The sequence below is a fragment of the Setaria viridis genome, chromosome 3 (genome assembly GCF_005286985.2).
Source record: "Setaria viridis chromosome 3, Setaria_viridis_v4.0, whole genome shotgun sequence".
Taxonomy (NCBI): domain Eukaryota; kingdom Viridiplantae; phylum Streptophyta; class Magnoliopsida; order Poales; family Poaceae; genus Setaria; species Setaria viridis.
In genome coordinates, this window is record NC_048265.2 from 44,402,520 (window position 1) to 44,463,641 (window position 61,122).

Consider the following 61,122-nt stretch of genomic DNA (forward strand, 5'->3'; position numbering starts at 1 on the left):
GACAATACTAGGGGTGAACCGAGGGAAAAAAAAATTGTGTGGGGACGGTGCCATAGTCCTTCGCGTGAGGACCCGTTCGGACCTTTGCTGTAACACCCAAAATTTTAGAGAATTCAAATTCATTAAAATTTGCTCAAATTAGGGTGTCATTTAAATTCTATGCATTTAATTTCATTTTCTTTAATTAAAAAAAAACTCATCATAGGAGTTAATTGTGCATTCATGCTGGTGCATTTATTTTGGTTGTTTGAGTTTGAATCAAAAATTTGAATTCTAAATTTAAATTCAAATTCCAAAGCCTTTTCCTTTTTCTCTCTTCTTTTTTTTTCTTTTCTTCTTCTCTCCTGGGCCGCATCCTCCTTTCCTTCCCTTTCCCCTTCTTCTTTCGGCCCAGCACCATCGCTCCACCTTCCCGCGCGGCCCAGCCGCAGCAGCTCCGCCGGCCCCCTTCCTCTTTTCTCCTTGCCGGCCCAGCTCTCCACCTCCGCGGCCCGCCGCTTCGCCTCCTCCCCGCGGCCCGCGAACGCGTGCGCCGGCCCACGTAGCCGCTCCGGCCCGCCTACCGCCCGCGGCCACCGACGGGTGGGACCCGCTCGTCATCGCCTACCTCCGGCCGTATCCGGCCGGGACTCTCCCGCAACGGCCACCGCCGACTCCGCAACCACCCGCCTCCGCTCTGACTCCTTCGGGCATTTGAACCCGGGGTCGCCTCTATCTCCAAGCGCCGCCCCTATATAAGCTGCCGCCCCTCCCGGTCTCCAACGCCCGCGCCCACAGCACCCGAAACCCTAGCCGCCGCGAGCTCCAGCGCCGCCGCCTCTTCCCCGCCGTCAAGCGCCGCCTCCAGTGAGCTCCGGTCGCCGTGGACCGCTAAATCGAGTTCGCCGCGCCCTCCTCTTTCTTCTGGTGCCACCCCCGCGCCAAACCGAGCCCCGGAGCGCCGTTTCGGCTTACTCCGGCAACCCGCCGCCGCTCGCCGCCGCCGACCGTTTCTTTTTCCGCCGCCACCGCGAGTCGTCGACGACCGCGATCGTCGGATCAAGATCCGACGGCTCGTAGCGGGTCAATCCGACCGCGTAATGGTCAACCGCGCCGCGCCGTGCCGCTTTTGCTCTTAAGCCCCCACCTTTTCCGCAAATCAACCCGCGGTCCAGATCGCGTTGAAAATTTTCACAGATCTACCCTCGCACTTTTCGGTTTAACCCTTGATCTTTCTAAAAATCAACCCACCATCCGGTTTGGAGTTTTTGCGCGTTAGACCTTCGGTTTATGCGCGTAATTACGTATAAGCCCTCGGTTTTCGCGGTTTGGCCCTAAAAGTTTTGTTTTTCTCACAGAAAAGCCCCTGGATCTTGTTTTAATCATATCTTTTGCATCTTAACTCCGTTTTTCGCGTTCTTTATATCCACGTGTTCGTTTTAAAGAGTAGATCAACTTTTCAAGCTTGTTTTCTCTGTTTAAGTGTGATTGGTGTACTTTTTCTTACGCTTTGCCCATGTTTGCTTGTATGTGCCCGTGTGACGCGTGTAGACGTCCCGCAGTTCGAGGGAGTTGAAGACCAAGCCTTCGAGGAGTACGAATAGCAGGAGCAAGGCCAAGAAGGCAAGTCGTGTCCTTGATCACTACTTTTTGTCCTATACACCTTTACTTTCTCGTACTCAACATTTATGCTATGCACAAGATAAGATTAAGTTGATGAGTCCCAATTAAGGTTCGCCTAGATTGATTTACCTTTGCCTTGACCAACCGGTTTACTTTATGTTGGGTAGTTCATGCTTAGTGCTTACTTGGTACATGGTGGTTTAACTAAACACAACGTTTAATCTTGCTTTACTTCTATTATACCTTTCATTAATACAAGATCATTATTGTTTAATCGGAACATGGAGAACCACCCAGGAAAACAGTGCTACCACAAGACTAAATGGCTCTGGTCTCGGCTGAATAATTAGAAACTCTAGTTTGGGGTAATCTTACCGAAAGGGCAAGAGGGGAGGCGTTGATGGGATATAGCACTCGCTCTCTTGGGAAGTGGGCTTGGCTAAGACACTATACCCACTAGGGGACTGCTATGTTCCACTTCGACTTGAAACCTTAGCGGGTTACCACATTGCTAGCGGATCTTTGTAAAGGCCTCGTAGCATCCCTATGCAATCACACCTCGGAAGTGTGGTATGGTGCCTTGCAAACACCGCATGGTTGGGTTCAAAGTTCTTTTGAACTTTTACGCGACTTGTGGGTAAAGATGTGCCACCTCTGCAGAGTGTAAAACTGATCGATCAGCCGTGCTTACGGTTAAGAGCGGCCTGGACCCTCACATGATAATATTATCGGAATATGGATTTAACTTGTTGTCATTTCATGCATATATTGTTTACTTTATTTATGATCATGTTTAATTTCGGGTGGTACAAACTTATACTTAGTTAATTGCTAATAAAACTTGACCAACTTAATTAAAAGCAAATGCTAATTATGCCTTAGCCGTACCTTGATTTGCCTTACACTACACTATTTCCCCACGACTTGTTGAGTACCAACCATAAGTGTACTCACCCTTGCAAAACCGCTGTTCAGACCAAGCTAATTGGGAGGAGGAGTATCTACACGACTTTGAGGAGTTCTAGGCGTACGTTTCTTCAGTCAGCTGCCTGTGGAGTCGTCGACATCTTTGGAGTTCCGCTGCGTAATAAATTAGGCTTATGTTTTATTGAGACTTTCGGTCATGTAATAATGTTTAATACTCTCTTTATTCGCTTTAGCACTGTCTTTGTTATTCACTATCGTCGTACATGTGTGTAACTTGATCCTGGCGTACATGTATTTAATGCACTCGATTTTGTCCTTAAAATCGGGTGTGACATTTGCCGTGTGGATATCTGGGCGAATGGACGCTCCTGCTTCGACGCTCGCTCGAAACTCTGCTCGGCTCGGCTCAGGGAGAACTCGGCTCGCGGGTAGGTACCGCATGATAGAGGAGAGAGGGCACGACCTCACCATGGCGTAGGCATCACCACAGCCATGGGTGACTCTTCCTCATGGTTCTGTACAGGGAGAAGACGACGATCTCCTTCTCCAATCCGCTGCTCAGGTGTGCGAGGAGAGGGGTGCAGCGGCAAAACGGAACAATGGCAACCAGGGCACTCAATTTTGGTGGTTAGGAAGGAGAGGGAGTGGAGTATAGGGAGGGGGCAGCCATGGATGTGTGAGAGGGGAGGTCAGCATGGAGGAGGTCTTCGTGATCTGATTGGGAGAGACTAAAGGGATGGGGGCTGTGCCAATTAGGATTTCCCGCGAACAAGCGTCGAAACAGGGAGCGCCGATTCGCCCAAGTGTCCACTCGGCAAAGATCCGGGACAGGTCCTCACGAGGACTATGGGAACCGTCCCCATACAATTTTTTTTCGAGCCGAGGGTTGAAATTGTCACCATGGCATGCAGTGTGGCCAGCTGTGGTGGATCTGGCGGCTACTCACCACCCTAGACAATAGCTAGAGAGTGGTGCGAGGGCATCTTGGAGTGGAGGCTTCCTGGATCGTGCAGGTGGTAGGAGTCGGAAGGAAGACAATGGCAGTTAAACATCAGATGTAATGCAATCAGTTCAAAAAATTGAGTGTTTTGGACGGCTCGAAATGCCCTGACATTTTTTACACGTGATCTCTACATGTACTAGATTGGGAAAGAAGAATTGAACTTCTAATTGAAAGCAAATCTTATGCGGAGTGATTAAAAGCTAAAGAAATTATACTGCACACTAATACTACCTCCGTTCATAAATATATGACGTGTAGGACAAGCTAGTTAGTTAGTTCATTTGACGCCCCAATCATGCTCTTGTGAAAATAACTTGTCAATTGTCATATAAAGATTTTAATCCTATTACAAATTTAACAAAAGATAAATAAAACGAATTAGATGCGTCTATCTCCTGGCACATATGAATTAGACGCGCGTACCTCAAAGGACGCTATGTCCACGCCGAGGATGTCCGCGGCGGTGCAGTGCTGCAACAGCCCTATTGCCTCGGCGTTCCAGTCCTCGTCAGGGGCAGGCTCGCCGGAGAATCGAACTGCAGCCCATCGGGTCGGCACGCGTCGGCGCACGCCGGCGTCTCGAGCATCGGCGCTGAGATCCTCGCCGTCGAGCCGCGGTCCACCAACCTGTAGCAGCCGGCGACGTGCAGCGCCCGGAGGCGCGGCGCGTCCAGCTCCAGCGCCGTCAAGCCGCGGACGTTGTCCAGCCGGAGCTCCTCGAGAGTGGCGGCGGCGCGCAGCCGGAGGCGCCGCAGCCGCGGGCAGCAGGAGGTGGACAGCAGGTGGCTGAGGTGGCGCTCGTCGGCGCCGCCGGGCTCGACACGCTCGTGGCTGAGCAGGAGGTCGCTCAGCGCGTGGAAGGCGCCGGCGCAGGCGACGGGGACGGCGAGGGCGGCGTTGCCCATGGTCAGGATCATCATCTCGGCTCTTGCCGACGCCGGCAGCTTGGCGGAGAGATTCATCTTTGCTGGATCGGCCGCTGCCACCGCGCACTGCGCGGCGGCGAAGGCACCGCGAGCGTGAAGCGCTCGGTTACGCGGATCTGGCCGAAGCGCAGCCACGCGGCGATGTTGGAAAAAATGGCCCATGCGAAGGCCCATTTAACGAATCCCAAAGCAAGAGTGCATGCACGATGCTAGGCTTTCCAACCTGTTTTTGCTTTTGCAAAAGTCAAAAGCTAATCAAAGGACCTAAAAGTCACATGTGCTTTTGCCCAAAAGCTACTTTTGGTCTAGTACAAAACCAAAAGCACCTTCCTCCCTGCTTTCAAGTGCTTTTGGAAAAAATTATCCACCTGCCACCGGTTACGAGGGTACCGGTTCGTTTTTCCTCCCCCGTTCTATTTGTCCCTTACGCGTAGTCATGTCCGCCTTGTGGCGGAACCGCCCAACTTAAGCTGGTTTAAGTGCGCCTAATCGCTGTCGGAACAGCAATTATCCGAAACGCACCTAAAACAGCATAAGTCCGGTAGTCCGTCGAGTGTCCTTAGGACTCCTCGAAGGATCCACGACGTGTCTCATAGCCATACATCAGGATAGTATCCGCGATGGGATAACATCAAAAAACATTACATTTTTACATACATATAAAAGGTACGAGTTATTACAGAACATAGCTTGAAGCAATCTTAACAGTGCAGTGTTAGAAAGAGTTCTAAGATTTAAACATAAACAGTTCAGGAGGAGATGAGCATTTTAAAACTTCTTCTCTAAGGGTATTGTGAGACTCATAACAATACCCTAGGGCTTCGGGGTTTCTTCCTCTGTAGACTCTTGCGGAGCTTCTGAAAGATAGCCACAAGGGAAAACCCTGAGTACAGGGTACTCAGCAAGTCTTACCCGACTAACCAATATAATAGTTTTCTTGGGATGTATATGATAGCTTTTGGTGTACTGGGTTGATGCAACTTTTGCCGAAAAGTTTACTATAAGTGATGCCTTAGTTTTATCTTTTATTTGGGTTAATTCATTACCTAACCATTCTAAATGATGAGCAGAAAGTAAAAGCAATCATAGATATTAAGTCATACATCAAATATTAACAGAAAGATAGATATTGCATGAATTGATACTATGATGCTCAACAGTGATCAAGTGCATTCATAACCGAGAATTGCGGCGATCCGGATCCATTTACATCCTGCAGGAGAGTACCCTGATCACCAGTTTTATACGACTGTCCAGGTCGTACATAACAACCTCTCGATTAGCAAAATCAATGATTAGGAATACGACTACCCGGACCCAGGGATGCACCCCCACATGGGACCCCACGTCTGGCCCGATCACCATGTGAGTTTCAGGCTACACCCCTGCCAATCTCCAGCACGTCAAGCGCGGGTACGAAGTATTCCTAATCATAGAGTTTACTAACCTACTGGGCTTTACTGGTCCCATACCCAGTAAGTGATCAGATGCTTATCACTTGATCAAAGGTTAAGACAACGAATCGGGCCTTAACTAATTAATCTAGCAGACAGAACTATTTCTCTAGCTTCTGTCCGCTTCTCAATTTCCAAGATATCTTTTCATAAGCAACATGTATGACTCAAAAGTTTTCCTTAAGGTTGGTAAACCAAGTATGTAAGCAAGTAAGCAATTCTAGACTTGGGTATCTTCTAAGGTTTGAACAAGTGGCAAAGATGTCCTTAAAACAAGGCATGATCATACACAAGAATAGGTTTCAAGCAACTCCTAGACTTAGTGCATACATATAGCAAATAACCGATAATTGGACACATGAAATAACGACTCCAAAATAGATAGGAATAAATGCACCGGGGCTTGCCTTGTTCGCTTAAAAAGTTAGTATTCTCTGATGGGTTGGCTTCACAGGGGACTAATTCAAAAACTTCTTTGAACTCCGAAGGTCCTTCTGAAAATTCCAAATATTCTCCTTCTGGTGCTTCGGGATCTATAGCACAACACATGCAAGGGTTAGGAATGCAAAATTTGAATAAAAGACTATACAACTTTCCTTCATGATAAAGTTGCAAGCCAACAAGGACTATACAATTTATCATGATAAAGTTGCAAGCCAACACACAAAAAAACCCAAAAAAGATTAACCCACAATTTTATTTTCTTATTTAACCCTCCTTAAGGCTTTTTCTTTTAGTTTTAGAAAAAGTTATAATTAATTTCTAACTTGAAAATCCAATTTCCTATGAGTTAAGAATAATTTGTGATTAAGAAAATGTTATTTCATATTTTATACATTTTATAAATATTAAGTATTTATTTAATTACCTTAAAAGGAAGGCATTAAATAAATACTCGAATTTTTATTATTTTCCTAGGGTGTAAAAATTTTAATGCATAAAGGAAAATAAAAAAAGCCTAACAAAATTGGTTTCAATAATTTTGGACACTCCTAGAAATTTCTGTGATTTAAATGGTGTAAAACGAATTTAAACTAATTACTTTCTAAAGGAAATCTAATTTTTCCCGAAAAACACCCTGGAAAACTTTTCTTACGCAGCCCGACTCTACCCCCTCTCATGCGCACTGGGCCCCCACGGCGCGGACCCACCTATCTCTTGTTCCACTTACCCGCCGGCCATTTCTCCCCCTGACGGGCCCTGTGGGCCGTTTTCTTTTTCTTTCCCCTTCTCCGGCCCGACACCGGCCCAACGGCCCTCTTCTCTTTTTTTTTCCTCTTTCCTTCACGGGCGCGGCCTGCTTCCACTGGGCCTCCGGCCCCTTTCTCTTTTACGGACGACCGCGCGCGCGCTACTGGGCCTCAAGGCCGCGGCCCAACAGACGGCCGCGCCCTGGCCTCTTTCTCCTCTCTTCCTTTCTCTCTCTGACGCGCGAGCCCGAGCATCCAGGTGCTTCTTCCTCCTCCCGCAAAACGCGCGCGACAGGGGGCGGCGCGACTCGCCGGCCGGCGCCCCACCGGCAGCGAAGCTAGGTCAGGACAGCATCCCTATGCCTTCACGCACCCGCGCGCGGCAACAGCTCCTCGGGAGATGGCCGGAGCCATTCCCTCCACGGCGGCGGGTGGCGACACCTTCGGCCTGTCGCGACTACTCACGACGACGGCACAAACTACTCGAACAACTACTCTTACAGCATCCTACTACCCCAAGGACTGGCCTACGACTACTTAAGAAGGAAGGGAACTGGTGCAAGATAGTGCTCACCGTGAGCGGGCGGCGCGGCGATGGCGGACAGAAGCGGCGGCGGTTCACGGCGTGACGGCGAGGAAGCTGGGCAACAAGTTGCTAGGGTTGCTGGTGGGGTGTGGGCGGAGGTGTGGACGGAAGGAATCGATGGGAGGTGCGGTGTGGCGGTGGAATTTTGCTCGGCGGCGGCAACGGGGACAGAGGCGCTGGCGGCGGTAAAAAGGAACGGCGGTGAAACGGCGGCGCGGGAGCGGTAATTATATGAATGGTTTACCGCGCGCATGGGCGACACCGTGGCCTACCCGTAGGCTTGCGTGGTGAGGAGGTGGCCTAGCTGGTTGCGCTGGTGAGCGACCGACGACGGCGGCGGCGACACGTCCTGCTGCTCTGTCATCGCCCCTCTTTCCTTCTTCTGGCGCCCGTGACTTCAGGGCTAAATTGCGGTCGATCTTCAATCCAACGGTCCCCAAGTGTCTTAATAGAAGTTGGAGATAAACTTGAATCCTTCACTTTTTATTTTGGCTCTTACCCGAGATAATCATCAAACCGGGCGGAATTTTGAATTGTTTCTCGTGTTTGTCTGAATTTGACTGAATCCGACATTCAGTTCGTCAGTTAACTGACAGTGACATCGATCTCACTTGGTGAATCAATTTAGTGATCCAATTCCTTTTCTTCCAGTCCAACTTCTTCTCAAATGTGTTCTACAACATCCCTAGGTTCCATTTTGCCCATGAACATGTACACCTTTTGATCTACATCTCTCTGAATTCAATTCCAAAGTCGGCCAGTCACTGTCATTTTCAGACTTAGTCGTTTCAGTGTTGCTGTTTACAGTGACAAGATGCCGACTTTAGGCCTTTATTTGAAATAGCTCCCTCTGCTATTCTTGATCAACAACACCCAAATCTTGTAGTCCAAAGTCCATACTTTAATATGGTATAGTTGTTCTTATTCACTTATTTGAAAAATTTCTCAGAATTCAATTTCCAAAATGGACTCTGAGGCTGTTTTTCTGAATTCCTGTTTTCAGACGAGGAACAGTAACTTCAGTTTTCTTTTTCCTTTCTTTAATTCCTTTGAGATATTTTGGACCAATTCTACTCCAATTTCTTGATCTTTAAGTTCTAGTTACTCTTACACTTATAATCCACATTTTTGCCGAATTTTTTTGAATTTCAAATTCAAAATTCAAATTTCGGTCAAATTTGACCCGAATTTGATTTTTGGCCAATTTCTTTTCCAATTCTTCAAAGTCGCTTGAATGACTTAAATGGCAGCTGTTACAGCCTCTCCCCCTTAACAGAATCTCGTCCCGAGATTCCCGGGGTTAAATCCTTGGTTTTGAGAATTGAAAGGAAACTGTGTCAGGTCAATTATTCTTTCTTTTTCTGTACAAGGATAGTGGGGTGGTGGCTTTTGTTCATCGGTTCCTGTCGGTATCAAATAATTCCGGATTTTTAGACTCTAGGTCTTCAGCTTGTTCCCACGTGGCTTCATCCGGAGTATGATTTTTCCATTGTACCTTGTAGAACGTGATACTTCGAGTTCGGGTATCTCTTGTCTTTTGATCCAGAATTTTAATGGGTCTTTCTTCATAGGTTAGATCGGGTTCGAGCTCAATCTCTGGATCTTCTAAAATTTCTTCTGGAACTCTTAAGCACTTTTTAAGCTGGGATACATGAAATACGTCATGTATAGAAGCAAGTTGGTCTGGCAATGACAGCTTATATGCCACTGGACCTTTTCGTTCTAGAATTTCATAAGGTCCAATATATCTTGGGGCTAGCTTACCCTTCACTCCAAATCGTTGTATTCCTTTCATCGGGGATACTTTCAAATACACAAAATCTCCGGTATGAAATTCCAAGGACCGTCTCCTTTTGTCCGAATAACTCTTTTATCGGGACTGGGCTACTTCCAAATGTTTGCGAATCTTCTGGATCTTTTCCTCGGTTTCCATAACCAGGTCTGATCCCAAATGTGTCCTTTCTCCTACTCCTGACCAATTTAAAGGAGTTCGGCATCTTCAACCATATAGGGCTTCGAAAGGTGCCATTTTAATGCTAGCCTGATAGCTATTATTATAGGAGAACTCAGCTAGGGGCAAACATTCATCCCATAGCTTAGAAAAGGTAAGGGCACATGCTCTCAACATGTCTGTCCTCTAGTTTGAGGATGATAGGCAGAACTTCTAATTAGGGTAGTACCCATGTCCTTTTGCAATCGTTCCCAGAATCTGGAAACAAACTGGGAACCTCGATCGGAGATAATGGTTCTTGGTACCCCGTGCAAGGATACGATCCGGGCTATATAGAGTTTAGCATATGTCGACACCGGATAAGTAGCTTTGACTGGAATAAAGTGAGCTGACTTAGTAAGACGGTCGACAATAACCCAGATAGAATCATACCCCTTTGAAGTGGTAGGCAATCCAACGATAAAATCCATGGAAATATCTTCCCATTTCCAAACAGGGATTTCTGAAGGTTGTAATAAACCTGCCGACTTTTGTAGTATGGGCTTGACTCTTCGGCAAGTATCACATTCAGCTACATATCTTGCAATTTCAGGTTTCATCTTGGCCCACCAAAACTTTTGCTTTAAATCTTGGTACATTTTATTGCTTCCGGGATGGATAGCAAACTTAGACAGATGTGCTTCTTTTAAGATTAATCTTCTTAAGTCCTCATCTTTAGGAACTACTATTCTTTTCTTGAAGTACAGTCCCCCATCTTCTTCTTGATTAAATTCAGGGATCTTCCCTTCGGCTTTTTGCTGATAAAGTATCTTAATCCATGGATCTTCTTTTTGGGCTGTTATAATCCTTTCCTTTAGGGTATCTTGGATCATAATATTCTGAAGGGCGCCTTGTTTCACCATTTCCAAACTCAAATCTTCCATTTCCTCACACAAGGTCTTAAGGTTAGACTGGACGGTAGTGCAGTGGCATTGGGCCTTTCTGCTCAAGGCGTCGGCCACTACATTAGCTTTACCAGGATGATAATGGATTTCTAACTTGTAGTCTTTAATCAGTTCTAGCCACCGTCTTTGCCTCATGTTCAAGTCCATCTGAGTAAAGATGTACTTCAAGATTTTATGGTCAGTAAAGATACGACATTCACCACCCAAAAGATAGTGTCGCCATAGCTTTAATGCATGCACTACGGCAGCAAGTTCTAAATCATGAGTAGGGTAATGTTCTTCATGACGCTTCAATTGACGAGAAGCATAAGCAATAACTCTGCCTTCTTGCATAAGAACACACCCTATGCCTGTCCCTGAGGCATCACAGTATACATCAAAGGGTTTCTCTATGTCAGGTTGAGCTAGCACTGGGGCTGTAGTCAGCAATTTCCTTAAGACTTGGAATGATTCTTCACACTCAGGCTTCCATTCAAATTTCACTTCTTTCTTCAATAATTCTGTAATTGGTTTGGAAATTTTTGAGAAATTGGGGATGAATCTACGGTAATAGCCGGCCATTCCCAAGAAACTTCTTACTTCATGAACAGAGGTTGGTGATTTCCAATCCAGTATATCCTTGACCTTTCCGGGATCTACTTCGATTCCTTTTTCGGACAATATGTGCCCAAGGAATGGAACTTTCTTTAACCAAAATTCACACTTACTAAACTTGGCATACAACTGGTGTTCCCGGAGTCTATTTAGAACAATGCGCAAATGTTGCGCATGTTCCTCTTCATTTTTAGAAAAGACAAGGATATCGTCTATAAAGACGACCACAAATTTATCTAACTCTGGCATGAATACTGAGTTCATGAGGTACATAAAATGCGCTGGGGCATTTGTCAGTCCGAAAGACATAACCAAGTACTCATATAGTCCATATCGGGTTGAGAAGGCTGTTTTTGGTATGTCTTCGGGTTTTATCTTAATTTGATGGTATCCTGACCGAAGGTCGATTTTTTAAAAGACCTTAGCTCCGGACAACTGGTCAAACAACAAGTCAATCCGTGGCAGCGGATACGTGTTTTTAATGGTTACCGCATTCAAAGGGCGGTAATCCACACATAGCCTCAATGTGCCATCCTTCTTTTTAACAAATAGAGCAGGGCAGCCCCATGGTGAAGTGCTAGGTCGGACAAAACCCTTATCCAACAATTCTTGGAGTTGTATTTTTAACTCTGCTAGCTCCTTAGGTGGCATTCAATACGGTCTTCTAGAGATAGGAGCGGTGCCTGGTTCTAACTCAATAGTAAATTCTACCGCTCTATCAGGCGGTAGCCGAGGCAAATCTTCTGAGAACACATCTACAAACTCATTAACCACGGGAATAGATTCTAGAGTCACTGCTCTAGTCTTTCTGACCATCTGGTCCAAACAAGGATGAGTGGGTAATTGGAGCTCAAAAGAGTGGCCTTGATCATCTTTCATACTAACGACCCGATTAACCATATCAATTTGAACTTTACGTTCCTTCATCCAATTTACTCCCAAAATAAGATCTATTCCTTGATCCTCCAGAATTAAAGGATAAGCACCCACCTTAATCCCTTCTAGGTTTAAAATCACATTGCGAGCTACTTGATTTGTATTCTGAGTAGCTCCAGCAGCTTGAATAGCATACTTGACATTTAATGTATGGACCTCTAGTTGGTGTTGCGTGACAAACCTTCTACTTATAAAAGTATGCGATGCGCCTGAATCAAATAAAACCATGGCAGGATAATTGTTAACAAGATACATACCTGCCAGGATAGGCTCTCCTTCTGGAATTTCTTCTACGTTCATATAATGAGCTTGTCCCGTCTTGGTGTTGACAAACTTACGACGGACAAACTTTTGTCTAGTGCCTTGGCCCGAGGTCTGAGCCCTTAAGTTCGCGTTTCCCCCAACCTTGGGAAAATGACAGTCCCGGGCGAAGTGCCCTGGCCTTCCACAGTTGAAGCAAACCTGTGGATTTCCTGGAGGAGTGGGGTTACGAAACCCGAGAGGTGGTGCAATTCCAGGACAAGGAGCAGCACTGGGAGCTCTAGCATTCCAAGACTGGAAAGGCCGTTGCTGAAATGAAGGTCGATACATGGGTCGAGAAGGACCTCGATATACCACCTTCATTCGTTGTGGAGCATTCCCAAAGTTTCCAAAAGGAATATTCTTCCTCTTCAATGCTTCTTCTTTCTTTAAGGTTTCATCCAAAATTCTCATCTTTTCTTCCGCGGTAATGGCCGTACTTACCGTAGAGCTATAGTCGGCGAAAGTGCAGGTTGACAGCTTTTCCTGCATCCTTGCATTAAGTCCTCGAAGATAGCAATCTCTTTTCCTAGACTCGGTGTTGACATGTTCTGGTGCATATTGGGCTAGGTGGTCGAACTCACTGGTATACTCCAGGATACTACGGTTTCCTTGTTGCAGTCCTAAGAACTGTTCCAGTTTCATTCTCATGATACCCTCCGGCACAAACTGTGTCCTGAAGGCTTCCTTAAAATTCTCCCACATAACCTCCCTTCCAACTGGCTGCCTGGCCAGATGACTGGTCCACCAGGTCCCTGCGGGACCTTGAAGCTGAAGTCCTGCAAATTCGGCCTTTTGAGTGGTGGTGCATTGGGGGATTACTCGAAACTTTTGTTCCATAGTTTGAAGCCATTCATTAGCTTCAAGTGGATGCTCGGCCTTCAAGAATATTGGGGGACGGGTCTCCAGGAACTGGGTGTAGGACACACCCCGCTCCGGATCCCGCCGATGTCTACCATTACCCGTGTTCTGTACAATCATTTGAAGTAATCGGGCTTGTTCTGCCCCGAAGTTCATAAGGCTGGCTATAGCATCTGCCAGCGTGGGTGCTCTTGGTAAATTCTCCTCCTGACCTCCTGAACCTGAAGCTCGTGGTCCTCTAGGATCCGTCATGCTGCCAAGAGTAAACAAGATATTAATATCTAGGGTGCATTTTATCAACGGTTTCCTGCACACTAATATGTCACTCATCACAGTACGATCATCCATAAACCACACTTATACACATACTTATTTATAATACATGCCCTGAAGTTACTTTTTACAAAAACCTCCGTACTACTTGTCCAACACACATATCTTACATAAATATATTACAACATCTCAAAGACAAAGTTTCACTTCAACCATCGTAGGGGAAAATGCCTAGTTCCTCGGCATTCAGTCCCAGTCGAGCCATTGCTGCCTGCAGGACATCTTGGTCTACAGTCATCAACGTTTGCCCTGGAGGAGCGACGGGTGGGGCTTGATTTACTGAGTTTTCACTTCCGGACTCCGGCCCGGGGTCACTCGAAGTGTAAGAAGTGTAAGATGCAGAGGTGCTAACTCCGGAGTTTCCTTCCATTTCTTCGGGATCCTCCTCTTCTTCTCCGTCTTCGGGCTCCTCTTCTCCCCATTGCTGCATTGGTCCATAGCCCTGAGGATCTAGCCCATCAGCATTGGCATTGGCCCAGGCGAATTGTTGATTTCCCGCGGGGGCTTCACCCTGATCGTCCTCCATGTCCACATAAAAACCCTCTAGGTTTTCATGAGCATACAAATCTATCTCAGGAACTGCAGGTGGAGCAGGATCTTCTTCCACTTCTACCACAGGTACTAATTGGTCCGCTTCCTCTGGGTTCAGTGGCTGAGGCTCTTCTGGTGGTGGAGGCGGTGGAACATTAACAATGTTTTGTGCAGGTACTTGGGCCTGCATCTCCTCCAAAGCCAGACGAAGTGACAAGATCTCGTCCAGCTGTTGGAATCTTTCTGCTTCCAGCCTATTGACATTGGATTCAGCTTCCTCCCTTGCTCTATTTGCCATGCTCCTGCTGGTCTCGATGAACCCTTGCATCACCCTAAGTTTTTCTTCATAATCCTTAATTCTTCTGGATTGCTCCCTCATTGTTTTCTCCATGTCGTGCTCTCTTGCCAACGCCGCCTTTTTGTACATCTCCTTGTCATGTCGGGCACCCATCAACTCCATCTTAGCATCTTCATTCTTCTGCCTCTGGTTATAATATTCTCTGATACAGGCTTGATGTAAGTTGTACATAGCCGTCATATAATCAGAAGCAGCAGCAACCAAGACATCGTGCTCTACCCGAGAAGTGTTCTTCAAAGCTTTAATTCTTCTTCTCCAGATCCCGTCATCTTGATGCTTAATAGGATAGAACCGAGCAGAGCTCGATCCTACCTCCACCTTGTGGTTTTCACATAACTCTGTAAGAGCAGTCATAGCCGCTCTTTCTATTGTGTCATGGAACTCAAAACCTGACTCCATCACCTCTTCTAGGCGCCAATTGGGATGGGTGTCATCATCGGGAATATGCACATAAACGGTGCAATATTGTTTGTGGCCCGTATCTTCTTTCCTCCAATAATACTCCGGGGGATTGTGGAAGCCCAACTATTGTAGCGTCTTCCAAAGCAACTGCACGAACCTCGGCTTATCCAAATAATGACCGCGGGTCCATCCATCCTTATCAGTGTAGCCTTCTTAAAACATCCTATAAAAGAAACGAGGTCAAGTCTAACGGCACTCACCAAACCCAAATTTTTTTGAAAATATGCTTATGCAACATGATGCAACGATTCCTACGGACTCACAGACTCATATACACACTCGTAATGAAATTGTTGGCATCGTAATCTCTTCCTAAATAATAACCTACCGAATACTAACGACACGCAGCAAACAGTTAGCATCTGCAAAACAAGCAACCGGTTAACACTACTGCCACCTCTGACTCTTGTTTTCGTTATTTTAAAGTAGAGTCTCAATTTTTTTTTAAAAAAAGTAATATCTGTTGATTATCCCAACCTACGGCTCTGATACCAGCTGTGGCGGAACCGCCCAACTTAAGCTGGTTTAAGTGCGCCTAATCGCTGTCGGAACAGCAATTATCCGAAACGCACCTAAAACAGCATAAGTCCGGTAGTCCGTCGAGTGTCCTTAGGACTCCTCGAAGGATCCACGACGTGTCTCATAGCCATACATCAGGATAGTATCCGCGATGGGATAACATCAACAAACATTACATTTTTACATACATATAAAAGGTACGAGTTATTACAGAACATAGATTGAAGCAATCTTAACAGTGCAGTGTTAGACAGAGTTCTAAGATTTAAACATAAACAGTTCAGGAGGAGATGAGCATTTTAAAACTTCTTCTCTAAGGGTATTGTGAGACTCATAACAATACCCTAGGGCTTCGGGGTTTCTTCCTCTATAGACTCCTGCGGAGCTTCTGAAAGATAGCCACAAGGGAAAACCCTAAGTACGGGGTACTCAGCAAGTCTTACCCGACTAACCAATATAATAGTTTTCTTGGGATGTATATGATAGCTTTTGGTGTACTGGGTTGATGCAACTTTTGCTGAAAAGCTTACTATAAGTGATGCCTTAGTTTTATCTTTTATTTGGGTTAATTCATTACCTAACCATTCTAAATGATGAGCAGAAAGTAAAAGCAATCATAGATATTAAGTCATACATCAAATATTAACAGAAAGATAGATATTGCATGAATTGATACTACGATGCTCAACAGTGATCAAGTGCATTCATAACCGAGAATTGCGGCGATCCGGATCCATTTACATCCTGCAGGAGAGTACCCTGATCACCAGCTTTATACGACTGTCCAGGTCGTACATAACAACCTCTCGATTAGCAAAATCAATGATTAGGAATACGACTACCCGGACCCAGGGATGCACCCCCACATGGGACCCCACGTCTGGCTCGATCACCATGTGAGTTTCAGGCTACACCCCTGCCAATCTCCAGCACGTCAAGCGCGGGTACGAAGTATTCCTGATCATAGAGTTTACTAACCTACTGGGCTTTACTGGTCCCATACCCAGTAAGTGATCAGATGCTTATCACTTGATCAAAGGTTAAGACAACGAATCGGGCCTTAACTAATTAATCTAGCAGACAGAACTATTTCTCTAGCTTCTGTCCGCTTCTCAATTTCCAAGATATCTTTTCATAAGCAACATGTATGACTCAAAAGTTTTCCTTAAGGTTGGTAAACCAAGTATGTAAGCAAGTAAGCAATTCTAGACTTGGGTGCCTTCTAAGGTTTGAACAAGTGGCAAAGATGTCCTTAAAACAAGGGATGATCATACACAAGAATAGGTTTCAAGCAACTCCTAGACTTAGTGCATACATATAGCAAATAACCGATAATTGGACACATGAAATAACGACTCCAAAATAGATAGGAATAAATGCATCGGGGCTTGCCTTGTTCGCTTAAAAAGTTAGTATTCTCTGATGGGTTGGCTTCACAGGGGACTAATTCAAAAACTTCTTCGAACTCCGAAGGTCCTTCTGAAAATTCCAAATATTCTCCTTCCGGTGCTTCGGGATCTATAGCACAACACATGCAAGGGTTAGGAATGCAAAATTTGAATAAAAGACTATACAACTTTCCTTCATGATAAAGTTGCAAGCCAACAAGGACTATACAATTTATCATGATAAAGTTGCAAGCCAACACACAAAAAAACCCAAAAAAGATTAACCCACAATTTTATTTTCTTATTTAACCCTCCTTAAGGCATTTTCGTTTAGTTTTAGAAAAATTTATAATTAATTTCTAACTTGAAAATCTAATTTTCTATGAGTTAAGAATAATTTTTGATTAAGAAAATGTTATTTTATATTTTATACATTTTATAAATATTAAGTATTTATTTAATTACCTTAAAAGGAAGGCATTAAATAAATACTGGAATTTTTATTATTTTCCTAGGGTGTAAAAATTTTAATGCATAAAGGAAAATAAAACAAGCCTAACAAAATTGGTTTCATTAATTTTGGACACTCCTAGAAATTTCTGTGATTTAAATGGTGTAAAACGAATTTAAACTAATTACTTTCTAAAGGAAATCTAATTTTTCCCGAAAAACACCCTGGAAAACTTTTCTTACGCAGCCCGACTCTACCCCCTCTCATGCGCACTGGGCCCCCACGGCGCGGACCCACCTATCTCCTGTTCCACTTACCCGACGACCATTTCTCCCCCTGACGGGCCCTGTGGGCCGTTTTCTTTTTCTTTCCCCTTCTCCGGCCCGACACCGGCCCAACGGCCCTCTTCTCTTTTTTTTTCCTCTTTCCTTCACGAGCGCGGCCTGCTTCCACTGGGCCTCCGGCCCCTTTCTCTTTTACGGCCGACCGCGCGCGCGCTACTAGGCCTCAAGGCCGCGGCCCAACAGACGGCCGCGCCCCGGCCTCTTTCTCCTCTCTTCCTTTCTCTCTCTGACGCGCGGGCCCGAGCATCCACGTGCTTCTTCCTCCTCCCGCCAAAACGCGCGCGACAGGAGGCGGCGCGACTCGCCGGCCGGCGCCCCACCGGCGGCGAAGCTAGGTCAGGACAGCATCCCTATGCCTTCACGCACCCGCGCGCGGCAACAGCTCCTCGGGAGATGGTCGGAGCCATTCCCTCCACGGCGGCGGGCGGCGACACCTTCGGCCGGTCGCGACTACTCACGACGACGGTACAAACTACTCGAACAACTACTCTTACAGCATCCTAGTACCCCAAGGACTGGCCTACGACTACTTAAGAAGGAAGGGAACTGGTGCAAGATAGTGCTCACCGTGAGCGGGCGGCGCGGCGATGGCGGACAGAAGCGGCGGCGGTTCAAGGCGTGACGGCGAGGAAGCTGGGCAACAAGTTGCTAGGGTTGCTGGTGGGGTGTGGGCGGAGGTGTGGACGGAAGGAATCAATGGGAGGTGCGGTGTGGCGGTGGAATTTTGCTCGGCGGCGGCAACGGGGACAGAGGCGCTGGCAGCGGTAAAAAGGAACGGCGGTGAAACGGCGGCGCGGGAGCGGTAATTATATGAATGGTTTACCGCGCACATGGGCGACACCGTGGCCTACCCGTAGGCTTGCGTGGTGACGAGGTGGCCTAGCTGGTTGCGCTGGCGAGCGGCCGACGACGGCGGCGGCGACACGTCCTGTTGCTCTGTCATCGCCCCTCTTTCCTTCTTGTGGCGCCCGTGACTTTAGGGCTAAATTGCGGTCGATCTTCAATCCAACGGTCCCCAAGTGTCTTAATAGAAGTTGGAGATAAACTTGAATCCTTCACTTTTTATTTTGGCTCTTACCCGAGATAATCATCAAACCGGGCGGAATTTTGAATTGTTTCTCGTGTTTGTCTGAATTTGACTGAATCCGACATTCAGTTCGTCAGTTAACTGACAGTGACATCGATCTCACTTGGTGAATCAATTTAGTGATCCAATTCCTTTTCTTCCAGTCCAACTTCTTCTCAAATGTGTTCTACAACATCCCGAGGTTCCATTTTGCTCATGAACATGTACACCTTTTGATCTACATCTCTCTGAATTCAATTCCAAAGTCGGCCAGTCACTGTAATTTTCAGACTTTGTCGTTTCAGTGTTGCTGTTTACAGTGACAAGATGCCGACTTTAGGCCTTTATTTGAAATAGCTCCCTCTGCTATTCTGGATCAACAACACCCAAATCTTGTAGTCCAAAGTCCATACTTTAATATGGTGTAGTTGTTCTTATTCACTTATTTGAAAAATTTCTCAGAATTCAATTTCCAAAATGGACTCTGAGGCTGTTTTTCTGAATTCCTGTTTTCAGACGAGGAACAGTAACTTCAGTTTTCTTTTTCCTTTCTTTAATTCCTTTGGGATATTTTGGACCAATCCTACTCCAATTTCTTGATCTTTAAGTTCTAGTTACTCTTACACTTATAATCCACATTTTTGCCGAATTTTTCTGAATTTCAAATTCAAAATTCAAATTTCGGTCAAATTTGACCCGAATTTGATTTTTGGCCAATTTCTTTTCCTTTTCATCTCGAATTGCTTCCAATTCTTCAAAGTCACTTGAATGACTTAAATGGCAGTTGTTACACGCCTCCTCTCCCGCACACGACCGTCCGCCTCCTTCGTGCGCCGCTCCCAGCGACCCACCACCCGGCACCCCCGGTCGCCAGCCACATCCACTGGTGGTATTATTGGCGCGGGACAGCGACTTCATGTTGCTAGCGGACGCAGTGGTGGTGGCGACGCACGCAAGGCGGTGGCGCAGCTACTCCAGCGAAACTGCGGCCAAAACCTAGACAACAACTACCCATAGAGCATCTATGCGAGCGTGCGCATCTTTCGCTATGGCTCTCATCCTCAGCACATGGTTCAAACGACGCCATAGTCGTGGCGCGCTCTGGCTAGGGTTGGGCGTTTCGGCCGCCCTAGCCAGGAACTGCTCCAACGGGCATGCGCGCGAGCATCCATGAACTCCGGCGAACTCATTCTTGCAGCTACCCTTAGCAGAGAGGGCCGGGAAAGGGGTTCTCACCTTGGGGTGTTGATGGCGGCGGCGGAATAGGGGAGATATCATGGCGGCGCTGTGGCTGATTTCGTCGAGCAAGGAGTTGTTGGGGTCGCTTGGGAGGGTGTCATGGCACAGTGGTTGAGAGGAATTTAGTGGAGATGGCTTGACGGCAGCGAATTTGGTGGCGAGGTGTGGCGAGCGATACTGAGGGGAAACAGAGGAGCTTGAGAGGACGACAACGGTGGTGCTATAAATATGTGGAGCTTCATCGTGATCCCTTCTGCCAGCTCTTGCCTGCCTAGTTGCTCTAGTGTTGCTGCTTGATGGCGCGTGGCGATGCTAAGATAATTACCGCGGTGGCCTGGCGGCGAGCATCGACGCTGCCGCTGTTTCTTACTGCCGTAAGTTTGAGCTTCGGTACACAAAAACATGTCCTCTTTCTCAAGTAAAAATCGTGTAAAAGAAACACGATTTCTTCAAGCACCAATAAACAAAAGTGTTGATGAAACATAGGTTTATAAATGATAGATAGGAACTTTGTTCAAATGATCCACTGTTTGAGAGATCAAGACCTCTGAAAATCCGATCATGAATTGAACACTTGAGTTTCAGTTTCACATATAAAATTTATTTATGTTTCCTTTCTAAAATAGTCATTCACATGCGAATTAGTGAACACATTATTTTGTTACAACCAATTTACATATAAACACACCCACAGACCTTTAGGGGTATTACAGATATTTCTTACATAGCTTACAGTTTCACAGCTGCTCTAATCAAACGGTCTTCTACTTTTCCCACAGCTGCTTTTCCACAGCCCACAGCGCACAGCAGCTTTTCCAAAAGCCATAGCCCAACCAAACACACTCGAAATAGTCCCATGCTGCTAGTTTGAGTTGGTGCAAGCCAACTTAAATAAAGAGAGAACTCTCACTTCTTTGAACACGTAATTGAAGGAGAGAATGGAGCTTAGGTTACACAACGCACGCGCGCATGTGTATTCGCGTTCTTTTCGCGTAACCAACCATGTGACTCATGGCTTGCGACGCAGCGTGTAGCCAAGCCAAGTTGGTGTAACCTTTTTTGCCATCTGCATGTAATCTTTTGACAACGGTAATTAGAGCTGATAAGCATGCAGTCAATGCCTTAATCCTGAGTTACTAGGGTGGTTACTACTACCAATTAGTGGGCGATTTTGTAGGTGAAACGGTCAGCAGAGGGCTGTCGTCTTCTCTATAAGAAGTCCTGGAGAGTACTGAGCTGCTGGATCTCACCGACACTTCTCTTTGGCGTGCATCGAGGAGGAGCGTGAGCAGTATCTCCAAGCCGTTGCCATCGTGAAGCCTGCACGAGGGGCGGCAATAAGGTTTCTGGGCAGCGCAATTGTGCGGCCGCTCGAATCGATCGACTTCGTTCTGCGCTACCACATCGACGATCTGCACTGCACCGAGTAACCCTGCAACGAGTCTACACAAGGATGGAGCGCTTGATCTGTAAGTCCAAAGATTGGATCTATTACAATTTGGGTTACATCATGTGCAGGAAGGTTACGTGCTTAGAAATTTTGGTTACATCTGCTTTGCTTATGCTGCTTTTGCACACCATTTACATGAGTATGTTGCAAGTTACCCCTATCTTTTTGAATCTAGAATTTGGTTACAAGCAATAGCAATGAGTTACGTAATATGCCTCATGTTTATATCCGGTAGAATTAAACGCATATTTCCAACATTCTAGAAACCTTATTTATGCCTTTACTCTAATTCAGCAATGGCTGGTGCTTCGGATGCAATGAAACCTGAGAGGTTTGCTTGTGGTAATTTCCGTAGATGGCACACTAGAGTCAAATATTGGCTCATGTCTATGCGACTGTGGGGGTGATCCATCCAGTGATGCCATTCACGGTTGAACAAACCAAGGCTTTCCCGGGTGCAAGTGAAACTGCACTCGGATGTATCTTGATCCTATTGTCAGATCAACTCTACGATGTGTATTTGGATTACACAAATCCCACAAAGTTGTGGGATGCACTTGAATGCAAATATGCAGTCTCAGAAGGTGGTCACTTACTCTATTCCTATGAGCATTTCTATGACTTCAGCATTGACGCTGCAAAGTCGATAGTTGCACAGGCACATGAGTTGCATCTACTGGTTGGGGAGATTGCAAGTTTGGGCTGTCCTTTGCCGGACAGGTTTGTGGCAGCAAGCATTATTGCCAAACTCCCTGCAACTTGGAAGGATTTTGCCGCTAGCCTGAAACACAAAAGAAAGGATATCTCCATCGAGAATCTGATTATAGCTCTCGATGTGGAAGAAAAGGCAATGGCAAAGGATGCTCCAGGAACATCCGCTCAAGGTTCAAGTGCAAACATCGTAGCGAACAAACCCAACTATAAGGTTAAGGGCAAGATGTATCATGGTGGAAAGCCTAAGAAAACCACTAACTTCAAGAAGAAATCTGAGAAGGATGAGAAACTCAGAGCATGTTATGTGTGTGGCAAAGAAGGGCATTTTGCGAAAAATTGCCGCTACCGCAAAGACCGAGATGATGGAAAGCCAAACAAAAAGGTGAACGTCACCATTGGCAATGGCGATGAGGCCGGTGAACCTCTGTATGGTAAAATTTCATATGTATTTTCAGTATTTCAATCTACAGATTGTTGGATTGATACTGGTGCAAATATACATGTGCGTTCTGATATTTCCTTGTTTACTTCTTACTAGGGAGTGCAGACTTCCTCCGTCTTGATGGGAAACGGATCAGCTGTGCATGTTCTTGGTGTTGGTACGGTCGAACTGAAGCTCAATTTAGGGAAGATTGTCTACTTGAGGAACGTGTAGCATGCTCCATTGATAAACAGGAATCTCATTAGTGGATCCTTTTTATGTTGAGATGGTTATAAGTGAGTGTTTGAGTCCAATAAAATTGTAGTCTCTAGAAACTTTGGTAAAGGCTATGATAGCGGAGGCTTGTTTCGCTTAAATACTGTTGAGTCAAATTATCATTTGAATGTTGCATCCATGAATAAAATTTGTGAGTCCAATGTGTCCCACTCTCGTTTCTATCATATTAATTTTGACACCATTGCTAGAAAGTCCGGATTAGAGTTAATTCCGAAATTCGATGTAGTTAAAGCATCAAAGTGCCAATCGTGCGTGCAAGTAAAGCAGCCTCGAAAACCTTTTAAGAGTTTAGAGGAAAAGAGGGATTTGGCACCATTAGATCTTATTCATTCAGATATATGTGAGATGAATGGATTGTTGATTAGAGGAGGCAAAAGATATTTCATGACTTTGATAGATGATGCTACGCGTTCTTGCTATGTTTACTTGCTCAAAACAAAAGATGAAGCTTTTCACTATTTTAAGATCTTTAAGGCTGAGGTTGAGAACCAAATTGAGAGAAAGATCAAGTGTTTACGCGACGATTGTGGAAGAGAATACATCTACAATGAGTTCTCTCAATTCTATGCTGAACATGGTACAATCCATGAGGTTACACCACCATATTCACCTCAATCAAATGGGGTAGCTGAGAGGAAAAATTGGGCACTTACAGACTTGGTGAACGCCATGTTAAAGAGTTCTGGTATGTCCTATGAATGGTGGGCGGAAGCTATTTTGGCAGCAACCTTTGTCCTAAATAGAGTTGTGACAAAGAACAAAGATGTCACTCCTTATGAGGGATGGAAGGGGAGTAAGCCAAATGTCAATTTTCTGCGCACATGGGGTTGTTTGGAGAAAGTCAATGAACAGCACGGCTTACAGATTCTTAAACCTGATACTCCTATGTGATCATAAATACAATCATGGAGTCGCATGATGCTTCATTCTTTGAGGATGTGTATCCTATGAGAACAGCAGGCAGCAGTGAAACTCAGGTTTACACTCCACCTGAAGCGTTTAGTCGCCTAAACCAAATAGTGAACTGGTTACATCCGATGAACATGATGATATAGTCAATGAGAATCCACACAGAAGTAAGAGATTGCAAAATTCTTTGGTGATGACTATATTGTCTATCTTGTGGATGACGTGCCAAAAACACTTCCAGAGGCTTATGCATCTCCTGATGCAGAGTATTGGAAAGAGGCAGTCCATAGTGAGATGGACTCCATCATGTCCAATGGGACTTGGTATATCATTAATTCTCCAAGCGGGTGTAAACCAGTTGGATGTAAGTGAATCTTTAAAAGGAAGTTGAGGCCTGACGGTACAATTGAGAAGTACAAGGCAAGACTTGTGGCCAAGGGTTACACCCAAAAGGAAGGAGAAGATTTCTTTGATACATACTCTCCTGTAGCCTGGATTGCTACCATTAGAGTTATGCTAGCGTTAGCATCTTCCTATGGTTTACATGTCCATCAAATGGATGTAAAAACAGCTTTCCTTTATGGAGAGTTAGAGGAAGAAATATATATGGAGCAACCAAATGGCTTTGTTATCCCTGGAGAGGAGAACAAAGTGTGCAGATTAATAAAATCTCTATATGGCTTGAAACAAGCACCTAAACACTGGCACAAAAAATTCGAGACCACTTTGACATCTGCAAGATTCAGCGTGAACAGGGCAGATAAGTGTGTGTACTACCGATATGGTGGAGGTGAAGGAGTTATACTGTGTTTGTATGTTGATGACATACTTATATTTGGGACCAGCACTGCCGTGATAGATGAGACTAAGGCTTCTTATCTCGGTGTTTTGATATGAAAGACTTGGGTCTGGCATATGTAATTTGAATATTAAGTTGATAAAAAAGAGAATGGGATCACGTTGAGTCAATCCCATTACATGCAGAAGATTCTTAGCCGTTTTAGCTTTGAGGACTGCAAAGTCGCTCCAACTCCCTATGATGCAAGTGTGAAACTTCGAAAACTCGAAGGACAAGGAAGAAATCAACTGAGATACTCACAAATAATTGGATCCCTTTTGTATTTAGTTGGTGCCACTAGGCCAGACATCTCCTATGCAACCATGAAACAAATGAAACTTATACAAAACTTATCCTAACTGCTCACACAATAATCTAATAATTGTCTAGTAGGAAAAGAAAAATGGCAATCTAGTAAATAAACACATAATTGAAAATAAACACTTGTACAATTTATTACATGAAATTATAAATATGTATACATGGAATCATATATACAATAAAACTTGTACAATTTAATACATGAAACTTACATGAAATAATTTACATGAAAGAAATACACATGAAACCATACATTATACTAATTTTTCTATAACGTTCTAAACATTTATACTAATTTCCTATAATTTCTTGTTGCAGTTATACTAATTTCCTAAAGCATTTCCACTAATCTACTAATTCATACTAATTTCTACTGAATTATACTAATTCCTACTAAATTATACTAATTTATACTATTTTTTACTAATTTCCTAATTTAATCTAATAACTTCCTATGCATTTATACTAATTTTCTATAATTTCCAGTTGCATTTATACTAATTTCCTAAAGCATTTCCACTAATCTAGTAAATTATACTAATTTCTACTAAATTATACTACTTTGTACTAAACTATACTAATTTATACTACTTTCTACTAATTTCCTAATTTAACCAAATAATTTCCTAAGTATTTCCTAAGTATTTATACTAATTTCCTAATTTAATCTAATAACTTTCTAAGCATTTATAATAATTTCTACTAACGGCTGGGGGGACGATGACGACGCGAGGTGAGGCAGCGGCGGAACCGACTAGGCGAGCGGGGGTAGCGGTGCGGCGAGGAAGGAGGACAGAGAGGCGCGGGGAATGCCGGCGCTGAATGTCGATGGGGAGGTGTGGCGGCGGCGGCCAAGGAGGAGAACGGGCGGCGCGACGATAGGGGCCAATAGCGGATGCGGTGGCCAGCGCGAAGCAGAGACGAGAGGCGATGGATTGGGGGAGTGAAGGGAAGAGGAAGAAGGGGGGCGGAGAAGAGGTAGTTATACAACCCCTAGTCCCGGGTGGACTTTGCAACCGGGACTAAATGGGGGCCTTTAGTCTCAGTTGGTTGGTAATACCAACCGGGACTAAAGGAGGCTTTAAGCGGGAGAGATGAAAAAGGCTCCCCAACCAGGACTAAAGGCCCCTCCATTTCGTTTCATGTTGGTTTTGTAGTTTTAATTATATATGTTTTAAGTTGTTTTGTACTGGTGTTGTTAAAGAAAAATAAAAAATTTACATATTTTGAACATGCAAAAATATACTAAATTAGCAAGTATATTTAAAATAAGTTTGAATCAGTAATTAATTCTATAGTAGTTTATGAAGCTTCTAAAATAATTATTTTAATGCATCAATTGATCAACAAACTCTTCAATTAAATAATTGATGTATGTGGTTAAGTTAACATTATTTATATTGATCGAATAAAGGTTCACCATAGAGTATTACAATATAATTGAAAGGTTGTAATTGCCATAGAGCTTTACATAAAGGTGCACCATATTTAGTGCATTATAATGTAACGTTAAAAAACTTCTTCTTGACGAAAGTTCCTTGGTCATGATCGCAACGTAAGTACAGAGCATCTTCTTTGGCTAGCATGATGTTTGGATCAACTTTGACAGTGAATGGAGGCATGCCATCAAACTGATCATAATCATCTAACTAGTTTGTTTTGTACTCGACTCCCACGATTTTTCTTTTACCTAAAAGAACTATGTGGCGCTTTGGCTCCTATGGTTTTCTTTTTCTTCTGAATTTTTCTTGGGTTTGCTAGACATGTCCTTCACATAGAAAACCTGATGCACATCATTGGCAAGGATGAATGGTTCATCATTGTATCCAGTTTTGGTTAGGTCCACTGTTGTCATTCCATATTGATGTTTCGTTACGCCACCTCCAGTTGGCTTCACTCATTGGCAATGAAACAAAGGGATGTTCAGCGGTCCGTATTCGAGTTCCAGATCTCCTCTATGAAACCATAATACGAGTCCTTGCTCCTATTGCTGTCTATGGCATCTATACAGACACCATTATTTTGGTTGGTGCTTTTTTGGTCTTGGGCTCTCGTGTAAAATGTCTAACCATTTATCTCGTCATCTTGGAATTTCACGATTGTGCTAGAAGATCCCCTAACTAACCAAGCAAGTTGTTCATGAATCGCGAAGTTACCCATAAGTTGTTGACGCAACCAAGAGGAAAAAGTGTCCATGTGATGACGTATAATCCAGGCATTGGATTTCGTCGGGTATTGGGAAAATAGAATCTGCTTATGTTCCACGATATACTGAGCCATAAAGGATGATTGTTGCAGAACCGTGAAGTGTGCTTTATGGAACAAATCACTATCATTGCTCAAACTTGATTTCCTTCCAAGGGTGCCCATTCCCCGTAGCCTCCCCTCGTGGCGTGATGTTGGAACTCCAATCGAATTAATTGAGTCAATAAACTCAACACAAAACTCAATGACCTCCTCTGTTCCATATCCCTTGGTGATGCTTCCTTCTGGACGAGCACGATTAAGAACATAGTTTTTTAGACTAACATGAACCTCTCGAAAGGCCATATATTGTGCAGGAATACTGGATCAAGAATAGTAAACTATTTGACTAGGTGATCAGGAAGTGCATCATAATATTGAAGAAGGATGGTGGAAATATCAACTCAAACCTGACAAGATATTGTACCACATCATTCTGTAGCTTTAATAGCTTGGTTGGATCGATTGCCTTCTACGAAATCGCATTGAGAAACGCACATAACTTTACGAGTGCCAAACATACATTCTCTGGTAGAATACCCCGTAGTGCAACCGGAAGCAATTGGGTCATCAACATGTGTCAGTCATGGATCTTTAGATTTGTGAACTTCTTTTCTTTCATATTTATTATTCCCTTTATATTCAAGGAGTACCCAGACGGAACCTTGATACTATTCATGTAGTCAAACATGCTAACCTTCTCTTACTTGCTAAGAGTGTAACTGGCAGGATGTAAGTAGCGTTGTCTTTTATCTCTCTTTTCCGGATGTAGGTCATCTTGTTGCTTTATACGTTTCAGGTCCTAACGTACTTCCAATGTATCTTTTGAATTCCCATAACAACCCATGAAACCTAGCACGTTCACGCAAAGATTCTCCGTCAGGTGCATCACGTCTATTGCGTTGCGGACCTGTAGGATTTCCCAATAAGGTAGCTCCCAAAATATAGACTTCTTAGTCCATATGGGTGCACGTTCGTTATCGTCGTTCATAACAGGTTCGCTACCAAGACCCTTTCCAAAGACTACCCTTACATCCTTTATCATCTCAAATACACGCTTTCCATTGCGGTGTGCAGGTTTTTTACGATGGTCTGGCATCCCTTTGAAATGCATCCCTTTCTTTATTAATAGGTGGTTAGCAGGAAGAAATCGGCGATGTCCCATATACACGTCCTTCCTATAGTGTTTCAAATACATACTGTCCGTGTCATCTAAACAGTGGGTGCAAGCCCGATATCCCTTGTTTGTCTGTCCTGAAAGATTACTTAGCACAGGGCAATCATTAATGGTTATGAACAACGATGCTTGTAGGTCAAAGCTCTCTTGTTTATCCTCATCCCACACACGTACACCTTCTTCTTTCTAGAGCAGTAAAAGTTCATCAACCAATGATCTTAGGTATATGCCATTGTCATTGTCGGGTTGTTTTGGGCCTTGGATAAGCACTGGAATCATAATGACCTTCCGCTTCATGCACAGCCGAGGAGGAAGGTTGAACATACATAAGGCCACAGGCCAAATACTATCACCACTACTCAATTGACCGAATGGATTGAATCCATCAGGACTTAAACCAAACCTTATGTTCCTTGCATCACTTTCAAAGTTCGGGAATGCTCTATCAATTGATCTCCACTAAGCCCCATCCGCGGGGTATCAAAATATCTCATCTTGCTTACGTTCTTCTTTGTGCCACCGCAACAACTTAGCATTCGCCTTATTTCTGAACAAACGCTTCAAATATGGTATTATAGGAAAATACCACATCACATTCGTCGAAACTCTCTTCTTGGGAGGCTGCTCCTCAACATCACCAGGATCATCTCGCCTGATCTTATACCGCAGTGATCCGCATACAGGATAAGCATCCAATTTCTTGTATTCATCACCACGATAGAGGATACAGTCATTAGGGCATGCGTGTATCTTCTAAACCTCCAATCCTAGAGGGCAAACAACCTGTTTAGCTTGATATGTTGTGGATAGTAATTCATTATTCTCAGGAAGCATGTTCTTTACAATTTTCAATATCCCCTGAAATACATTATCGGACACACCATTTTTTGCCTTCCATTGCAGCATTTTCAGTGTGGTACCCAATTTTTTATGCCCCTGCTTGCAATCTAGGTACAACAATTTTTTTGATCATCTATCATGTGCTGTAACTTTTCTAATTCTTTCTCAGTTTCACATTCTTTCTATGCATTCCGTAGCACCTGACCAAGATCATCAGTAGAGTTGTCTTCTGCAAACTCTTCTTCATCAGCCTCACCTATTGTAGTATCTGCAAAAGCTTGGCCTGCAGCTCAGTCCGAAATATTGCTATCATCCTCCTCTTCTTTATTGTCTTCCATTATAACCCCTCTTTCACCATGCTTGGTCCAAACCAAATAGTTAGGCATGAAACCGTATCTAAACAAGTGGCTGTGAAGAGTCCCTTGGGAAGAGTAGTCCTTCTTGTTACTACATTGGAAGCATGGAAAATATATGAATTCTTCCTCTAGCTTGTTGGCTTTAGCCGCTTCAAGAAAATAAGGTAAGCCATCAATGAACTCCTTGGTCCATCTATCCGCGTTGTACATCCACGGTCGGTCCATGTGCATCGTATTATGTGAAAAATGGATATAGGTCTTCGTATCAAATAAAGAACTTGATAATATTGATAATTTACACCAATCAACCATATTAAGATAAAAATAATTCACATGAAAATACACCAATCAACCTTCATATCATTCATTAGGTCGATAAAAAAAATGCTAGAATTCTGGAAGAAGATAATAAAGATATATATACACTAAAGATTACATACGCTCCATATTGAACTTCACATAGTCAATAATTCTAAAATAATGGTACAATATAGCAGAATGTTCGCCCTCCAAACCGTCTCTACACATGACTCAATTTTCTTGGAAGTCTATGGAGAGTCACATCCACTCCTCCAGTACTAGAAAATAATGGTACAATAGAAGATCTTTGACTCCATATACTCGGATTGAATATCATAAAAGAATCTTGAAATAATTGTCCAAACATCTTTTGTAGCAAGTGCCACATTTTCATAATAGAAGTATGGTGGCACACAATAACCTGTCTAGGCAAAAGATCTGTTCACTGAGCATGGCTAGTTTTGGCAAGCATAAACCAACCAAAAGTCAATGGGTCAAGGTTAGTGAACAGATCTCTACCTGAACAGGCTATTGGGCCACCATACTTCTATTATGAGAATGTGGCTCCAAAAGGCGTTTAGAAAACTATTTCAAGATTCTTTTATGATATTCAGCCCGAGTTTGTGGACTCAAAGTTGTTCTGTTCTACCATTATTTTTGGATTATTGACTCCGTGAAGTCCACTATAGAGCGTCTGTAGTCTTTAGTGTATCTTTGTTATCCTGTTCCACAATTGTAGCATTAAGTTGACCGGTGTAATTTCATGTACTTCTAATTTAACATGCAAACTATCCAAAAAATTGTAGCAATGACCAAATTCTATTTCTTACACCTACAATTTATCTACCTTATTAAATAACTAAATATTAAAAACACATTTACTCTATTTCCCTATACCTAATATTGATCAAGATATTTATCTAATACGAATCATATATAGCAAGCAAGCTATCCATCAAATTCTAGCTCAAAAACATGTATAAATAAAAAATCCTCTCCATTCTCCCTCATTCAAAAAACTCATTTTTCTCTATCTCTAAAGCATAAAACAAAGTATAATAACAATAAATGAAGGGAGGACGAAGTAGCTAACATTTATAACACTTTGGATGAACGAAATCCCCACGAAAATGAGGAAAAAAAATTCGGGCAGCACCTCCCTAAGCTTGCTTGCTCGCCATGGAGAAGGAGCCTGAAGCTCTCGGTCTGTGTGGCTCAGGCTCGGGGAGGAAAAATCTGACTTTTATAGGCGAGGCATTTAGTCCTGGTTGGTAACACCTACCGGGACTAAAGGCTCCCCCCTAGTCCTGGTTGGAATTTCCAACCGGGACTAGGAGGGCTTTAGTCCCGGTTGGTGTTACTAACCGGGACTAAACATCCCACCAAATTCTCTCATCCCATTAGCCGTTACAATCGAGACTAAAGGGGAAGCTTTAGTCTCGGTTGGTAAACCTCCCGTCGTCGGTGGTCGTCGGTGGTGGCCGTTTGACCCGGGACTAAAGGCCCTTTAGTCCTGGGTCCAAAAACGACCAGGACTAAAAACAATGGATGGAAGGTCTATTCTCTACTAGTGAATACAAGTCTCTAAGGTTGTGTTTGGTTGGTCATATTATTTGGCTTATATATGGAATGGTTCAACATAGATAGTGATCCTTTTGTTTGGTTGGGTGGACTTTGCTAACTCATTCAGGATAAAAGGCTATCGACTTAATATATTATTCTACTAATAGGAGTGAAACGTATCGTACAAGCAAATTAGTTGAACCACACCCTCCACAATTATCCACACATGCATCATGTGGTGCATGCAACCAAACTCATACTAAGTGCACTAAACGAACTTTGCATGACCCACATGAATGTTATGTTGCCATTTCTCTCCATTAAATTAAAGTGTGAAAATAAATTTGTGGTCTGAGGGACAATAGTTATGATAGGAGATGACGTCAAAAAGAAACTATATAAATGTAAGTGTATAGCTTGCGAAATCAGTCCCTAGAATCTATACGTACAACACAAGTGGCTCTAATGGACCCGAAACCGGATCAAATTCACAGACACCATGAGTTGAGTCTCTTGCCATCACCCGCAACCGCAAGAATTCGGACTGGTCGGCATCGTTAGAATCTACACACACGTCCCCTCTTTATCACCAGGGGTGTCGACATTAGAAAGGTCATCATCCACTCGTCCGTGACTATAAGTGGCTGGATGCATTTTGCGGGCATGAAAGCTCGGCTGGCCAAGATCGTTTTCGGTGCTTTCCCAGCCTACCAGCAAACCGGCCGAATACCCAACCCAATTGGCTGCTTGTGTCAAACGGAAACCGGTGCAAGTTGGCGCCGCCTGCTAGATGCTCTGCTCAGCAGCTGCTGGAGGGGCGGCATCACGTCACATCAATCAAGGCATGAATTGGGTGGAAATTTCAGGTTGCTGTCACGCAATTGCAAGGAACCTACGGTTCAAATTGACCACCGGAGTTTATTGGAGCTTTTGGTTGTTGTATGCAAATGCAATGGTCAAAATCCCGTACGTACACTTTAATTTTATTTTCTCCGCATGTTTCGTGCACAAAGAAAAATGGTTGCTGGTTTCAGAGGTTCACGCATCTAGACGCGTACCATGGAATTCCCTCCCAGCCGTGACCATCACCTAGCATTGAGTTGTTTCGGCCAGGAACATACGATCTGATCATCCGAGCATGGGTTGGTCATATGATGTGTCAGTCCCAACTCTCAAAGCTCATAAGCACGACGTTTTTCTTATTGAAAAAACGTAGGTCCACGTCGACGACGACGTGTATACGAGACCAGAGGAGGAGTCTACTCTACTCTACTGGTACAGGTAGAAGTGTAGAACCGAGTCCAAGACACGCCAATCCGTTTGGCTTTGAGTCAACTTGGGAAAATGCGAGGAAAAGCAAAGGGCTTCATGACGGCCAGGTGGGTGGCGAGCGAGGTGTGCGAAGCCGGGAAAGCGAAAAGGACCCCGGCTTTGGGGTTTGGGCCCTTTGCCGGGCCGAAGACCAGATCCACCGAATCCCAACACCGCCTGGTCCAAATGAAATGCTAAGAGAAAAGAAAAAAGAAAAAAGGGAAGGAAAAGTCGTATAAAGACACCGCGAGTCCGCGACCTCGTCGTCGCTTCCCCAAGCCGCCCCCTTCCTCCCCCGATCCCGCCGCCGCCGCCGCCCTCGCCCCGTCCCTCCTCGCCGTTGACCGCCTCCCGCCGCGGCATTCTCCGCGCCGCGCCTCGGTCCAGATCCAGGTACGCTTCTCCCCAACTCGGCCACGGCCCTCCTATTATTTCTCCTCTTCCCTTCCCTCGAGCGCGCCGCCGGGCGTCCTCCTCGCCTGCGCGGCCGCGGCTCGGCGCGGAGCGGAGCGGAGATCCGTCCGGCCGCCGAGCGGGCGGGCCTCGGTGATCCTCCCGTTTGCTAGCGCGCCCTCCCGCGAAATGTTCCCGTTGCCGGTGCCCTCTGAGCCACGGAGCCCGGTTGTCCTGGGTGTCGCGGCGGCGGCGGGTTTGATTCAGTAACCAAAATGTATCTGTTTGCCTCGACCCTAAAGCGGCTTCTGCTTGCTTTCCATGAACAGGGCCTGAGAGGGAGGGAGGGCGGAACGAGCCTGCCTCCGTTGCGGCGCATCTCATGGTGAGTTGAGTTTGGTTGTCTAGTGTTTTGCTTACGCACCTCAACATGTGCCTGCACGTGTGTTTGGCAGCTTGCTCGTTTCTTGTGGTGTGCGAGCCTGTGCGCACGTGTGGTGGTATTGCCATTCGGTACTAGATTAGTGGCTCACGCGCGCTGGAGTGGCTCCTGACTTTGATCCGTTTGATCCTGCGGCCAACAGGGTGAAGAGGCTGTTGAGTTCAGCGTGGAGAAGGTCGCGGTGGATGCCAAACAGAGTGCCGTGGACGTCGGTGGTAAGACGGTGAGTTGGACGGGTTAACTTGCTCCAATTATTAGCTCTAGTTCGCTCTAGTCAGTGGGTCATTCGTGTGTTTTGTCTGTTGCTGGAAATGCCTGATGTGTTATGCCCTTTTGCTACTGACAAAACCTGGGTGCGCGAAACGGGCTGTGATTTTGATGCGCCTGATTTCGATGGCTTTGCCTTTCTAGAATCCTAAAAATGGCAGCAAACTTTGTAGCTACCTTGTGATTGTGTAGCCTATCTCTTGTGAGTTAGGATTCAAATGGCAACAAGTATACACTTTTTTGTTTCAGAAAGCACGCATGATCTGACCTGCTCTTTTTTCTCATTAAAATGCGAAAAGCAGTGTGGTACCATATACCCTACAGATAAAGGATACTGCATGCTTCTTTTATCTGCTTAGAATTAGCTAAGATTGCCTGGTTTCACCTTGTAATACCTTTGCTAATATGCATAAAAATTGAAATAGCTTGTGCAGCTGTCTTGTCTGTTTGCATTCATGGAGTAATATGAACCAGCTGAACCTTAACAAAGTTTTCTTGGTTTTGCAGTATGTTATCGGCAGATCAGATGATGACTCCAAGCCATCCATTATTGTTAAAATTCTGGACAAACTAACTCAGACATGGTATTGCACTTCACCGTTCCATTTGTGTGCTCCCCTTGCAAATTGCAATCTACTTTTTCGTAGCTATTGAATCCTACCATCGATCTTATGGCAGGGTTGTACCCACAGTACTTGGGACACAGCCTACTCTGACCAAGTCACAGTCTGCTATTCCAGTAAATGATGAGAAGATATTGATTATTGAGAAGGGTGTTCCCTTGAATGAGTCCATCTGGTTCCTTGAGGTATACACTGCAACTATGATTCTTTTTTTGAAGTCGAAGTATTGCTAGTCTTATCAGATTTGGAATACGTTAGATGCGAGCACAAGGGGCTTGCATATATTGTTAAAAACTAAGTTGACACTCTTCTGCTTTCTTTACGACAGATAGACACCCCCTTTGTTAAGCAGCAACGGAAAATCAAGGGTACAGAAGTTGTTTCTTGGAACAAGGGAGTAATTGGTGTGGGCCAAAAACCGGTTGTTATTAGCGGGCCTTCTGGTGTTGGTAAAGGGACATTGATTGCAAAGTTGATGAAAGACTATCCATCAAAGTTTGGATTCTCTGTTAGCCACACCACAAGGTCTCCAAGGGAGAAAGAAATAGATGGGATTCACTACCACTTTACAGAACGGAGCAAAATAGACAAGGATATAAGTGAGGGCAAATTTCTGGAGTTTGCTCATGTTCATGGAAATGTTTATGGCACAAGTATTGAAGCAGTTGAATCTGTTACTGATGAGGGGAAGGTAAGACTACTACAATCTTTTTGTACACGTTTCTGAAAGGTGAATTGCTTCATCTTTCCCTTGCTTTCTCATTGAAGAGGTGTATTCTCGACATTGATGTCCAAGGAGCTCGATCTGTGAGGGCTTCTTCTCTTGAAGCGATATTCATCTTTGTATGCCCTCCATCGTTCGAGGAACTAGAGAAGCGCCTTCGGGCACGGTATATTTGTAGTTTATGAAATGCAGTGTTTGGCTAAACTCATGTGATGTATTATTTAATTCTTAATCATATAACTATATGACATGCTTGATTTATTCTCTGGTCAATTGTGGTCATACAGGGGTACCGAAACAGAGGAGCAGATCCAGAAACGACTCAGAAATGCTCGAGCTGAACTTGATCAGTCCAATTCACCAGGTCTCTTCGATCATCTTTTGGTAAATGATGACCTTGAAACTTGCTATGAGAATTTGAAGGTAATTCACCCAGATCATTGCTACCTTGCCTAACCTTTTTGCAATGCAAGAATCCAATTATGATCCTCATCTTTTCTTAATAATTGTTATTGTAACCTGCAGAAGTTGCTTTCTTTGGATGATGATCAGGAAGATACAGATCTTTGTAAGTTTCATGAACTTTGCTGCGTACACTTCCTACTGATGCTTTGGTGTACGTTTTCTGATAGTAAATTCCATTATCGTCAGTTATCGAGGATGGCAAACAAACCACAAGTTACTCTATTGTGTCCAAAAATGACTCAGAAATCATGCTTCAATCTGAAATTAATGATTCTGAAAATGGAGCTACAAGCTTGTATGTCATCTTTTCCTTGTTTTCTTTTTACACGACTGCATGCTATTAGCTGATGATTTGGTGCTTACTCTTGTATCTGTATTTGAACTTTCCTGCAGGCTGGCGCTTGATTTGTCTGCTCTCTCGAGCGGTGCACCAGGACGAACAAGGGGCCTTAAGATACGCCCAGTTAACTCCTTTTGACAACAGCTTATTTGGGTGTTTTAGATGACCCAAAGCATTCTTCCAAATGATACTGCAGAACTGCTGACATGAATTTTGGATCAATTCCCATGGGATGATAGCTTCAGAAAACATCTTAGTTAGGAAAAAGAAGGAAACAAGCATGGAATTTATTTCCATTTGTTATTTGTTTGTGCCACAACTAAGTGAAATCATAGCGAGGGATTGTACCTTATTTTTGTGAGGGGATTGTGTAATTTTCTGCTGTTGAGAGATATCTGTTCGTCGGATAATGTGACAGGAGCCTATCTCTAATTGTTCCTGTGGTCTTAATGACATTGAGCTCATTGCTGGATTATGTTGTGATTCCCTCAACTCTTTTGGATCATGTTGCACTTCTCTAGCTGATTAGTGGTTCCATACAGTAAGCAAATGTAAACTTGGATGGTAAATTACTTTTCGTGTATTTGAGTTTGGATGATTGAAAATGATTGGGTAATTTTTTTAAAAAAAAAGAGTTTAATAACGGGATGTCAAACAAGCAGTCACCAAAGTGGTCGACGACAGTAATAATTTTCAAAAGTCAATTATTGACCATTTCGTAAGCTTGCAACTTCGGGTGCCAAGACAGGCAAATGTTTAGTTACAAATTACAAACCCATTTGATTTGGGCTGGGCCGCGCTAGGCATCCAGATATTATAGCCCAAAGGAAAAAGGTCTTTTTGGGTGGAACTCCTGAAATATCATCTATCTCGGGGGTCCAGTGGCCCAGTGGCCCAAAACTCGGCCCTCTTGCTGTTATTTTTCACTACCTTTTTCATTTGCATTCCTTTTAGTCTAAATTCCAGAAAGAAATTTCTTGTCCGCGAAAATATCGTCTTTTTTCTCTTCAGTTTTCTTTTAGAAAAAGAAATAGTCTCCGGTCTCTGCGACCACAAACTAAGTTAAAATCAAGTTTGCTTATTGAGCTGCATGTATGGACATAAGACTGGTTACAAACATGATATCCTGACACACACACAACTAGCAGAATAAGAACGCAATTGGATTAAGAATGTAACTGAAGCATTCTGTGAATCTGGTTACAGTTCCATCCAGACGAACTGCATGTATTTTAGTTCATCACAACTCTGAAAAAACGCACTGGACGCAGTTGGGCAGACTGATAGGATTACAGTTTCTCTATCATCTCACACACATTCAATGTTGGTAATGTGCTGAACAAATTCCTTGCAATCTCCCTCTAGCATCTCCACAAAGTCTCCTGGCATGTTCCTTGCATACAAGTGCTGAAGCGATCTAAGGTATTTCAGGCCTTCAGGCACGACTTTAAGATTTTGTAGCTCACGAAGCTCTAGGTATGCTAAGTTTGCAATGGCGCCATTGCTTATCTGAACTGATGACAGGTTCTTCAAATTCCCAAGGTGGAGCTGCTTTAGCTTTGGAAACCATCCAGAACAGAACTCCAAGGATTCCCCATCATACGCACAATAAAGATTAAGGTAAACAAGATTTACCATTTGAGACAACAACTTGATGGGATCTTCTACCAGCCCGGACCAGCGCAATGTTAGGACCCTAAGCTTCTGAAAACCATCACATATTGGGGGAAACGCCCCATCTGCCAACATGCCAGTCAAATAAAGTTTCTCCAGATTCCTAGGAGGTCTCAACTTTTGCAAGTTAAGGGCTTCATTCTCACCACTAGTTCCGACAGCCAATTTTGTAAGAACAGTCATCTTCATGATGGAGGCCCAGAGATCTTCATTGTAGCTTTGGAGGACTCCAGTGATGCCCAAGCTTCTTAGCTGTGTCAGATAACCAAGATTTTGAGCTAAATCTTTATTGGCTTCAACCTCACGGAGAGTTTGCAGGTGCTTGAGTCTGCAGATATTTCCAGAAATCGAGGTGCCATGCAAATCATTACTCACAGACAGGTGCCGAAGGCTTGTGAGCATGGTTATTTCAGGCGGCAACTCCCGCACATAAGCAAACCTGAGGTGTAATGTCTGTAGTTTCTTGAGCCTTGCCACAGATTTTTGGACCTTGTTTACTTTGGTACGTGATAGATCAAGATAGTGTAGATTGAATAAACTAGTAATGGCATCAGGAATATCCTTGAGGAGGGAGTATCTGAGGCACAAGACTCTTAACAGTCTGAAATTCGATGAAGCAGCGTTGATCCATAGAATAGACACTTGTTTATCGAACAATAAAAATGAGCGCAGATGCTGTGAAGATGGGCCTGGCTGATAGACTTGCCCCCCACTGTGCACTGATACACGGTTTGCCACATCACCAATATCTGTTATATCTGGGTGGTTACATATGTGAGCAAACATCTCTTTTCTTGATATGGTCAGTGCCATTTCTCTGACTAGGTCATGCACCTGAAATCTCTTTGGCCTTCCAAATTCGTTCCTTTCAGTTACTTGAATCAATGAGCGCCGAGTAAGTTCCTTGAGGTAGTCCTCAGCAACTTCCTCCGGCGTTGTCTCGGTTCCTCGATCTTCTACAAAACCTTCGGCTACCCACAATCTAATTATCCACCTCCGTCGTATTTGGTAATCTTCAGGAAATAAGGCACAGTAAAGGAAACAATTCCTCAAGTGGCTTGAAAGATCACTTAAGCTCAATTTTAGAACACGTGAAACCCAGTAGAGTTCTGGATTATTTGTTAGTTGCCAATTGAGTTGATTATAGAACAGTCGCCACTCTTGTTCCTCCATATCTCTATAAGATAGAAGGCTCCCTATAGCAACAATAGCAAGGGGCAAGCCTTGACATTTCACCAATATCTTTTCTGCCCATGGAACTAGTCCTTCAGGGCATGTTGATGTGCTGAGTTTTGAAAATGCCTTTTTACTAAAGAGCGTCCATGATTCTTCGTCCGAAAGGCTGCCAATTTTGATAGTGTGATCATCCAGAGCTAATGAGGCAACACCTTCAATGCGAGTAGTAATAATGACTCTACTTCTGCACTTGTTCTTCACAAATACTAGATCAAAACATGGCCAACAATCTCTATTCCACATGTCGTCCAAAATAATAAGGTATCTCTTGTTTCCGAGATAACTCTGGATCCTCTTCACCAAATCATTATAATCACCTGTACAATGTTCATACGAGTCATCAAGTTGTCTCATGACTTTGCTCAAAAGGTCTTCAATAAGATAATTCATTGATACTGTGATCCAGGCATAACAATCAAACATATTTCTGATTTCTTGTTTTCCGTATAGGCTGCTTACAAGGGTGGTTTTGCCTGAACCTCCCATTCCGCAGATGGAGATAACTGTACGATCAGCAGCATTGTCGTTTACACACTGTGCTAACATCTGCGCTTCAATTTCATGCCCTATGATCACATCATTATCATCGTCATTTAAGTAGGAAGCATCAGACAAGTAAAGCTGCCGAGTAATATTATGGCTTGATGAACCAACACCATTTCCTGATATCACGATGCCATATCTCTCTTTCATAACTGTTAGGTTTTGGAGGCGAGCTTTCACATGTTTCAGCTGAGAAGCGATGTTGTTCCAGGTTTTGATGTTTTTGGAATTATGAAATGCTTTCTTCAGGAAGCTTTCTGGATTGGCCATTTTTCCCAGGAGAAATGCATATTCATCTATGATGTCCTCAACATCACAGGCAACCTTTCTTATATGCTTTAGCCAGGACTCGAGGATCTGGTGGCTTCCAGTGTATTGATCTACTTGACTTACGAAGGCTTGCATTATCTCAAATTCACTCTCGATTTCCTTCATGATGCTCTCTGCTTCAAGTATAATGCTGGCTACTTCCCCAACTTTTGAAACAAGTGCAGTTACTGCAGCGCCTCCTAGTGTAGCTGTGATCTTTTGAAGCACAATCAGTATCAAACCTTGCGTCATTGTTCTTGATTTCAACTTTCGTATATTACTCCTGGCAGATTAGGCGACGCAAACTACCAATTGGCTCCTCCTGCATTCAATTTATGAAACTGAGGTCGAAATGAGAATAATAAAAGGTTTGGATAAGAAGGCATAAGCATGCAAAATAACAACTTCATATTGGAAAACCGCTGACCTCATGTTTATTTCATCTTCTATTTTCCCTTTCGGGCAGGAAAATTATAAGAGGGTATAAATGTCTGTAAAAACACACATCTTCAAACGCAGGCAAAAAGGTAGAACCACCTATTGACTTCATCTTAAGGTCTGTTTGGATGAGTATTGCGGTACCCCAAATTTCAAGTACTTGAATTTGTTGTGTGTGTGTAATCCAATTCCTTTTGTGTTTGTCAAATTCGTGGTGTGCTCGGCTCTGCCTGCACAGAGTGGTACATACATAGGCAAAGACATGTTTTGGGTCTAACCATGCTAGTTGCAAGGATCATCTTGCTAGATTCATTTTAGATTAGTATCCATCATTCTATGACCATTACATCGGTTCCATTTCTAAGACAAATCAAAAGTTGAGCTCATACAAGCCAACTTAACGATTTTGTTTGATACCTCACAACAAAATTCATAAAAATTAGTTAACTTAGGGTACCCAATTGGTGTTAGGTTCCTTGTGATCAAACACGTCCACTTGGGAAGCCTTCGGCAACATACCCATCGATAACAAAGACGTTTATGGTTTATGGTGACTTGTAATTCTCAAGATCAATTGGCTCATTCTCTCTTAGGTGTTAATAGGGGTGGGATGTGCATGTGTACATTCATAGGGATCAGTTTGCATGCATGTATTATTGTGTTTCATGAAAAAAAAATATATACTCTCATGACTTCCCTTAGTAATTCATCAGCATATTTAAGAAAGGTTAAATTAGTAAGGTTCACGGCTTATACCAATTTTATCGATTTGGAACATCCGAATGACCTCTAAAACTTGTAAAAGGTTCACGGCTTCACGTGCATAAATTCTAGAAATAAAGTTCAAACTGCAGCTATGATTGAGACATATAGCAACTCATTTATATACTTTACTCCGCACCAAATTGAAGTCCAAACCACCAACTCATCTAGATTGAGAACGAAAAGGAAAGATACACACACTACTTGATCGTGAGGAGCAGTAGGACCATACCTCCTTTACGCCATCTGCAATTAATCCAGGCTAGGTAAAGCTACCCAAGAATGAGGGAGCGTCTTCGTGAGGGTTTGGGAAGGGCATCCCAGTTCTCACTTATTATAAGGACCAAACGGTGTGGAGTCTCACAATGAAAAGGCCAATGAACAAGATGTGTATGCTTTGTGAATGCGAAAATTCCAATGACAAAAGGTCGGAAAGAGCAAGGTTGCGCCTTGAGAGTGGGATCTCTCAATTTAGCGTGGTAATTGATTTGTTGTGCTAATAAGTTTCATGCAAGCCTGTAGAATATTTTTCCCCAAATTTCCCCAAACAGACCCGGCCTAAGAATGATGCTGAAGTTGTGGCCAAATCTTCAGAGTTGCGCGGACCTACCCGAGCCATAGGCGGCCTCCACTAAACATCTTCTCCAATAAGCATTGTAGACTCAACTAAAATTTTTTTCACTAAATGAAGACACAAGGCAGTGGCAATCCCAATGAATACAAGTAAATAGCCAGCTCTTTACATAGGAGAAAAAGGGAAAGAAGACACCACTGCATTGACAGTACGGATAACATTAGAATCTAGAGCAGAGCCATCATGCGCTGCTTGTAAAATCTAGAGGGGTTTCGGTTGCAGATGTTTGCAACCTATAGGGTCAGCCGTGGCACCGGCTACTAGTTATTGATCAATTGGGTAACACTATTCACAAGTACTTAGCAGCCATGCATGGGTCAAGAGGATAACAACATGGAGCAGCATCCTCTCTATCACTGGTTCTTGGTGCTCCTTGTTAGATTGATCTCCTTCCCAATGGGCCCAAAGGCCCATCGGGACCCTGATCCGCGCCCTGATCGGGGGCGCTCACCCTAGCATTGGGTGGTGGGCCCCTGTCGTGCTGCGCTATATAAACAGGGTGGGGGACCCGGCTCAGCTCACGAGGTTCGCCGCAGCCAGCCGCTCCACCGACACACCTACCGATCTAGGTTTTGCGCAGTAGCGGCGGGAAGTACCACCGCCACCTCACCGGCGACCGGACTCGGCACTACGCGTCGCTGCCTTGCGCAGACTTCCCCAAGCGAACCAGCGATGGCCAGCAGCTCTGCTGCTCCCACCCCTAGGGGTGAAGGTACCCCTATCTCTCTCACTCCCTCTCGGCACTCACCAGAAACACCATGTCCCTCATGTTGTTTATGATCCCGACTAGATGTGCATCTAGAGATCCTAGGCACGCTTCTTACAATGGTATCAGACACCTGACTAGAAGCTCTTCTAGATCGGGAAAAAGAAGTAGATCCAAAAAGAAACAGAAAAAGTAAAACCCTAACCTTAACCCTAGATCTAAAGAAAAGAGGGACGCGGAGTGGCTTACCTGCCGCTGACCTCACCGCCGCACGTCCACCGACGGCGAGCGGCAAAGGCTGGCCGAGCCTCGGGCTCGCCGGGGAAAAGGTCCACCCGAGCCGCCGGAGCACTCGCTCGGGACTCGGGGGGCACAACAGCACCACCAAAGGACCGCTCAACGGCGGCGTGCCCAACCTCGCGGTGGACGCGCGCGCCGGCGAGGGGACCCGCGGTGGCGCCGGTCCTCCTCCGTGGTCGCCATGGCTCTCTGGATCTCGTTTTTTCAGGAGGCTCGGAGGGAGAAAGGGGGGAGGCAAGAAGGAGAAAGGGGAGGGGGCTACCGCGTCCGTGCGCCGGCGGGGCCATCCCTCCACCGCCGCCACCGGCCATCGCCGGGCGTGGGAGAGACAGCCCCGCCACCGCCGCCACGGCGGGAGCTCGCAGGGGAGAGAGGAACAGAATGGCGCTAGGGTTGTGGGGAGCCGGCCGTTCCGCCGTTTTTGTTCGGCCGAAAATGCCGCCGGACCGTCCGATCAAATCGGACGGATCAGTACGAGCGGGCCAGATATGGCCCAGGCGGGCGGCGATGGCAGGCCGGAATCACAGCCTGGGCCCAAGTTGCGGCTCAACAACCGGCTTGCGGGGCTGCCAGGCGTGGAACGCGGCTGCTGGGCCAAAGGCCAGCAGGCCGCGCTCACGGGCCAGCAGGTCGCGCTCACGGGTGGGCCGGCTGCGTCGCGCGAGCGGGCTGAGCGCGGGAACGGGCTGTGGGCCGTTTTCGCTGCTGGGCCGAAAAGAAAGTTTTGCACAGTAACGCCTGATAATTAGTTTTTTCTATTTCCAGAAGCATTTAATTGATGTTTTTTTGCATAGTTTTAGTCTCTAATCTAATTTGACCCAATGGGATAATTTGTATTAGAGATTAATAAAGTTTACACAGTGGTTTTGCTTCTGAAAATAGAGTTATTTCACAGTTTCCGCTGCAAAAGTTAAATTTATTGCTCTATTTTAAATTTAATTTGAACCAACGAGACAATTAAATTTGTGAGAGCATGATAAAGTTAATTAGATTATGGTACTGTTATTTTCTAACCAACGTTGTTAATAACTGTATCATGATTTAAAAAGTTTTTTTGATGCTTTTATTTCTTTTTCTGCCTAACGGTGATATAGTTTTAAATTGCATAAAGAGTTGTATGTTTTATTTTTTGACCAACGTTGGAAATAAATCATGCAATTGTTGTTATGATCTCACCTTGGATTGCAAATTTCAGGATCATTCAACTTAATGGCTTGTCTCAAAGAGATACCCATTCTGAAAGGCAACAACCATACAGAGTGGAGGAAGAAGATTGAATTCTCCTTCGTTTGTGGAGAAGTTGACTGGGTGCTGACTACACCGCGGCCACAAGCTCCAGAGAAGCCAGTGAGGGCTGAAGGTGATGATGATGTTGCATGGCAGCAAAAGGAAAGGGACTATGCTCCACTAGAGTTGGCATATACCCTTAAAAACAAACAGTGGACCACTGCCAACAAGAAATGTATGGCTTTGGTAAAGAATACGATTGAGCCTGCAATTTTGGGCTCGATCACAGAGTGCGACTCCGTCGCAGAGTACCTCGAGAAGATAAGGAATCAGTTCACTGGTTCCTCAAAGATATATGCTACCCAGCTGTTCAAGCAGCTGGCCACAAGAGAGGTACAATGGAGGAGGGACTGGCATAAGAGATCACATCTTGAGGATGTATAACTTGGCAGCACAGTTGAAGCCAATGGATCTTGAGCTCAAGTCTGGGCACATTATTCACTTGGTTTTCGCTTCCCAGCCAAAAGAGTTTGACACTTTTGTTGTCAATTATAACATGCAGCCAGAACAGTGGGACATGGAAAAAATGATAGCCATGTGCGTGCAGGAAGAGGATAGAATTAGATCCTCATATGGTGGTTCATTGCACTATGTGAAGGACAATAGGAAAAAGAATGCTAACTCCTCTTTCAAGGCACGAGGAAAGCCTCCCATGTAGCAGACTCACCAAAAGCCTATCACAGTAGACAAAGATCAATGTCTACACTGCAAGAAAAAGGGGCACTACAAGAAAGAATGTCCCGACTAGTTAAAGTCAATAATGGCAAAAAGAGGTGAGAACACTATCTCCTTTGTAAATGAATCCTTGTATACACAGTATTCGAAATCTACTTGGTGGATTGACTCAAGTGCAACTGTTCATGTTGCAAATTCTTTACAGGGATTCCATTCGACGAGGACTACGCAAAGAAGCGAAAGATGCGTTGAAGTGGCAAATGGAGTCCAAGCAGAGTGAAGCGTCCCCACATAAGTAGAGACTAAATGTGATCCAATTATCAGTCCCAGGAGACTGATAACACATTTATTCAACAGATAGTTCAGAAACTGTACAACTCCCGAATGAGCGGGCGGGCAAGCCACACCCAAAGCAAGACTAAAGCGATAACAATACAAATCCAAGTTGCAGTCCAGTCGGACTCCGGGCTGCAATCGGAACTAAGCGTCAGCGGAAGCATCCTACAAAAGGGCCAACACCGCAGGCAGCGTTGGGTGCAGACGCAACCTCCTACTCGAAGTCCTCGGTGACGAAGTCCGGATCCTCCTCTGAAGTAACAACACAAGGGTGAGTACAAAAGTACTCAGCAAGTCCAACCCCATCCACGGAGAGGGATACAACAAGAATATGCATATGAATAATCAAGGATAAAGCGGTGGTTTATTTGTAGTAAAGCTGAATTTTAGACACATGCAGGGTTTCATTTCAAAGAAGTTTCATGAAAACATTTTAGTAAACGATATATCAAGTGGGGTTGATCCTACACAAAGGATCCAAGTTTTATCGCTACCGGACTCCCCGTCCGCCGTAGCGCACGGCACAACTGCCGGACACTTCCAAAATTCCACACACCCACACACGCAGTAAAATACCAGTCATCCCCAAAAGCTAGTTGTGTGACCGAGCCGTAACTCGTCCAATGCCGTGGACACGGCTACCCGGATAGGTTTTAACTCTGCAGAGGTTGTACACTTTTCCCACAAGTAGGGTACCGTATCGCGATCACCTTAGTGACGGTACGGATCCTAACAAAGCCATTACCCACCTTAGCCAACACCGACTAGTCAACACGGAAGCACCCAAGGGGTTAGCAACCCATCCACGGGGCCGAAACCGGGACCTAAGTCACCAAGAGCTTAGTCCTTTTCCAAGGGCTCCCGTTGCTCACCAGCACACCTGAAGCCTAGCAGTTTAGCTAGTGGGGTTTATGCTAAGCCGTTGCCCATACAACGGTCGAGTGGTTGCACGATGATGGAATTAGGCAGGATGACACATCAACTCGGTCCTTAGCCATGACAAGATGGATACCTCCCACTCTGCTCAACCACTAAGGTACGAGCCCAACAACCCGGCATTCCATACAAGAAACACCAATCCATCTCATCCACCACCTCTCTTTACACCCGAAAACCCAACTCCTCAGTTAAACATACTCACACATTTATTTTCCGAATAAACAGGTGTAGTCATGATTGCATTTGGATAATGAGTTCCTAAGCTTTCTAGCAGTATTTATCATCTAAACAGAGCAACTCATATTTAGAGATAAATATGGGACAACAAGGAATAATCATCACAATCAAGGGGTGGCTATCCAACCATGTCTTGCGATAAAACAATATGCATTTTCTAAAACAGGCCAATAGGTTGTGTCTGAAAAACTGGGTATTAAATATGCATCAAAGGGTGAGATTGGACTTGCCGTTCTCAAAGCCTTCCGGGAGCTCCTGCTCGCGGTACTGGTCCTCGGGCTCGGGCTCGCGGTTGAACTCCTCCTCGCGCTCCTCCTCGGGTACTCCGCGATCTACGGCACACACAAACGAGCACACAATAAATAAAAAGGAAAAAGATTTTACCCGTTGAGCTCCGAACAGGAAATATGAACGGAAAATAGGTAGGCAGGGTATTTTCATGAAATTTTGATATGCCTCGGCGGAAATATATGAGAGGAGGCCGTGGTCGAATTTGGGATGGATTGGAGGAAATTTGGCGCATGAAATGACGGGTTAAAGGAGTATTAGGGGCTTTAAAAAGAGGTTTAGGACTGAACCGCGGGAGCAGGGGCCTATCTGTAATTATTTTTGGAATGGTGGGAGGACTTGTTTGCGAATAAGGGAAACTGGTGGGTTGGATCGCGAGGAGAGGGATTTACCCCTTTCTTCTTCCTGGAGACAACAGGAGGTAGAGGAAGGGTTGGCCGTCAGTGTTCTGGTGGTGGTGGTGGAGGAAGGCAAGGTGCTCGTGGTGAGGGTGTGGAGGTGCAGGGCTCGGCTTCCCCCCTTTTATAGGTGGCGCACGGGCGGGCGAAGGCCGAGGCAATGATGGCGGCCGGACCTTTGGCCGGTGGCGTGCCGGGGTGGTGAAGCTCGTGGACGGCGTGGCGGCGTGGTCGACGAGGGCACAGGAGCGGCGACCGGCGACACGACGCGACGCACCGGGCCAAGCACTAGATGCCAAGGCGCGAGCGGGCGTGGCACGGGCGACGTGACGCGGCGCGGGCGTGGCGCGGGCGACGGGCGGCGCGGCGCGGGCACGCGCGTGGGCGCAGGCGCGCGGCCCGACGCGGCGCGGCCACCGCGCGTGCGCGCCTCGAGCGCCTCGGCGCGCGTGCCAGCAGGAGGTGAGGGTGCTAGGCGCAAGTGGGAGGTGGCAGGGAGAAATAAAGGAGAGAGAGAAGAAAGAGGAAGGGAGAGGAGGAAGAAAGAGAAGGAAAAAGGAGAAGGGAAAGAAAGAGGAGGAAAAAGAAAGAAGGAAGAGAAGGGAGAAAAGGGAGGGGAAAAAGATGGCGAAAATTGCGGGATTCGACTGCGCGGTGATGGACTTGACGGGCACGCGGCGAAAATTACGGGGAGCGGAAAAAGAGAGTTGACAAGCCAGGGCCAGGACGGCGGGTCCGACGGAAGGGAAAGGATTTGACGGAGCTCGGCGGTCGGAAAAATTTTGGAAAGCATTTTTAACGAGTGATTTAACTGGGTGTATTTTACGGGCGTTACAAACCTACCCCACTTAAATTGAATCTCATCCTCGAGATTCGGCTGAATCCTGAACAGATGGGAAAATTCCTTCTTTAACGCATCCTCGCGTTCCCAAGTGGCTTCTTCTTCACCATGCCTACTCCATTGGACTCTGCAAATCCGCACTACTGAATTCCTTGTCCTTGTGGTGACGGTGTCCAGAATCTTGACGGGTACCTCCTGATATCGCAGATCCCTCTGCAAATCTATGGTTTCCACCGGTACTTGCTCTTCTGGTACTCTCAGGCATTTTCTTAGCTGGGACACATGAAATACCGGGTGGATGTCCGACATTTCTTCGGGCAACTGAATACGGTAGGCTACCGCTCCAACTCTTTTTAGCACCTTGTATGGTCCGATATACCGAGGGGCCAGTTTTCCTTGCACTTGGAACCTTCGGGTACCTCGAATCGGAGAGACCTTAAGGTACACGAAGTCCCCCTCACTGAAAATCAACTCTCGTCTCCTTTTATCTGAGTAGCTCTTCTGTCTAGACTGTGCTGCTTTCAACTTCTCTCGTATTTCAGCTACTCGCTCTTCTGCTTCCTTAATAAAGGCAGGTCCTACCAGGGTGCGCTCTCCCACTTCCGACCACATCAACGGGGTCCTGCACTTTCTCCCATAGAGAGCCTCAAACGGTGACATGCCTAAGATGGCTTGGTAACTGTTGTTGTATGAGAACTCTGCATATGGTAGACTCTGTTCCCAATCTTTGCCATAAGTAAGGACACATGCCCTCAACATGTCTTCCATGATCTGATTTACTCTCTCTGTTTGGCCATCGGTCTGGGAGTGATAAGCTGAACTAAAGTCCAGTTTGGTGCCCATAGCCTTATGAAGACTCTTCCAGAATCTAGAGGTAAATTGGGTCCCTCTATCCGAAACAATTCTGCTAGGTACACCATGCAACTTCACTATGTTGTCCACATAGAGCCGAGCTAGCTTTTCTCCTCCATAGGTGGTCCATACGGGTAAGTAGTGGGCAACTTTAGTGAGTCGGTCCACTATCACCCATATGGAGTCATTCCCTTTTTGGGTCTTGGGTAATCCCACTACAAAATCCATGCCAATCTCGTCCCACTTCCAAACTGGAATGGGTAGTGGTTGCAGTAAACCTGCCGGCTTCTGATGTTCAGCCTTAATTCTTTGGCAAATATCGCAATGAGCGACGAACTGGGCTATGTCCGCTTTCATCCCATTCCACCGGTACTTCTGTTTTAAGTCCATGTACATCTTGGTGGATCCCGGGTGGATGAAATATGCTGAGTTATGGGCCTCATCCATGATGATCTGCCGGAATTCACCTTCCTTGGGCACACAAATCCTATCCTTGTACCACAGGGTTCCCTTTTAATCCACTATGAAGTCTGGGGCTTTATTTTCTTCGGTTTGCCTGCGAATTTTCACTAGGTCCAGGTCCGAGTCTTGGGCCTCTCGGATTCTTTCTTCCAGGGTGGGCTGAACACTTAGCTTGCGGCTGGTATTCTGAGGGACGATGTGCACATTTAATCGGGCCATTTCCTCTTGTAAGTGGGGGTTCTTAGGTCCGATCTGCCCATAGGATTTCCTGCTTAATGCATCCGCTACCACATTGGCCTTACCGGGGTGGTAGTGAATTTCCAGATTATAATCCTTGACCAACTCTAACCATCTTCTTTGCCTTAAATTCAGATTGGGTTGGGTGAAGATATATTTTAGGCTCTTGTGGTCAGTGTAAATCTCACACTTGTTCCCGATCAAGTAGTGCCTCCAGATCTTGAGGGCATGCACTACGGCTGCAAATTCCAAATCATGGGTGGGGTAATTTTGTACATGGGGCTTAAGTTGACGGGAGGCATATGCTACTACATTCCCATCCTGCATCAGGACACACCCTAACCCTTGTCGGGAAGCATCACAATAAATGACGAAGTCCCGCTAGATATCCGGTAGGGTTAACACTGGGGCGGTCGTTAATCTTCTTTTCAGTTCCTGAAAACTCCTCTCACATGACTCAGTCCAATTGAATTTCTTGTCCTTCCTAAGTAGCTCTGTCATAGGTCGGGCTATCTTAGAGAATCCTTCAATAAACCTCCGATAATACCCAGCTAAACCGAGAAAACTCCTGATTTCACTAACATTGGTGGGCTGCTGCCAGTTGGAGACGGCTTCCACCTTCTCGGGGTCAACCGCTACTCCTTCTGCGGTCAAAATGTGACCAAGAAATGCCACCTTCTCTAGCCAAAATTCACATTTACTGAATTTAGCATAAAGTCGGTGGGCTCTCAATTTCTCCAGTACTACTCGCAGATGTTGCTCATGCTCTTGGACACTCTTGGAGTAAATAAGTATGTCGTCGATAAAGACCACAACAAACTTGTCTAACTCCTCCATAAACACCTTGTTCATGAGATTCATGAAATAAGCAGGGGCATTGGTCAGTCCAAAGGACATCACTGTGAATTCAAACTGGCCATATCGGGTAACAAAAGCTGTCTTCGGGATATCACTTTCCTTAATCTTGAGCTGGTGGTACCCTGATCTCAAATCTATTTTGGAGAAATACTTGGCTCCTTTTAACTGGTCAAATAGGTCATCTATTCTGGGAAGGGGGTATTTATTCTTGATGGTGACCTCATTTAGTGCGCGATAATCCACGCACATCCTCATGCTTCCGTCTTTCTTCTTGACAAAGAGCACTGGGGCTCCCCACGGGGATGAGCTAGGTCTGATAAAGCCACTCTGCTGCAGTTCACCTAACTGTTTCTTCAGCTCTGCTGACTCAGATGCTGCCATTCTATAGGGCCTCTTGGCTATAGAGGAGGTTCCAGGGATAAGGTCGATCACAAATTCTATATCCCTGTCCGGGGGCATTCCAGGTAGTTCTTCAGGAAAAACATCCAGGTATTCACTCACTACCGGGACTCCTTCTATGGCCTTGGCTTCCATGCTAAAAACCATTGGGACGGGCCCACTTCCCCGGGTGTGACAGGTCACTTGCACGCCATCCTGGTTAATTAGGCGCACTACCTTATCAGCACATCCTATGTGTCCATCATGTAGGCTTAGCCAATCCATTCCAAGGATCACATCTATTCCCTTATACTTAAGTACTACCAAATCTGCTAGGAATTCTACCCCACTTAAATTGATCCTTACCCGGGAACACCCTAGTCGACACTGGATGTCGGCTCCAGGCGTCCGGGTTATTAGGGGTACCTTTAGTAGTACTGTAGGTATGTGGTGCTTATCCACAAAGCTTGATGATATAAATGAATGTGATGCTCCAGAATCGAAGAGTACTGTTGCCAAAACTGAGCTGACTAGAAACTCACCGAGTACAACGCCCTGAGCTTCCTGAGCCTCTTGCGCGCTGATGTGGTTGACGCAGGCTCGTCCAAACGACTGCTGGGGCTGCCTCATCTGCTGGCTGTTGTTGTTGTTGCCGGGGTTGTTGCTGCGGACGGGAACACGGTTGGCTCCTGACACTGCTGCCCTTGGCCCAGTCACTGTGTTGGAGAAGGCTGATGCAGCTGGCTTGTTGGCGTAGGGGCAGTTGGCAATGAAGTGCCCTGGCTCATGGCAGTTGAAGCATGCCATGCCGTTGTTGGTGACTTGACTGGCGCTGTTCTGTGGGGCCTTGACAGGGTTCTGGCTTCTGAATGGGGCATTAGTCTGATGGGAACCGGAGGCTTGAGACTGGGTCCGGTACTGCATGGGAGCTTGGGACCTGGGTATGGGGTGACCAAGGCTCCTTGGTTTCTGGAACCTGTCCTGCTGGTGGGCCTTGCTGTCCAGGAACCGGCCCTTGTTGTCCCTCCTTTCATCTGCCTTGGCTCTCTCAGTCAAAATGGCCATGTTCATCAGGGTGTTGAAGTCAGGGTAGATTTGAGGAGTAAGCAGGGTCCTCAGTTCTGCACTCAAGCCCTTCTTGAACATGTCTTGCTTCTTCTCATTCTTGTCTACTTCTTCTGGAGCATAGCGAGCCAACTCCATGAACTGATAGGTGTACTCTTCCACGGACTTGTTGCCTTGGCGCAGTTCACGGAATTCATCCGCCTTGCGCTTCATGGTAGCCGCAGGAATGTGATAGCGGCGGAACTCTGTCACAAACTCATCCCAGGTGATAGTGGAGGCATCCTGGGCGGCTGTGCAGTAGTTCTCCCACGAGGCTAAAGCAGTCCTAGTGAGCTGGTGTGCAGCCAGGAGAACCTTGTCCCTGCTCTCACAGCCGAATGGCTCTAGCTTCCTCTGAATGACCCGCAGCCAGTCATCTGCGTCCAGGGGGTTGATGGACCCGCCAAAAGTGTGTGGCTTGGTGCGGAGGAAGTCTGTCAATTTCTCATTCATACCCTGTCCGCGGGGCCTTTGGCGAGTGATGGCATTGGCCAAGGCTTCCAGCAGAAGGGTCTGGTTGTTCATGACTTGTACCAAATCAATGACCGGTGGGGGTGGTCGCTCCTGTGCTCCCACTTGACTCTCCCCCCTGCCCTCGGGCTGATTCACCTCTTGCTCCTCATGGTGCACTATTGGTGGGGGTCCCTGCCTTTCCTGCTGCCTTTCTGCACTCGGAGTGGCACGTGCTTGACTCGGGGAGGTCCTGGTGGCATGCTTGGGAGGCATCTGCAGATTGAGTGAACTTTCATGAGACTTGGATTTGGATATTAGGGTGATGTTTAGTTAATTATTTCGAATTTTCGAAGAGACAGAATCCACCTCCTGTCGACAAGCACACAAACTAACAAACAACAAGCACAAATGATTTTATTAACTTGCCGAGGCGGTTACAACACTTGGGGTAGGGCCAAAACACGTGCTACACGACCGGTACAACAACACAACTGGGGGGTACAATTCTAGACTCGGGACAGCTTCTGGAGTACAACTCTGGGTGGGGCACTCTACTCGCGGGACGAATCTGCACACTGCGCGGAGTGGTCTTCTGGCGGAATAAGGAGGGCCAGCACCTCGTCTCTTAGGGACCCACCTACGGGAGGGGGTTCCGAGGCTTCCCCATTGGCCACCTCAGAGTCCCTTTCCGAAGGCGGTGGTGCTGGTGGGGCATCGGGGCTCTTCCGCTTTCCGGACCCCTGGGCAACAGGGACTCCATCCAATACTGGGACCTCGTCGTCCTCCACGACCCGCATTTTCCTCCTCGTGCGGTTCGAGTGGTGGACTTCCTTTAGTGCCCGAGCGTGCCGGTCCTCGACCTCTTTGAGGGCCTCGATGGCGAGGGCCTCATTGCTTTGGGCGGCCGCGGCTCCGGCTTCAGCTGCTGCCAATCTCACCTGGAGCCTCCTCACCATAACCTCGGCATCCTCGGCTCTGCGGATCTGCTGCTTCAGATGGGCGGCCTGCTCATCGCAGAGTTCATCCAAAGTGAGGAGATAGGCAGCCATATGGAGCACGGTGGGGTCATCCTCGCGCTGTCCACGTCCTTCCAAAGTCCTCACCCGAGCCAGCCAAACCGGGCGGTTCTTCTTGACAGGCGGGTAGAACCTCATCGGTGTGCGTCCGATGTGCCTCTCATAAATTTGGCACAGGTAGCGCAGGGCTTTCCGAGCTGCCACCTGGTAAGTGTCTTTCCGCCAGAAACCAGTGGCAGACACATTCCAAGACTGAATGTCGGGGAAGCGACTGCTCCTGCCCACAAAGATGGTCATCTCGCACCGGAGAGTCCCACGGTCTTCATACTCCCGGCTGGAGTACTCCGGACGCTCGTAAATCCCGAGGTGGTCCATGCAGGCGAACAGCAACCTGGGAAAACCGGGCTCCTCCAGGCAGTGGCTGTTGGTCCATCCTTCTTCGGCCATCTGGAAAGAATCGGGGTGTAAATCAGTTTTGCAAATGAGCAGGGGTAGCAAGAAATTTTGTAAATCATTTAATTTGGTCAAAATGGCTTTTCCGGTTCTAATGGTTACGTCCTACGGCCAACGACGACTCTGATACCACCTGAAGCGTCCCCACATAAGTAGAGACTAAATGTGATCCAATTATCAGTCCCAGGAGACTGATAACACATTTATTCAACAGATAGTTCAGAAACTGTACAACTCCCGAATGAGCGGGCGGGCAAGCCACACCCAAAGCAAGACTAAAGCGATAACAATACAAATCCAAGTTGCAGTCCAGTCGGACTCCGGGCTGCAATCGGAACTAAGCGTCAGCGGAAGCATCCTACAAAAGGGCCAACACCGCAGGCAGCGTTGGGTGCAGACGCAACCTCCTACTCGAAGTCCTCGGTGACGAAGTCCGGATCCTCCTCTGAAGTAACAACACAAGGGTGAGTACAAAAGTACTCAGCAAGTCCAACCCCATCCACGGAGAGGGATACAACAAGAATATGCATATGAATAATCAAGGATAAAGCGGTGGTTTATTTGTAGTAAAGCTGAATTTTAGACACATGCAGGGTTTCATTTCAAAGAAGTTTCATGAAAACATTTTAGTAAACGATATATCAAGTGGGGTTGATCCTACACAAAGGATCCAAGTTTTATCGCTACCGGACTCCCCGTCCGCCGTAGCGCACGGCACAACTGCCGGACACTTCCAAAATTCCACACACCCACACACGCAGTAAAATACCAGTCATCCCCAAAAGCTAGTTGTGTGACCGAGCCGTAACTCGTCCAATGCCGTGGACACGGCTACCCGGATAGGTTTTAACTCTGCAGAGGTTGTACACTTTTCCCACAAGTAGGGTACCGTATCGCGATCACCTTAGTGACGGTACGGATCCTAACAAAGCCATTACCCACCTTAGCCAACACCGACTAGTCAACACGGAAGCACCCAAGGGGTTAGCAACCCATCCACGGGGCCGAAACCGGGACCTAAGTCACCAAGAGCTTAGTCCTTTTCCAAGGGCTCCCGTTGCTCACCAGCACACCTGAAGCCTAGCAGTTTAGCTAGTGGGGTTTATGCTAAGCCGTTGCCCATACAACGGTCGAGTGGTTGCACGATGATGGAATTAGGCAGGATGACACATCAACTCGGTCCTTAGCCATGACAAGATGGATACCTCCCACTCTGCTCAACCACTAAGGTACGAGCCCAACAACCCGGCATTCCATACAAGAAACACCCATCCATCTCATCCACCACCTCTCTTTACACCCGAAAACCCAACTCCTCAGTTAAACATACTCACACATTTATTTTCCGAATAAACAGGTGTAGTCATGATTGCATTTGGATAATGAGTTCCTAAGCTTTCTAGCAGTATTTATCATCTAAACAGAGCAACTCATATTTAGAGATAAATATGGGACAACAAGGAATAATCATCACAATCAAGGGGTGGCTATCCAACCATGTCTTGCGATAAAACAATATGCATTTTCTAAAACAGGCCAATAGGTTGTGTCTGAAAAACTGGGTATTAAATATGCATCAAAGGGTGAGATTGGACTTGCCGTTCTCAAAGCCTTCCGGGAGCTCCTGCTCGCGGTACTGGTCCTCGGGCTCGGGCTCGCGGTTGAACTCCTCCTCGCGCTCCTCCTCGGGTACTCCGCGATCTACGGCACACACAAACGAGCACACAATAAATAAAAAGGAAAAAGATTTTACCCGTTGAGCTCCGAACAGGAAATATGAACGGAAAATAGGTAGGCAGGGTATTTTCATGAAATTTTGATATGCCTCGGCGGAAATATATGAGAGGAGGCCGTGGTCGAATTTGGGATGGATTGGAGGAAATTTGGCGCATGAAATGACGGGTTAAAGGAGTATTAGGGGCTTTAAAAAGAGGTTTAGGACTGAACCGCGGGAGCAGGGGCCTATCTGTAATTATTTTTGGAATGGTGGGAGGACTTGTTTGCGAATAAGGGAAACTGGTGGGTTGGATCGCGAGGAGAGGGATTTACCCCTTTCTTCTTCCTGGAGACAACAGGAGGTAGAGGAAGGGTTGGCCGTCAGTGTTCTGGTGGTGGTGGTGGAGGAAGGCAAGGTGCTCGTGGTGAGGGTGTGGAGGTGCAGGGCTCGGCTTCCCCCCTTTTATAGGCGACGCACGGGCGAGCGAAGGCCGAGGCAATGATAGCGGCCGGACCTTTGGCCGGTGGCGTGCCGGGGTGGTGAAGCTCGTGGACGGCGTGGCGGCGTGGTCGACGAGGGCACAGGAGCGGCAACCGGCGACCGGCGACACGACGCGACGCACCGGGCCAAGCACTAGACGCCAAGGCGCGAGCGGGCGTGGCACGGGCAACGTGACACGGCGCGGGCGTGGCGCGGCGGCGCAGGCGCGGCGCGGCGGTGCGGGCGGCGCGGCGCGGCGGTGCGGGCGGCGGGCGCGGCGGCGCGCGGCGTGGGGCGGCGGGCACGGCGCGGCGCGGGCTGCGGCGCGGCGCAGACGGCGCGGGCGGCAGGCGCGGCGGGCGCGGCACGGCGCGGGCGCGGGCGCGCGGCGCGGCCAGCGTCCGTGCGCGCCCCGAGCGCCTCGGCGCGCGTGCCAGCAGGAGGTGGGGGTGCCAGGCGCAAGTGGGAGGTGGAAGGGAGAAATAAAGGAGAGAGAGAAGAAAGAGGAAGGGATAGGAGGAAGAAAGAGAAGGAAAAAGGAGAAGGGAAAGAAAGAGGAGGGAAAAGAAAGAAGGAAGAGAAGGGAGAAAAGGGAGGGGAAAAAGATGGCGAAAATTGCGGGATTCGACTGCGCACGGTGATGGACTTGACGGGCACGCGGCGAAAATTACGGGGAGCGGAAAAAGAGAGTTGACAAGCCGGGGCCAGGACGGCAGGTCCGACGGAAGGGAAAGGACTTGACGGAGCTCGGCGGTCGGAAAAATTTTGGAAAGCATTTTTAACGAGTGATTTAACTGGGTGTATTTTACGGGCGTTACACAGAGGTTGAAGCTGTTGGTGATGTCTCTCTAGAGCTAGTTGATGGTTTCATGCTTGTACTTAGAGATGTACTTTATGTTCCTTCGTTACACAAAAACTTGATTAGCATTTCACGTATGGACCATGATGGATATGAATGCCATTTTGGAAATGGAAAGTGTGCCATTTGGTTTGATAATGCATGTGTTGGTGTTGCCATCCTTCACAATGAGTTGTATTTATTATCACTGCGCGAAAAAGTAAATTCTGTGTGTGATGTGAATATGAATGTATCCTCGTCAGAGCAACAAACAAAGAAAAGAAAGAGAACTCATGAAACATCGTCGAAATTATGGCACTGTCGTTTAGGCCATATTTCAAGGGGGAGAATAGAAAGACTAGTTAAGAATGAAATTCTTCCTCAATTAGAGTTCTTAGACTTAGAACAATGCGTTGATTGCATTAAAGGAAAGTTTGTAAAGCAAATTACAAAAGGCGCTAAACGTAGCACAGGAGTTTTAGAGATAATCCACACTGATATTTGTGGACCATTTCCTGTGAAAAGCGTGGATGGCTATGACTCGTTCATAACATTCACAGACGATTACTCCCGTTATGGTTACATTTATCCAATTAAAGAAAGATCAGAAGCGCTGGATAAATTTAAGATATTTAAAGCTGAAGTTGAAAATCAGCATAACAAAAGAATCAAAATAGTAAGATCCGACCGTGGGGGGGAGTACTATGGTCGACATACCCCATTTGGCCAAGTTCCTAGACCTTTTGCAAGGTTTTTGCAGGAAAATGGCATAGTAGCCCAGTATTCGATGCCGGGCGAGCCTCAGCAAAATGGAGTAGCTGAAAGGCGTAACCGTACACTGATGGATATGGTGCGCAGCATGATGAGTTATTCCACCTTACCATTGAGACTGTGGATGGAGGCGTTGAAGACCGCCATTCACATTCTAAATAGAGTGCCAAGTAAGTCGGTGCCCAAAACACCATATGAACTATGGACAGGAAGAGTACCCTCACTAAACCACCTGCGTGTGTGGGGGAGCCCAGCTGAGGCCAAAGTATTTAACCCAAACATTGGGAAGCTAGATCCCAAAACAGTAAGTTGCCACTTCATTGACTATCCGGAAAAATCAAAAGGTTTTCGTTTCTACTGTCCAGACAGATATACAAAGTTTGTAGAAACGAGACATGTGATTTTCTTAGAGGATGAGATGGTGAGGGGGAGCATGGTAGCTCGAGAGATTGATCTTGAGGAGAAGCGGGTGTGTGCACCTAATCCGATGATTCAGGAACCATTCTTCTCACTACCTATTATTCCCGCACCAATAGTTCCTGAGGTCGTGGTGCAAGCACCCGCTGCAATCCCTGATATTGTGGTGCAGGCACCTGCTATGATTCCACCCGTGGAAACGATGAGTGAAGTTTTGGAACCTGTCCTTCAGGAGCCAACTGAACCCATCATTACACACAAGGAAGAGTTGCAGCAGCCACCTCTCAATGATGTGCCACAAGTAGAGGCACAGAATGTGCCCAAAAGTGAGGGGCTTAGAAGGTCTCAAAGAGTCAAAAGATCAGCTATCCCTGATTACTATAAAGTTTATAATACAGAAGAAGTTCATATAGAAGGTGATCCCACTTCATATGAGGAAGCCATGAAAAGTGTTCACTCATCGAAGTGGCTAGAGGCCATGGAAGATGAGATGAAATCGATGAGTTCCAACAATGTTTGGGAACTTGAAGAGACTCCTAAAGGAGCCAAAACAGTAGGCTGTAAATGGGTCTACAAGACTAAACGTGACTCCAAAGGGAATATAGAAAGGTATAAGGCGAGACTTGTGGCAAAAGGCTTTACACAAAGAGAAGGAATAGATTACAATGAGACTTTTTCTCCTGTCTCATGTAAAGACTCCTTCAGAATCATAATGGCACTGGTTGCACATTTTGACTTAGAGTTACATCAGATGGATGTAAAGACGGCATTTCTAAATGGGGATTTAGAAGAAAATGTCTACATGAAACAACCAAAGGGTTTTATCATGGAAGACAAAGAGAATATGGGATGTCGTCTAAAGAAATCCATTTACGGATTAAAGCAAGCCTCTAGACAGTGGTATCTAAAGTTTAATGATATAATAAAGAAATTTGGGTTTCAAGAGAATATAGAGGACAATTGTGTCCATGCAAAGTTCAAAAATGGGAAATACATTTTCCTAATTCTGTATGTGGATGATATCTTACTTGCAAGCAGTGATATCAGTCTACTGCAAGAGACAAAGAAGTTTTTGTCCTCAAACTTCGATATGAAGGATCTTGGTGAAGCATCATATGTTTTGGGCATAGAAATTCACCAAGATAGACTGAATGGGGTCCTTGGATTATCGCAAAGGGCATATTTAGAAAAGGTTCTAAAGAAGTATAATATGCATGCGAGTAAGGCCACACCTGCTCCCATAGTCAAGGGCGACAGTTTTGGGAATTTTCAATATCCCAGGAACCAGTACGAGATCGATCAAATGAAAGCGGTTCCATATGCTTCAGCTGTCGGAAGCTTACAGTATGATCAAGTGTGCACTCGTCCTGACTTAGCTTTTGTCATCGGGGTTCTTGGTAGATATCAAAGTAATCCAGGTGTAGAACACTGGAAGATGGTAAAGAAAGCATTGCGCTACGCGCAAGGCACAAAAGAACTCATGCTTACCTATAAGAGATCTGATTCCCTAGATATAAAAGGGTATTCAGATGCTGATTTTGCGGGAGACAAAGATGATAGAAAATCCACGTCTGGATATGTATTCACTCTCGCAGGAGAAGCTATCTCGTGGAGAAGCTCAAAACAAAAAGTAACTGCGTCATCAATGATGCATGCGGAATTCATAGCATGTCATGAGGCCACGGGGCAGGCAATGTGGCTAAAGAAATTTATACCCGGATTGAGAGTGGTTGACTGTATTCACAGACCACTAAAGATGTACTGCGACAATGAGCCAGCAGTATTCTATGCTCACAACAACAAATCAAGCAATGCTTCCAAAACCATTGAGATAAAGTTTTATGTTGTGAAAGACAGAATCCAGGATCGCACTATAAATCTCGAGCATATAAGAACAAAAGATATGCTTGCGGATCCGCTCACGAAAGGCTTACCACCCAATGTGTTCAGAGAACACTTAGCCGGCATGGGTTTAAGGGAAAGCCTATGATTCCTGGATTGGAAAAGGCCCAAAAGAAACAGAATTGTTTCAAAATAGAGAGGTGTGTTGTAGCTGTTGATTCTATCGGCAATTAAGCTGTGACGATGAGGCATGCTCTACATATTAATCTACGATGAAACGAATAAAAGTGAAAAGTGTAAAGTTAAAACTAAATGATGAGATCAAGGGGGAGAATGTTAGATTGATCTCCTTCCCAATGGGCCCAAAGGTCCATCGGGACCTTGATCCGCGCCCTGATCGGGGGCGCTCACCCTAGCATTGGGTGGTGGGCCCCTGTCGCGCTGCGCTATATAAACAGGGTGGGGGACCCGGCTCGGCTCACGAGGTTCGCCGCAGCCAGCCGCTCCACCGACACACCTACCGATCTAGGTTTTGCGCAGTAGCGGCGGGAAGTACCACCGCCACCTCACCGGCGACCGGACTCGGCACTGCGCGTCACTGCCTTGCGCAGACTTCCCCAAGCGAACCAGCGATGGCCAGCAGCTCTGCTACTCCCACCCCTAGGGGTGAAGGTACCCCTATCTCTCTCACTCCCTCTCGGCACTCACCAGAAACACCATGTCCCTCATGTTGTTTATGATCCCGACTAGATGTGCATCTAGAGATCCTAGGCACGCGTCTTACACTCCTGCCAAATGAAAGAAATAACAATGTTCGAAGCATCGCATCATTTAATAATTACTAATCATATGTATACATCATGAAAAGGGAATTGATCGATCCTAACAGCAAATAGTCATATTCCTCTTTAATTACTACCATTGTTGTGAACGATGCAGCCAAGGCACAACAGCCTTATATAGAGCTGCATTAGCTCGATAAGGGCTAGGAACGCCAGACTATTTTAACCAAGCACACACCACAGACAAGTAAGCCACCTTGCAATATCAAATGAACAAACAAGAAAACCTACCTCTTCCCGCCAACACATTTAATTTGTCGATTCTGCTCACGCGGCGGCATTATTCACCCCAGCACACCAGCTTGATACCTTCGATTGGGGTCTTGACCGATTCCTGATGGAACTGTGCGTCCCGCGACGGTGGCCGTCTCCGTGCTCCACCGGATGGCTGCTGATTGCAATTGGGGTCTTTGTGCTCGTGTCACTGCTGCTGTTTGGCGTGGCTGTGCGGAGGCTGTGCTGCCAAAGCCGCCCCGTCGGGCACGCGGCGGATGAGGAGGCAGCGGCGGCGGTGGAGGACCGAAGCAAGAATTTCATCAATAAGTTCATCATTAGACCCTTCGCGGTCGCGGCCCAGCAGCGTGTCCTGGAGCACTATGATCCCAAGTCCATCCCCCCGACGATGGTGCGCAGCCCGCGCGCTTCACCGGAGCCAGCATGGGTGCAGCGCTTGAGTAGCCCGCAGGCTACGCCTATAAGTCCATCCCCGCTGTCTGTGCCAGGCGGCCAGGACCCACCACCGCCGGTGGAGCCCTGCTTGCCGCCAGACTTCTCACCGGTATCGCAGAAGCCACTCAAGGAGTTCAGCTACAAGAGCTTGGAGGATGCGACCAGACATT

General features: G+C 45.9%; 2 protein-coding genes across 2 annotated transcripts; one reads left to right on the forward strand and one right to left on the reverse strand.

Annotated features, from left to right (window-relative positions):
• Positions 1 to 32,943: 32,943 nt before the first annotated feature.
• Positions 32,944 to 36,435, forward strand: LOC117850836 (guanylate kinase 1-like). The gene is given in 12 exon segments (XM_072292876.1): positions 32,944 to 33,099; positions 33,429 to 33,484; positions 33,684 to 33,764; positions 34,316 to 34,392; positions 34,487 to 34,616; positions 34,760 to 35,122; positions 35,200 to 35,321; positions 35,443 to 35,578; positions 35,681 to 35,723; positions 35,807 to 35,915; positions 36,014 to 36,093; positions 36,096 to 36,435. Coding segments are annotated over 11 exon segments (1,197 nt in total). The 5' UTR covers positions 32,944 to 33,099; positions 33,429 to 33,481; the 3' UTR covers positions 36,149 to 36,435.
• Positions 36,436 to 37,101: 666 nt separating this feature from the next.
• LOC117849331 (disease resistance protein RPM1) lies at positions 37,102 to 40,033 on the reverse strand. Its single transcript, XM_034730880.2, has one exon. It carries the CDS (start codon positions 39,972 to 39,974, stop codon positions 37,269 to 37,271), a length of 2,706 nt encoding a protein of 901 aa, XP_034586771.1. The 5' UTR covers positions 39,975 to 40,033; the 3' UTR covers positions 37,102 to 37,268.
• Between the last annotated feature and the right edge of the window lie 21,089 nt (positions 40,034 to 61,122).

Bases quoted from the DNA above. Each gene is read 5' to 3' on its own strand.
- LOC117849331 (XM_034730880.2), bottom strand. From the start codon at position 39,974: ATGACGCAAGGTTTGATACTGATTGTGCTTCAAAAGATCACAGCTACA.